This window comes from Carcharhinus amblyrhynchos, unplaced genomic scaffold (assembly GCF_965287045.1).
Source record: "Carcharhinus amblyrhynchos unplaced genomic scaffold, sCarAmb.v2.hapA scaffold_50, whole genome shotgun sequence".
In the NCBI taxonomy this organism is placed as follows: Eukaryota; Metazoa; Chordata; class Chondrichthyes; order Carcharhiniformes; family Carcharhinidae; genus Carcharhinus; species Carcharhinus amblyrhynchos.
Genome location: NW_027649791.1, coordinates 155,318 through 227,406, shown reverse-complemented (window position 1 = coordinate 227,406; position 72,089 = coordinate 155,318).

Genomic DNA, 72,089 nt, shown 5'->3' with positions numbered 1-72,089 from the left:
ACAGATTGTGGATTTCTTCCAACTTCCTGAAGTAATCGAGATAGAGACTTTACCACTTTCTCATTTCATTGAGATGCACACATTGGCAGAATATCAGCCAAATAGCATTCACTGCTAGAAGATAGTCAGAGAAACTTTGGAACCGATTGTGGATTTCTTCCAACTTGCTGAACTCATCGAGATAAGCACTTTTCCAGTTTCTCATTACATAGAGATACGCACATTGGCAGAATATCAGCCAAATGGCATTGACTGTTCGCTGGTTTTCAGAGAAACTTCGGAACCGATTGTGGATTTCTTCCAAATTGCTGAACTCATCGAGATGAGCACTTGCCCACTTTCTCAATTCATTGAGATACACACATTGGCAGAATATCAGCCAAATGGCATTCACTGTTCGATGGTTTTCAGAGAAACTTTGGAACAGATGGTGGATTTCTTCCAAATTACTGAACTCATCGAGATGAGCACTTGCCCACTTTCTCAATTCATTGAGATACACACATTAGCAGAATATCAGCCAAATCGCATTCACCGCTAGAAGATAGTCAGAGAAACTTTGGAACAGATTGTGGATTTCCTCCAACTTGCTGAACTCATCGAGATAAGCACTTTTCCAGTTTCTCATTTCATTGAGATACACACATTGGCAGACAATCAGACAAATGGCTTACACTGCTCGATGGTTTTCAGAGAAACTTTGGAACGGATTGTGCATTTCTTCCAATTTGCTGAACTCATCGAGCGAAGGAGATGACCACTTTCTCAATTCATTGAGATACACACATTGGCAGAATATCAGACAAATGGCATTCACTGCTCGAAGGTATTCAGAGAAACTTTGGAACCGATTGTGGATTCCCTCCAACTAGCTGAACTCATCGAGATGAGCACTTGACCACTTTCTCAATTCATTGAGATACACACATTGGCAGAATATCAGCCAAATGGCATTCACTGCTCAAAGGTATTCAGAGAAACTTTGGAACAGATTGTGGATTTCTTCCAACTTGCTGAAGTCATCGAGATAAACACTTTACTATTTTCTCAATTCATTGAGATGCACACATTGGCAGAATATCAGCCAAATCGCACTCACTGCTAGAAAATAGTCAGACAAACTTTGGAACCGATTGTGGATTTCTTCCAACTTGCTGAACTCATCGAGATAAGCACTTTTCCAGTTTCTCATTACATTCAGATACGCACATTGGCAGAATATCAGCCAAACGGCATTCACTGCTCGATGGTTATCAGAGAAACTTTGGAACAGATTGTGGATTTCTTCCAGCTTACTGAAGCCGTCGAGATAAACACTTTACTACTTTCTCATTTCGTTGAGATACACACAGTGGCAGAATATCAGCCAAATCGCATTCACTGCTAGAAGGCAGTCAGAGAAACTTTGGAACAGACTGTGGATTTCTTCCAACTTGCTGAACTCATCGAGATAAGCACTTTTCCATTTTCTCATTTCATTGAGATACACACATTGGCAGAATATCAGCCAAATGGCATTCACTGTTCGATGGTTTTCAGAGCAACTTTGGAACCGATTGTGGATTTCTTCCAAATTGCTGAACTCATCGAGATGTGCACTCGACCACTTTCTCAATTCATTGAGATGCACACATTGGCAGAATATCAGCCAAATCGCACTCACTGCTAGAAGATAGTCAGACAAACTTTGGAACCGATTGTGGATTTCTTCCAACTTGCTGAACTCATCGAGATAAGCACTTTTCCAGTTTCTCATTACATTCAGATACGCACATTGGCAGAATATCAGCCAAATGGCATTCACTGCTCGATGGTTATCAGAGAAACTTTGGAACAGATTGTGGATTTCTTCCAACTTGCTGAACTCATCGAGATAAGCACTCTTCCAGTTTCTCATTTCATTGAGATACACACATTGGCAGAATGTCAGCCAAATGGCATTCACTGCTCGATGGTTTTCAGAGAAACTACGGAACAGATTGTGGATTTCTTCCAACTTGCTGAACTCATCGAGATAAGCACTTTTCCAGTTTCTCATTTCATTGAGATACACACATTGGCAGAATATCAGCCAAATGGCATTCACTGCTCGATGGTTTTCAGAGAAACTTTGGACCCGATTGTGGATTTCTTCCAACTTGCTGAACTCATCGAGATAAGCACTTTTCCAGTTTCTCATTACATAGAGATACGCACATTGGCAGAATATCAGCCAAATGGCATTAATTGTTCGCTGGTTTTCAGAGAAACTTCGGAACCCATAGTGGATTTCTTCCAACTTGCTGAACTCATCCAGGTAAGCACTTTACCACTTTTTCATTTCTTTGAGATGCACACATTGGCAAAATATCAGCCAAATGGCATTCACTGCTCGATGGTTTTCAGAGAAACTTTGGACCCGATTGTGGATTTCTTCCAACTTGCTGAACTCATCGAGATAAGCACTTTTCCAGTTTCTCATTACATAGAGATACGCACATTGGCAGAATATCAGCCAAATGGCATTAATTGTTCGCTGGTTTTCAGAGAAACTTCGGAACCCATTGTGGATTTCTTCCAACTTGCTGAACTCATCCAGGTAAGCACTTTACCACTTTTTCATTTCTTTGAGATGCACACATTGGCAAAATATCAGCCAAATGGCATTCACTGCTCGATGGTTTTCAGAGAAACTTTGGAGCCGATTGTGGATTTCTTCCAACTTGCTGAACTCATCGAGATGAGCACTTGCCCACTTTCTCAATTCATTGAGATACACACATAGGCAGGACATCAGCCAAATGGCATTCACTGCTCGATGGTTTTCAGAGAAACTTTGGAGCCGATTGTGGATTTCTTCCAATTTGCTGAACTCATCGAGCGAAGGAGATTACCACTTTCTCAATTCATTGAGATACACACATTAGCAGAATATCAGACAAATGGCATTCACTGCTCGATGGTTTTCAGAGAAACTTTGGAACCGATTGTGGATTTCTTCCAATTTGCTGAACTCATCGAGCTGAGCACTCGACCACTTTCTCAATTCATTGAGATACACAATTTGGCAGAATATCAGCCAAATGGCATTCACTGCTCAAAAGTATTCAGAGAAACTTTGTAACAGATTGTGGATTTCTTCCAACTTCCTGAAGTAATCGAGATAGAGACTTTACCACTTTCTCATTTCATTGAGATGCACACATTGGCAGAATATCAGCCAAATCGCATTCACTGCTAGAAGATAGTCAGAGAAACTTTGGAACCGATTGTGGATTTCTTCCAACTTGCTGAACTCATCGAGATAAGCACTTTCCCAGTTTCTCATTACATAGAGATACGCACATTGGCAGAATATCAGCCAAATGGCATTGACTGTTCGCTGGTTTTCAGAGAAACTTCGGAACCGATTGTGGATTTCTTCCAAACTGCTGAACTCATCGAGATGAGCACTTGCCCACTTTCTCAATTCATTGAGATACACACATTGGCAGAATATCAGCCAAATGGCATTCAGTGTTCGATGGTTTTCAGAGAAACTTTGGAACAGATTGTGGATTTCTTCCAGCTTACTGAAGCCGTCGAGATAAACACTTTACTACTTTCTCATTTCGTTGAGATACACACAGTGGCAGAATATCAGCCAAATCGCATTCACTGCTAGAAGATAGTCAGAGAAACTTTGGAACAGACTGTGGATTTCTTCCAACTTGCTGAACTCATCGAGATAAGCACTTTTCCATTTTCTCATTTCATTGAGATACACACATTGGCAGAATATCAGCCAAATGGCATTCACTGTTCGATGGTTTTCAGAGAAACTTTGGAACCGATTGTGGATTTCTTCCAAATTGCTGAACTCATCGAGATGTGCACTCGACCACTTTCTCAATTCATTGAGATGCACACATTGGCAGAATATCAGCCAAATCGCACTCACTGCTAGAAGATAGTCAGACAAACTTTGGAACCGATTGTGGATTTCTTCCAACTTGCTGAACTCATCGAGATAAGCACTTTTCCAGTTTCTCATTACATTCAGATACGCACATTGGCAGAATATCAGCCAAATGGCATTCACTGCTCGATGGTTATCAGAGAAACTTTGGAACAGATTGTGGATTTCTTCCAACTTGCTGAACTCATCGAGATAAGCACTCTTCCAGTTTCTCATTTCATTGAGATACACACATTGGCAGAATGTCAGCCAAATGGCATTCACTGCTCGATGGTTTTCAGAGAAACTACGGAACAGACTGTGGATTGCTTCCAACTTGCTGAACTCATCGAGATAAGCACTTTTCCAGTTTCTCATTTCATTGAGATACACACATTGGCAGAATATCAGCCAAATGGCATTCACTGCTCGATGGTTTTCAGAGAAACTTTGGACCCGATTGTGGATTTCTTCCAACTTGCTGAACTCATCGAGATAAGCACTTTTCCAGTTTCTCATTACATAGAGATACGCACATTGGCAGAATATCAGCCAAATGGCATTAATTGTTCGCTGGTTTTCAGAGAAACTTCGGAACCCATTGTGGATTTCTTCCAACTTGCTGAACTCATCCAGGTAAGCACTTTACCACTTTTTCATTTCTTTGAGATGCACACATTGGCAAAATATCAGCCAAATGGCATTCACTGCTCGATGGTTATCAGAGAAACTTTGGAACAGATTGTGGATTTCTTCCAACTTGCTGAACTCATCGAGATAAGCACTCTTCCAGTTTCTCATTTCATTGAGATACACACATTGGCAGAATGTCAGCCAAATGGCATTCACTGCTCGATGGTTTTCAGAGAAACTACGGAACAGATTGTGGATTGCGTCCAACTTGCTGAACTCATCGAGATAAGCACTTTTCCAGTTTCTCATTTCATTGAGATACACACATTGGCAGAATATCAGCCAAATGGCATTCACTGCTCGATGGTTTTCAGAGAAACTTTGGACCCGATTGTGGATTTCTTCCAACTTGCTGAACTCATCGAGATAAGCACTTTTCCAGTTTCTCATTACATAGAGATACGCACATTGGCAGAATATCAGCCAAATGGCATTAATTGTTCGCTGGTTTTCAGAGAAACTTCGGAACCCATTGTGGATTTCTTCCAACTTGCTGAACTCATCCAGGTAAGCACTTTACCACTTTTTCATTTCTTTGAGATGCACACATTGGCAAAATATCAGCCAAATGGCATTCACTGCTCGATGGTTTTCAGAGAAACTTTGGAGCCGATTGTGGATTTCTTCCAACTTGCTGAACTCATCGAGATGAGCACTTGCCCACTTTCTCAATTCATTGAGATACACACATAGGCAGGACATCAGCCAAATGGCATTCACTGCTCGATGGTTTTCAGAGAAACTTTGGAGCCGATTGTGGATTTCTTCCAATTTGCTGAACTCATCGAGCGAAGGAGATTACCACTTTCTCAATTCATTGAGATACACACATTAGCAGAATATCAGACAAATGGCATTCACTGCTCGATGGTTTTCAGAGAAACTTTGGAACCGATTGTGGATTTCTTCCAATTTGCTGAACTCATCGAGCTGAGCACTCGACCACTTTCTCAATTCATTGAGATACACAATTTGGCAGAATATCAGCCAAATGGCATTCACTGCTCAAAAGTATTCAGAGAAACTTTGTAACAGATTGTGGATTACTTCCAACTTCCTGAAGTAATCGAGATAGAGACTTTACCACTTTCTCATTTCATTGAGATGCACACATTGGCAGAATATCAGCCAAATCGCATTCACTGCTAGAAGATAGTCAGAGAAACTTTGGAACCGATTGTGGATTTCTTCCAACTTGCTGAACTCATCGAGATAAGCACTTTCCCAGTTTCTCATTACATAGAGATACGCACATTGGCAGAATATCAGCCAAATGGCATTGACTGTTCGCTGGTTTTCAGAGAAACTTCGGAACCGATTGTGGATTTCTTCCAAACTGCTGAACTCATCGAGATGAGCACTTGCCCACTTTCTCAATTCATTGAGATACACACATTGGCAGAATATCAGCCAAATGGCATTCAGTGTTCGATGGTTTTCAGAGAAACTTTGGAACAGATTGTGGATTTCTTCCAGCTTACTGAAGCCGTCGAGATAAACACTTTACTACTTTCTCATTTCGTTGAGATACACACAGTGGCAGAATATCAGCCAAATCGCATTCACTGCTAGAAGATAGTCAGAGAAACTTTGGAACAGACTGTGGATTTCTTCCAACTTGCTGAACTCATCGAGATAAGCACTTTTCCATTTTCTCATTTCATTGAGATACACACATTGGCAGAATATCAGCCAAATGGCATTCACTGTTCGATGGTTTTCAGAGAAACTTTGGAACCGATTGTGGATTTCTTCCAAATTGCTGAACTCATCGAGATGTGCACTCGACCACTTTCTCAATTCATTGAGATGCACACATTGGCAGAATATCAGCCAAATCGCACTCACTGCTAGAAGATAGTCAGACAAACTTTGGAACCGATTGTGGATTTCTTCCAACTTGCTGAACTCATCGAGATAAGCACTTTTCCAGTTTCTCATTACATTCAGATACGCACATTGGCAGAATATCAGCCAAATGGCATTCACTGCTCGATGGTTATCAGAGAAACTTTGGAACAGATTGTGGATTTCTTCCAACTTGCTGAACTCATCGAGATAAGCACTCTTCCAGTTTCTCATTTCATTGAGATACACACATTGGCAGAATGTCAGCCAAATGGCATTCACTGCTCGATGGTTTTCAGAGAAACTACGGAACAGACTGTGGATTGCTTCCAACTTGCTGAACTCATCGAGATAAGCACTTTTCCAGTTTCTCATTTCATTGAGATACACACATTGGCAGAATATCAGCCAAATGGCATTCACTGCTCGATGGTTTTCAGAGAAACTTTGGACCCGATTGTGGATTTCTTCCAACTTGCTGAACTCATCGAGATAAGCACTTTTCCAGTTTCTCATTACATAGAGATACGCACATTGGCAGAATATCAGCCAAATGGCATTAATTGTTCGCTGGTTTTCAGAGAAACTTCGGAACCCATTGTGGATTTCTTCCAACTTGCTGAACTCATCCAGGTAAGCACTTTACCACTTTTTCATTTCTTTGAGATGCACACATTGGCAAAATATCAGCCAAATGGCATTCACTGCTCGATGGTTATCAGAGAAACTTTGGAACAGATTGTGGATTTCTTCCAACTTGCTGAACTCATCGAGATAAGCACTCTTCCAGTTTCTCATTTCATTGAGATACACACATTGGCAGAATGTCAGCCAAATGGCATTCACTGCTCGATGGTTTTCAGAGAAACTACGGAACAGATTGTGGATTGCTTCCAACTTGCTGAACTCATCGAGATAAGCACTTTTCCAGTTTCTCATTTCATTGAGATACACACATTGGCAGAATATCAGCCAAATGGCATTCACTGCTCGATGGTTTTCAGAGAAACTTTGGACCCGATTGTGGATTTCTTCCAACTTGCTGAACTCATCGAGATAAGCACTTTTCCAGTTTCTCATTACATAGAGATACGCACATTGGCAGAATATCAGCCAAATGGCATTAATTGTTCGCTGGTTTTCAGAGAAACTTCGGAACCCATTGTGGATTTCTTCCAACTTGCTGAACTCATCCAGGTAAGCACTTTACCACTTTTTCATTTCTTTGAGATGCACACATTGGCAAAATATCAGCCAAATGGCATTCACTGCTCGATGGTTTTCAGAGAAACTTTGGAGCCGATTGTGGATTTCTTCCAACTTGCTGAACTCATCGAGATGAGCACTTGCCCACTTTCTCAATTCATTGAGATACACACATAGGCAGGACATCAGCCAAATGGCATTCACTGCTCGATGGTTTTCAGAGAAACTTTGGAGCCGATTGTGGATTTCTTCCAATTTGCTGAACTCATCGAGCGAAGGAGATTACCACTTTCTCAATTCATTGAGATACACACATTAGCAGAATATCAGACAAATGGCATTCACTGCTCGATGGTTTTCAGAGAAACTTTGGAACCGATTGTGGATTTCTTCCAATTTGCTGAACTCATCGAGCTGAGCACTCGACCACTTTCTCAATTCATTGAGATACACAATTTGGCAGAATATCAGCCAAATGGCATTCACTGCTCAAAAGTATTCAGAGAAACTTTGTAACAGATTGTGGATTTCTTCCAACTTCCTGAAGTAATCGAGATAGAGACTTTACCACTTTCTCATTTCATTGAGATGCACACATTGGCAGAATATCAGCCAAATCGCATTCACTGCTAGAAGATAGTCAGAGAAACTTTGGAACCGATTGTGGATTTCTTCCAACTTGCTGAACTCATCGAGATAAGCACTTTCCCAGTTTCTCATTACATAGAGATACGCACATTGGCAGAATATCAGCCAAATGGCATTGACTGTTCGCTGGTTTTCAGAGAAACTTCGGAACCGATTGTGGATTTCTTCCAAACTGCTGAACTCATCGAGATGAGCACTTGCCCACTTTCTCAATTCATTGAGATACACACATTGGCAGAATATCAGCCAAATGGCATTCACTGTTCGATGGTTTTCAGAGAAACTTTGGAACAGATTGTGGATTTCTTCCAGCTTACTGAAGCCGTCGAGATAAACACTTTACTACTTTCTCATTTCGTTGAGATACACACAGTGGCAGAATATCAGCCAAATCGCATTCACTGCTAGAAGATAGTCAGAGAAACTTTGGAACAGACTGTGGATTTCTTCCAACTTGCTGAACTCATCGAGATAAGCACTTTTCCATTTTCTCATTTCATTGAGATACACACATTGGCAGAATATCAGCCAAATGGCATTCACTGTTCGATGGTTTTCAGAGAAACTTTGGAACCGATTGTGGATTTCTTCCAAATTGCTGAACTCATCGAGATGTGCACTCGACCACTTTCTCAATTCATTGAGATGCACACATTGGCAGAATATCAGCCAAATCGCACTCACTGCTAGAAGATAGTCAGACAAACTTTGGAACCGATTGTGGATTTCTTCCAACTTGCTGAACTCATCGAGATAAGCACTTTTCCAGTTTCTCATTACATTCAGATACGCACATTGGCAGAATATCAGCCAAATGGCATTCACTGCTCGATGGTTATCAGAGAAACTTTGGAACAGATTGTGGATTTCTTCCAACTTGCTGAACTCATCGAGATAAGCACTCTTCCAGTTTCTCATTTCATTGAGATACACACATTGGCAGAATGTCAGCCAAATGGCATTCACTGCTCGATGGTTTTCAGAGAAACTACGGAACAGATTGTGGATTTCTTCCAACTTGCTGAACTCATCGAGATAAGCACTTTTCCAGTTTCTCATTTCATTGAGATACACACATTGGCAGAATATCAGCCAAATGGCATTCACTGCTCGATGGTTTTCAGAGAAACTTTGGACCCGATTGTGGATTTCTTCCAACTTGCTGAACTCATCGAGATAAGCACTTTTCCAGTTTCTCATTACATAGAGATACGCACATTGGCAGAATATCAGCCAAATGGCATTAATTGTTCGCTGGTTTTCAGAGAAACTTCGGAACCCATAGTGGATTTCTTCCAACTTGCTGAACTCATCCAGGTAAGCACTTTACCACTTTTTCATTTCTTTGAGATGCACACATTGGCAAAATATCAGCCAAATGGCATTCACTGCTCGATTGTTTTCAGAGAAACTTTGGAGCCGATTGTGGATTTCTTCCAACTTGCTGAACTCATCGAGATGAGCACTTGCCCACTTTCTCAATTCATTGAGATACACACATAGGCAGGACATCAGCCAAATGGCATTCACTGCTCGATGGTTTTCAGAGAAAGTTTGGAGACGATTGTGGATTTCTTCCAATTTGCTGAACTCATCGAGCGAAGGAGATTACCACTTTCTCAATTCATTGAGATACACACATTAGCAGAATATCAGACAAATGGCATTCACTGCTCGATGGTTTTCAGAGAAACTTTGGAACCGATTGTGGATTTCTTCCAATTTGCTGAACTCATCGAGCTGAGCACTCGACCTCTTTCTCAATTCATTGAGATACACAATTTGGCAGAATATCAGCCAAATGGCACTCACTGCTCAAAAGTATTCAGAGAAACTTTGTAACAGATTGTGGATTTCTTCCAACTTCCTGAAGTAATCGAGATAGAGACTTTACCACTTTCTCATTTCATTGAGATGCACACATTGGCAGAATATCAGCCAAATCGCATTCACTGCTAGAAGATAGTCAGAGAAACTTTGGAACCGATTGTGGATTTCTTCCAACTTGCTGAACTCATCGAGATAAGCACTTTCCCAGTTTCTCATTACATAGAGATACGCACATTGGCAGAATATCAGCCAAATGGCATTGACTGTTCGCTGGTTTTCAGAGAAACTTCGGAACCGATTGTGGATTTCTTCCAAACTGCTGAACTCATCGAGATGAGCACTTGCCCACTTTCTCAATTCATTGAGATACACACATTGGCAGAATATCAGCCAAAAGGCATTCACTGTTCGATGGTTTTCAGAGAAACTTTGGAGCCGATTGTGGATTTCTTCCAACTTCCTGAAGTAATCCAGATAGAGACTTTACCACTTTCTCATTTCATTGAGATGCACACATTGGCAGAATATCAGCCAAATCGCATTCACTGCTTGATGGTTTTCAGAGAAACTTTGGAACCGATTTTGGATTTCTTCCAACTTGCTGAACTCCTCGAGGTAAGCACTCTTCCAGTTTCTCATTTCATTGAGATACACACATAGGCAGGACATCAGCCAAATGGCATTCACTGCTCGATGGTTTTCAAAGAAACTTTGGACCCGATTGTGGATTTCTTCCAACTTGCTGAACTCATCGAGATGAGCACTTGCCCACTTTCTCAATTCATTGAGATACACACATTGGCAGAACATCAGCCAAATGGCATTCACTGCTCCATGGTTATCAGAGAAACATTGGAACCGATTGTGGATTTCTTCCAACTTGCTGAACTCCTCGAGGTAAGCACTCTTCCAGTTTCTCATCTCATTGAGATTCACGCATTGGCAGAATATCAGCCAAATGGCATTCACAGCTCGAAGGTTTCCAGAGAAACTTTGGATCAGATTGTGGATTTCTTCCAACTTGCTGATCTCATCCAGATAAGCACTTTACCACTTTCTCATTTCATTGAGATACACACATTAGCAGAACATCAGCCAAATGGCATTCACTGCTCCATGGTTATCAGAGAAACATTGGAACCGATTGTGGATATCTTACAAGTTGCTGAGCTCATCGAGATAAGCACTTGACCTGTTTCTCATCTCATTGAGATTCACGCATTGGCAGAATATCAGACAAATGGCATTCACTACTCGAAGGTATTCAGAGAAACTTTGGCTCAGATTGTGGATTTCTTCCAACTTGCTGAACTCATCCAGATAAGCACTTTACCACTTTCTCATTTCATTGAGATACACAGATTGGCAGAATATCGGCCAAATGGCATTCACTGCTCGATGGTTTTCAGAGAAACTTTGGAACAGATTGTGGATTTCTTCCAACTTGCAGAAGTCATAGAGATAATCACTTTACCACTTTCTCATCTCATTGAGATTCACACATTGGCAGAATATCAGCCAAATGGTATTCACTGATCGATGGTTTTCAGAGAAACTCTGGAACCGATTGTGGATTTCTTCCAATTTGCTGAACTCATCGAGCGAAGAACATTACCACTTTCTCAATTCATTGAGATACACAAATTGGCAGAATATCAGCCAAATGGCATTCACTGCTCAAAAGTATTCAGAGAAACTTTGTAACAGATTGTGGATTTCTTCCAACTTCCTGAAGTAATCGAGATAGAGACTTTACCACTTTCTCATTTCATTGAGATGCACACATTGGCAGAATATCAGCCAAATAGCATTCACTGCTAGAAGATAGTCAGAGAAACTTTGGAACCGATTGTGGATTTCTTCCAACTTGCTGAACTCATCGAGATAAGCACTTTTCCAGTTTCTCATTACATAGAGATACGCACATTGGCAGAATATCAGCCAAATGGCATTGACTGTTCGCTGGTTTTCAGAGAAACTTCGGAACCGATTGTGGATTTCTTCCAAATTGCTGAACTCATCGAGATGAGCACTTGCCCACTTTCTCAATTCATTGAGATACACACATTGGCAGAATATCAGCCAAATGGCATTCACTGTTCGATGGTTTTCAGAGAAACTTTGGAACAGATGGTGGATTTCTTCCAAATTACTGAACTCATCGAGATGAGCACTTGCCCACTTTCTCAATTCATTGAGATACACACATTAGCAGAATATCAGCCAAATCGCATTCACCGCTAGAAGATAGTCAGAGAAACTTTGGAACAGATTGTGGATTTCCTCCAACTTGCTGAACTCATCGAGATAAGCACTTTTCCAGTTTCTCATTTCATTGAGATACACACATTGGCAGACAATCAGACAAATGGCTTACACTGCTCGATGGTTTTCAGAGAAACTTTGGAACGGATTGTGGATTTCTTCCAATTTGCTGAACTCATCGAGCGAAGGAGATGACCACTTTCTCAATTCATTGAGATACACACATTGGCAGAATATCAGACAAATGGCATTCACTGCTCGAAGGTATTCAGAGAAACTTTGGAACCGATTGTGGATTCCCTCCAACTAGCTGAACTCATCGAGATGAGCACTTGACCACTTTCTCAATTCATTGAGATACACACATTGGCAGAATATCAGCCAAATGGCATTCACTGCTCAAAGGTATTCAGAGAAACTTTGGAACAGATTGTGGATTTCTTCCAACTTCCTGACGTCATCGAGATAAACACTTGACCACTATCTCATTTCATTGAGATACACACATTGGCAGAATATCAGCCAAATCGCATTCACTGCTAGAAGATAGTCAGAGAAACTTTGGAACAGATTGTGGATTTCTTCCAACTTGCTGAAGTCATCGAGATAAACACTTTACTATTTTCTCATTTCATTGAGATGCACACATTGGCAGAATATCAGCCAAATCGCACTCACTGCTAGAAAATAGTCAGACAAACTTTGGAACCGATTGTGGATTTCTTCCAACTTGCTGAACTCATCGAGATAAGCACTTTTCCAGTTTCTCATTACATTCAGATACGCACATTGGCAGAATATCAGCCAAACGGCATTCACTGCTCGATGGTTATCAGAGAAACTTTGGAACAGATTGTGGATTTCTTCCAGCTTACTGAAGCCGTCGAGATAAACACTTTACTACTTTCTCATTTCGTTGAGATACACACAGTGGCAGAATATCAGCCAAATCGCATTCACTGCTAGAAGATAGTCAGAGAAACTTTGGAACAGACTGTGGATTTCTTCCAACTTGCTGAACTCATCGAGATAAGCACTTTTCCATTTTCTCATTTCATTGAGATACACACATTGGCAGAATATCAGCCAAATGGCATTCACTGTTCGATGGTTTTCAGAGAAACTTTGGAACCGATTGTGGATTTCTTCCAAATTGCTGAACTCATCGAGATGTGCACTCGACCACTTTCTCAATTCATTGAGATGCACACATTGGCAGAATATCAGCCAAATCGCACTCACTGCTAGAAGATAGACAGACAAACTTTGGAACCGATTGTGGATTTCTTCCAACTTGCTGAACTCATCGAGATAAGCACTTTTCCAGTTTCTCATTACATTCAGATACGCACATTGGCAGAATATCAGCCAAATGGCATTCACTGCTCGATGGTTATCAGAGAAACTTTGGAACAGATTGTGGATTTCTTCCAACTTGCTGAACTCATCGAGATAAGCACTCTTCCAGTTTCTCATTTCATTGAGATACACACATTGGCAGAATGTCAGCCAAATGGCATTCACTGCTCGATGGTTTTCAGAGAAACTACGGAACAGATTGTGGATTTCTTCCAACTTGCTGAACTCATCGAGATAAGCACTTTTCCAGTTTCTCATTTCATTGAGATACACACATTGGCAGAATATCAGCCAAATGGCATTCACTGCTCGATGGTTTTCAGAGAAACTTTGGACCCGATTGTGGATTTCTTCCAACTTGCTGAACTCATCGAGATAAGCACTTTTCCAGTTTCTCATTACATAGAGATACGCACATTGGCAGAATATCAGCCAAATGGCATTAATTGTTCGCTGGTTTTCAGAGAAACTTCGGAACCCATTGTGGATTTCTTCCAACTTGCTGAACTCATCCAGGTAAGCACTTTACCACTTTTTCATTTCTTTGAGATGCACACATTGGCAAAATATCAGCCAAATGGCATTCACTGCTCGATGGTTTTCAGAGAAACTTTGGAGCCGATTGTGGATTTCTTCCAACTTGCTGAACTCATCGAGATGAGCACTTGCCCACTTTCTCAATTCATTGAGATACACACATAGGCAGGACATCAGCCAAATGGCATTCACTGCTCGATGGTTTTCAGAGAAACTTTGGAGCCGATTGTGGATTTCTTCCAATTTGCTGAACTCATCGAGCGAAGGAGATTACCACTTTCTCAATTCATTGAGATACACACATTAGCAGAATATCAGACAAATGGCATTCACTGCTCGATGGTTTTCAGAGAAACTTTGGAACCGATTGTGGATTTCTTCCAATTTGCTGAACTCATCGAGCTGAGCACTCGACCACTTTCTCAATTCATTGAGATACACAATTTGGCAGAATATCAGCCAAATGGCATTCACTGCTCAAAAGTATTCAGAGAAACTTTGTAACAGATTGTGGATTTCTTCCAACTTCCTGAAGTAATCGAGATAGAGACTTTACCACTTTCTCATTTCATTGAGATGCACACATTGGCAGAATATCAGCCAAATCGCATTCACTGCTAGAAGATAGTCAGAGAAACTTTGGAACCGATTGTGGATTTCTTCCAACTTGCTGAACTCATCGAGATAAGCACTTTCCCAGTTTCTCATTACATAGAGATACGCACATTGGCAGAATATCAGCCAAATGGCATTGACTGTTCGCTGGTTTTCAGAGAAACTTCGGAACCGATTGTGGATTTCTTCCAAACTGCTGAACTCATCGAGATGAGCACTTGCCCACTTTCTCAATTCATTGAGATACACACATTGGCAGAATATCAGCCAACTGGCATTCACTGTTCGATGGTTTTCAGAGAAACTTTGGAACAGATTGTGGATTTCTTCCAGCTTACTGAAGCCGTCGAGATAAACACTTTACTACTTTCTCATTTCGTTGAGATACACACAGTGGCAGAATATCAGCCAAATCGCATTCACTGCTTGATGGTTTTCAGAGAAACTTTGGAACCGATTTTGGATTTCTTCCAACTTGCTGAACTCCTCGAGGTAAGCACTCTTCCAGTTTCTCATTTCATTGAGATACACACATAGGCAGGACATCAGCCAAATGGCATTCACTGCTCGATGGTTTTCAAAGAAACTTTGGACCCGATTGTGGATTTCTTCCAACTTGCTGAACTCATCGAGATGAGCACTTGCCCACTTTCTCAATTCATTGAGATACACACATTGGCAGAACATCAGCCAAATGGCATTCACTGCTCCATGGTTATCAGAGAAACATTGGAACCGATTGTGGATTTCTTCCAACTTGCTGAACTCCTCGAGGTAAGCACTCTTCCAGTTTCTCATCTCATTGAGATTCACGCATTGGCAGAATATCAGCCAAATGGCATTCACAGCTCGAAGGTTTCCAGAGAAACTTTGGATCAGATTGTGGATTTCTTCCAACTTGCTGATCTCATCCAGATAAGCACTTTACCACTTTCTCATTTCATTGAGATACACACATTAGCAGAACATCAGCCAAATGGCATTCACTGCTCCATGGTTATCAGAGAAACATTGGAACCGATTGTGGATATCTTACAAGTTGCTGAGCTCATCGAGATAAGCACTTGACCTGTTTCTCATCTCATTGAGATTCACGCATTGGCAGAATATCAGACAAATGGCATTCACTACTCGAAGGTATTCAGAGAAACTTTGGCTCAGATTGTGGATTTCTTCCAACTTGCTGAACTCATCCAGATAAGCACTTTACCACTTTCTCATTTCATTGAGATACACAGATTGGCAGAATATCGGCCAAATGGCATTCACTGCTCGATGGTTTTCAGAGAAACTTTGGAACAGATTGTGGATTTCTTCCAACTTGCAGAAATCATAGAGATAATCACTTTACCACTTTCTCATCTCATTGAGATTCACACATTGGCAGAATATCAGCCAAATGGTATTCACTGATCGATGGTTTTCAGAGAAACTCTGGAACCGATTGTGGATTTCTTCCAATTTGCTGAACTCATCGAGCGAAGAACATTACCACTTTCTCAATTCATTGAGATACACAAATTGGCAGAATATCAGCCAAATGGCATTCACTGCTCAAAAGTATTCAGAGAAACTTTGTAACAGATTGTGGATTTCTTCCAACTTCCTGAAGTAATCGAGATAGAGACTTTACCACTTTCTCATTTCATTGAGATGCACACATTGGCAGAATATCAGCCAAATAGCATTCACTGCTAGAAGATAGTCAGAGAAACTTTGGAACCGATTGTGGATTTCTTCCAACTTGCTGAACTCATCGAGATAAGCACTTTTCCAGTTTCTCATTACATAGAGATACGCACATTGGCAGAATATCAGCCAAATGGCATTGACTGTTCGCTGGTTTTCAGAGAAACTTCGGAACCGATTGTGGATTTCTTCCAAATTGCTGAACTCATCGAGATGAGCACTTGCCCACTTTCTCAATTCATTGAGATACACACATTGGCAGAATATCAGCCAAATGGCATTCACTGTTCGATGGTTTTCAGAGAAACTTTGGAACAGATGGTGGATTTCTTCCAAATTACTGAACTCATCGAGATGAGCACTTGCCCACTTTCTCAATTCATTGAGATACACACATTAGCAGAATATCAGCCAAATCGCATTCACCGCTAGAAGATAGTCAGAGAAACTTTGGAACAGATTGTGGATTTCCTCCAACTTGCTGAACTCATCGAGATAAGCACTTTTCCAGTTTCTCATTTCATTGAGATACACACATTGGCAGACAATCAGACAAATGGCTTACACTGCTCGATGGTTTTCAGAGAAACTTTGGAACGGATTGTGGATTTCTTCCAATTTGCTGAACTCATCGAGCGAAGGAGATGACCACTTTCTCAATTCATTGAGATACACACATTGGCAGAATATCAGACAAATGGCATTCACTGCTCGAAGGTATTCAGAGAAACTTTGGAACCGATTGTGGATTCCCTCCAACTAGCTGAACTCATCGAGATGAGCACTTGACCACTTTCTCAATTCATTGAGATACACACATTGGCAGAATATCAGCCAAATGGCATTCACTGCTCAAAGGTATTCAGAGAAACTTTGGAACAGATTGTGGATTTCTTCCAACTTCCTGACGTCATCGAGATAAACACTTGACCACTATCTCATTTCATTGAGATACACACATTGGCAGAATATCAGCCAAATCGCATTCACTGCTAGAAGATAGTCAGAGAAACTTTGGAACAGATTGTGGATTTCTTCCAACTTGCTGAAGTCATCGAGATAAACACTTTACTATTTTCTCATTTCATTGAGATGCACACATTGGCAGAATATCAGCCAAATCGCACTCACTGCTAGAAAATAGTCAGACAAACTTTGGAACCGATTGTGGATTTCTTCCAACTTGCTGAACTCATCGAGATAAGCACTTTTCCAGTTTCTCATTACATTCAGATACGCACATTGGCAGAATATCAGCCAAACGGCATTCACTGCTCGATGGTTATCAGAGAAACTTTGGAACAGATTGTGGATTTCTTCCAGCTTACTGAAGCCGTCGAGATAAACACTTTACTACTTTCTCATTTCGTTGAGATACACACAGTGGCAGAATATCAGCCAAATCGCATTCACTGCTAGAAGATAGTCAGAGAAACTTTGGAACAGACTGTGGATTTCTTCCAACTTGCTGAACTCATCGAGATAAGCACTTTTCCATTTTCTCATTTCATTGAGATACACACATTGGCAGAATATCAGCCAAATGGCATTCACTGTTCGATGGTTTTCAGAGAAACTTTGGAACCGATTGTGGATTTCTTCCAAATTGCTGAACTCATCGAGATGTGCACTCGACCACTTTCTCAATTCATTGAGATGCACACATTGGCAGAATATCAGCCAAATCGCACTCACTGCTAGAAGATAGACAGACAAACTTTGGAACCGATTGTGGATTTCTTCCAACTTGCTGAACTCATCGAGATAAGCACTTTTCCAGTTTCTCATTACATTCAGATACGCACATTGGCAGAATATCAGCCAAATGGCATTCACTGCTCGATGGTTATCAGAGAAACTTTGGAACAGATTGTGGATTTCTTCCAACTTGCTGAACTCATCGAGATAAGCACTCTTCCAGTTTCTCATTTCATTGAGATACACACATTGGCAGAATGTCAGCCAAATGGCATTCACTGCTCGATGGTTTTCAGAGAAACTACGGAACAGATTGTGGATTTCTTCCAACTTGCTGAACTCATCGAGATAAGCACTTTTCCAGTTTCTCATTTCATTGAGATACACACATTGGCAGAATATCAGCCAAATGGCATTCACTGCTCGATGGTTTTCAGAGAAACTTTGGACCCGATTGTGGATTTCTTCCAACTTGCTGAACTCATCGAGATAAGCACTTTTCCAGTTTCTCATTACATAGAGATACGCACATTGGCAGAATATCAGCCAAATGGCATTAATTGTTCGCTGGTTTTCAGAGAAACTTCGGAACCCATTGTGGATTTCTTCCAACTTGCTGAACTCATCCAGGTAAGCACTTTACCACTTTTTCATTTCTTTGAGATGCACACATTGGCAAAATATCAGCCAAATGGCATTCACTGCTCGATGGTTTTCAGAGAAACTTTGGAGCCGATTGTGGATTTCTTCCAACTTGCTGAACTCATCGAGATGAGCACTTGCCCACTTTCTCAATTCATTGAGATACACACATAGGCAGGACATCAGCCAAATGGCATTCACTGCTCGATGGTTTTCAGAGAAACTTTGGAGCCGATTGTGGATTTCTTCCAATTTGCTGAACTCATCGAGCGAAGGAGATTACCACTTTCTCAATTCATTGAGATACACACATTAGCAGAATATCAGACAAATGGCATTCACTGCTCGATGGTTTTCAGAGAAACTTTGGAACCGATTGTGGATTTCTTCCAATTTGCTGAACTCATCGAGCTGAGCACTCGACCACTTTCTCAATTCATTGAGATACACAATTTGGCAGAATATCAGCCAAATGGCATTCACTGCTCAAAAGTATTCAGAGAAACTTTGTAACAGATTGTGGATTACTTCCAACTTCCTGAAGTAATCGAGATAGAGACTTTACCACTTTCTCATTTCATTGAGATGCACACATTGGCAGAATATCAGCCAAATCGCATTCACTGCTAGAAGATAGTCAGAGAAACTTTGGAACCGATTGTGGATTTCTTCCAACTTGCTGAACTCATCGAGATAAGCACTTTCCCAGTTTCTCATTACATAGAGATACGCACATTGGCAGAATATCAGCCAAATGGCATTGACTGTTCGCTGGTTTTCAGAGAAACTTCGGAACCGATTGTGGATTTCTTCCAAACTGCTGAACTCATCGAGATGAGCACTTGCCCACTTTCTCAATTCATTGAGATACACACATTGGCAGAATATCAGCCAAATGGCATTCACTGTTCGATGGTTTTCAGAGAAACTTTGGAGCCGATTGTGGATTTCTTCCAACTTCCTGAAGTAATCCAGATAGAGACTTTACCACTTTCTCATTTCATTGAGATGCACACATTGGCAGAATATCAGCCAAATCGCATTCACTGCTTGATGGTTTTCAGAGAAACTTTGGAACCGATTTTGGATTTCTTCCAACTTGCTGAACTCCTCGAGGTAAGCACTCTTCCAGTTTCTCATCTCATTGAGATACACACATAGGCAGGACATCAGCCAAATGGCATTCACTGCTCGATGGTTTTCAAAGAAACTTTGGACCCGATTGTGGATTTCTTCCAACTTGCTGAACTCATCGAGATGAGCAATTGCCCACTTTCTCAATTCATTGAGATACACACATTGGCAGAACATCAGCCAAATGGCATTCACTGCTCCATGGTTATCAGAGAAACATTGGAACCGATTGTGGATTTCTTCCAACTTGCTGAACTCCTCGAGGTAAGCACTCTTCCAGTTTCTCATCTCATTGAGATTCACGCATTGGCAGAATATCAGCCAAATGGCATTCACAGCTCGAAGGTTTCCAGAGAAACTTTGGATCAGATTGTGGATTTCTTCCAACTTGCTGATCTCATCCAGATAAGCACTTTACCACTTTCTCATTTCATTGAGATACACACATTAGCAGAACATCAGCCAAATGGCATTCACTGCTCCATGGTTATCAGAGAAACATTGGAACCGATTGTGGATATCTTACAAGTTGCTGAGCTCATCGAGATAAGCACTTGACCTGTTTCTCATCTCATTGAGATTCACGCATTGGCAGAATATCAGACAAATGGCATTCACTACTCGAAGGTATTCAGAGAAACTTTGGCTCAGATTGTGGATTTCTTCCAACTTGCTGAACTCATCCAGATAAGCACTTTACCACTTTCTCATTTCATTGAGATACACAGATTGGCAGAATATCGGCCAAATGGCATTCACTGCTCGATGGTTTTCAGAGAAACTTTGGAACAGATTGTGGATTTCTTCCAACTTGCAGAAGTCATAGAGATAATCACTTTACCACTTTCTCATCTCATTGAGATTCACACATTGGCAGAATATCAGCCAAATGGTATTCACTGATCGATGGTTTTCAGAGAAACTCTGGAACCGATTGTGGATTTCTTCCAATTTGCTGAACTCATCGAGCGAAGAACATTACCACTTTCTCAATTCATTGAGATACACAAATTGGCAGAATATCAGCCAAATGGCATTCACTGCTCAAAAGTATTCAGAGAAACTTTGTAACAGATTGTGGATTTCTTCCAACTTCCTGAAGTAATCGAGATAGAGACTTTACCACTTTCTCATTTCATTGAGATGCACACATTGGCAGAATATCAGCCAAATCGCATTCACTGCTAGAAGATAGTCAGAGAAACTTTGGAACCGATTGTGGATTTCTTCCAACTTGCTGAACTCATCGAGATAAGCACTTTCCCAGTTTCTCATTACATAGAGATACGCACATTGGCAGAATATCAGCCAAATGGCATTGACTGTTCGCTGGTTTTCAGAGAAACTTCGGAACCGATTGTGGATTTCTTCCAAACTGCTGAACTCATCGAGATGAGCACTTGCCCACTTTCTCAATTCATTGAGATACACACATTGGCAGAATATCAGCCAAATGGCATTCACTGTTCGATGGTTTTCAGAGAAACTTTGGAGCCGATTGTGGATTTCTTCCAACTTCCTGAAGTAATCCAGATAGAGACTTTACCACTTTCTCATTTCATTGAGATGCACACATTGGCAGAATATCAGCCAAATCGCATTCACTGCTTGATGGTTTTCAGAGAAACTTTGGAACCGATTTTGGATTTCTTCCAACTTGCTGAACTCCTCGAGGTAAGCACTCTTCCAGTTTCTCATCTCATTGAGATACACACATAGGCAGGACATCAGCCAAATGGCATTCACTGCTCGATGGTTTTCAAAGAAACTTTGGACCCGATTGTGGATTTCTTCCAACTTGCTGAACTCATCGAGATGAGCACTTGCCCACTTTCTCAATTCATTGAGATACACACATTGGCAGAACATCAGCCAAATGGCATTCACTGCTCCATGGTTATCAGAGAAACATTGGAACCGATTGTGGATTTCTTCCAACTTGCTGAACTCCTCGAGGTAAGCACTCTTCCAGTTTCTCATCTCATTGAGATTCACGCATTGGCAGAATATCAGCCAAATGGCATTCACAGCTCGAAGGTTTCCAGAGAAACTTTGGATCAGATTGTGGATTTCTTCCAACTTGCTGATCTCATCCAGATAAGCACTTTACCACTTTCTCATTTCATTGAGATACACACATTAGCAGAACATCAGCCAAATGGCATTCACTGCTCCATGGTTATCAGAGAAACATTGGAACCGATTGTGGATATCTTACAAGTTGCTGAGCTCATCGAGATAAGCACTTGACCTGTTTCTCATCTCATTGAGATTCACGCATTGGCAGAATATCAGACAAATGGCATTCACTACTCGAAGGTATTCAGAGAAACTTTGGCTCAGATTGTGGATTTCTTCCAACTTGCTGAACTCATCCAGATAAGCACTTTACCACTTTCTCATTTCATTGAGATACACAGATTGGCAGAATATCGGCCAAATGGCATTCACTGCTCGATGGTTTTCAGAGAAACTTTGGAACAGATTGTGGATTTCTTCCAACTTGCAGAAGTCATAGAGATAATCACTTTACCACTTTCTCATCTCATTGAGATTCACACATTGGCAGAATATCAGCCAAATGGTATTCACTGATCGATGGTTTTCAGAGAAACTCTGGAACCGATTGTGGATTTCTTCCAATTTGCTGAACTCATCGAGCGAAGAACATTACCACTTTCTCAATTCATTGAGATACACAAATTGGCAGAATATCAGCCAAATGGCATTCACTGCTCAAAAGTATTCAGAGAAACTTTGTAACAGATTGTGGATTTCTTCCAACTTCCTGAAGTAATCGAGATAGAGACTTTACCACTTTCTCATTTCATTGAGATGCACACATTGGCAGAATATCAGCCAAATAGCATTCACTGCTAGAAGATAGTCAGAGAAACTTTGGAACCGATTGTGGATTTCTTCCAACTTGCTGAACTCATCGAGATAAGCACTTTTCCAGTTTCTCATTACATAGAGATACGCACATTGGCAGAATATCAGCCAAATGGCATTGACTGTTCGCTGGTTTTCAGAGAAACTTCGGAACCGATTGTGGATTTCTTCCAAATTGCTGAACTCATCGAGATGAGCACTTGCCCACTTTCTCAATTCATTGAGATACACACATTGGCAGAATATCAGCCAAATGGCATTCACTGTTCGATGGTTTTCAGAGAAACTTTGGAACAGATGGTGGATTTCTTCCAAATTACTGAACTCATCGAGATGAGCACTTGCCCACTTTCTCAATTCATTGAGATACACACATTGGCAGGATATCAGCCAAATCGCATTCACCGCTAGAAGATAGTCAGAGAAACTTTGGAACAGATTGTGGATTTCCTCCAACTTGCTGAACTCATCGAGATAAGCACTTTTCCAGTTTCTCATTTCATTGAGATACACACATTGGCAGACAATCAGACAAATGGCTTACACTGCTCGATGGTTTTCAGAGAAACTTTGGAACGGATTGTGGATTTCTTCCAATTTGCTGAACTCATCGAGCGAAGGAGATGACCACTTTCTCAATTCATTGAGATACACACATTGGCAGAATATCAGACAAATGGCATTCACTGCTCGAAGGTATTCAGAGAAACTTTGGAACCGATTGTGGATTCCCTCCAACTAGCTGAACTCATCGAGATGAGCACTTGACCACTTTCTCAATTCATTGAGATACACACATTGGCAGAATATCAGCCAAATGGCATTCACTGCTCAAAGGTATTCAGAGAAACTTTGGAACAGATTGTGGATTTCTTCCAACTTCCTGACGTCATCGAGATAAACACTTGACCACTATCTCATTTCATTGAGATACACACATTGGCAGAATATCAGCCAAATCGCATTCACTGCTAGAAGATAGTCAGAGAAACTTTGGAACAGATTGTGGATTTCTTCCAACTTGCTGAAGTCATCGAGATAAACACTTTACTATTTTCTCATTTCATTGAGATGCACACATTGGCAGAATATCAGCCAAATCGCACTCACTGCTAGAAAATAGTCAGACAAACTTTGGAACCGATTGTGGATTTCTTCCAACTTGCTGAACTCATCGAGATAAGCACTTTTCCAGTTTCTCATTACATTCAGATACGCACATTGGCAGAATATCAGCCAAACGGCATTCACTGCTCGATGGTTATCAGAGAAACTTTGGAACAGATTGTGGATTTCTTCCAGCTTACTGAAGCCGTCGAGATAAACACTTTACTACTTTCTCATTTCGTTGAGATACACACAGTGGCAGAATATCAGCCAAATCGCATTCACTGCTAGAAGATAGTCAGAGAAACTTTGGAACAGACTGTGGATTTCTTCCAACTTGCTGAACTCATCGAGATAAGCACTTTTCCATTTTCTCATTTCATTGAGATACACACATTGGCAGAATATCAGCCAAATGGCATTCACTGTTCGATGGTTTTCAGAGAAACTTTGGAACCGTTTGTGGATTTCTTCCAAATTGCTGAACTCATCGAGATGTGCACTCGACCACTTTCTCAATTCATTGAGATGCACACATTGGCAGAATATCAGCCAAATCGCACTCACTGCTAGAAGATAGTCAGACAAACTTTGGAACCGATTGTGGATTTCTTCCAACTTGCTGATCTCATCGAGATAAGCACTTTTCCAGTTTCTCATTACATTCAGATACGCACATTGGCAGAATATCAGCCAAATGGCATTCACTGCTCGATGGTTATCAGAGAAACTTTGGAACAGATTGTGGATTTCTTCCAACTTGCTGAACTCATCGAGATAAGCACTCTTCCAGTTTCTCATTTCATTGAGATACACACATTGGCAGAATGTCAGCCAAATGGCATTCACTGCTCGATGGTTTTCAGAGAAACTACGGAACAGACTGTGGATTGCTTCCAACTTGCTGAACTCATCGAGATAAGCACTTTTCCAGTTTCTCATTACATTCAGATACGCACATTGGCAGAATATCAGCCAAATGGCATTCACTGCTCGATGGTTATCAGAGAAACTTTGGAACAGATTGTGGATTTCTTCCAACTTGCTGAACTCATCGAGATAAGCACTCTTCCAGTTTCTCATTTCATTGAGATACACACATTGGCAGAATGTCAGCCAAATGGCATTCACTGCTCGATGGTTTTCAGAGAAACTACGGAACAGATTGTGGATTTCTTCCAACTTGCTGAACTCATCGAGATAAGCACTTTTCCAGTTTCTCATTTCATTGAGATACACACATTGGCAGAATATCAGCCAAATGGCATTCACTGCTCGATGCTTTTCAGAGAAACTTTGGAACCGATTGTGGATTTCTTCCAACTTGCTGAACTCATCGAGATAAGCACTTTTCCAGTTTCTCATTACATGGAGATACGCACATTGGCAGCATATCAGCCAAATGACATTCACTGCTCGATGGTTTTCAGAGAAACTTCGGAACCCATTGTAGATTTCTTCCAACTTGCTGAAGTCATCGAGATAAACACTTTACTATTTTCTCATTTCGTTGAGATACACACAGTGGCAGAATATCAGCCAAATCGCATTCACTGCTAGAAGATAGAGAAACTTTGGAACAGACTGTGGATTTCTTCCAACTTGCTGAACTCATCGAGATAAGCACTTTTCCAGTTTCTCATTTCATTGAGATACCCACATTGGCAGAATATCAGCCAAATAACATTCACTGCTCGATGGTTTTCAGACAAACTTCGGAACCCATTGTGGATCTCTTCCAAGTTGCTGAACTCATCGAGATAAGCACTTTTCCAGTTTCTCATTTCATTGAGATACACACATTGGCAGAATATCAGCCAAATAACATTCACTGCTCGATGGTTTTCAGACAAACTTCGGAACCCATTGTGGATTTCTTCCAACTTGCTGAACTCATCGAGATAAGCACTTTTCCAGTTTCTCATTTCATTCAGATACACACATTGGCAGAATATCAGCCAAATAACATTCACTGCTCGATCGTTTTCAGACAAACTTCGGAACCCATTGTGGATTTCTTCCAACTTGCTGAACTCATCCAGGTAAGCACTTTACCAGTTTCTCATTTCATTGAGATACACACATTGGCATAATATCAGCCAATTGGCATGCACTGCTCGATGTTTTTCAGAGAAACTTTGGAACCGATTGTGGATTTCTTCCAAATTGCTGAACTCATCGAGATGTGCACTCGACCACTTTCTCAATTCATTGAGATGCACACATTGGCAGAATATCAGCCAAATCGCACTCACTGCTAGAAGATAGTCAGACAAACTTTGGAACCGATTGTGGATTTCTTCCAACTTGCTGAACTCATCGAGATAAGCACTTTTCCAGTTTCTCATTACATTCAGATACGCACATTGGCAGAATATCAGCCAAATGGCATTCACTGCTCGATGGTTATCAGAGAAACTTTGGAACAGATTGTGGATTTCTTCCAACTTGCTGAACTCATCGAGATAAGCACTCTTCCAGTTTCTCATTTCATTGAGTACACACATTGGCAGAATGTCAGCCAAATGGCATTCACTGCTCGATGGTTTTCAGAGAAACTACGGAACAGATTGTGGATTTCTTCCAACTTGCTGAACTCATCGAGATAAGCACTTTTCCAGTTTCTCATTTCATTGAGATACACACATTGGCAGAATATCAGCCAAATGGCATTCACTGCTCGATGGTTTTCAGAGAAACTTTGGACCCGATTGTGGATTTCTTCCAACTTGCTGAACTCATCGAGATAAGCACTTTTCCAGTTTCTCATTACATAGAGATACGCACATTGGCAGAATATCAGCCAAATGGCATTAATTGTTCGCTGGTTTTCAGAGAAACTTCGGAACCCATAGTGGATTTCTTCCAACTTGCTGAACTCATCCAGGTAAGCACTTTACCACTTTTTCATTTCTTTGAGATGCACACATTGGCAAAATATCAGCCAAATGGCATTCACTGCTCGATGGTTTTCAGAGAAACTTTGGAGCCGATTGTGGATTTCTTCCAACTTGCTGAACTCATCGAGATGAGCACTTGCCCACTTTCTCAATTCATTGAGATACACACATTAGCAGAATATCAGACAAATGGCATTCACTGCTCGATGGTTTTCAGAGAAACTTTGGAACCGATTGTGGATTTCTTCCAACTTGCTGAACTCATCGAGATAAGCACTTTTCCAGTTTCTCATTTCATTGAGATACACACATTGGCAGAATATCAGCCAAATAACATTCACTGCTCGATCGTTTTCAGACAAACTTCGGAACCCATTGTGGATTTCTTCCAACTTGGTGAACTCATCGAGATAAGCACTTTTCCAGTTTCTCATTACATTCAGATACGCACATTGGCAGAATATCAGCCAAACGGCATTCACTGCTCGATGGTTATCAGAGAAACTTTGGAACAGATTGTGGATTTCTTCCAGCTTACTGAAGCCGTCGAGAAAAACACTTTACTACTTTCTCATTTCGTTGAGATACACACAGTGGCAGAATATCAGCCAAATCGCATTCACTGCTAGAATATAGTCAGAGAAACTTTGGAACAGACTGTGGATTTCTTCCAACTTGCTGAACTCATCGAGATAAGCACTTTTCCAGTTTCTCATTTCATTGAGATACACACATTGGCAGAATATCAGCCAAATGGCATTCACTGTTCGATGGTTTTCAGAGAAACTTTGGAACCGATTGTGGATTTCTTCCAAATTGCTGAACTCATCGAGATGTGCACTCGACCACTTTCTCAATTCATTGAGATGCACACATTGGCAGAATATCAGCCAAATCGCACTCACTGCTAGAAGATAGTCAGACAAACTTTGGAACCGATTGTGGATTTCTTCCAACTTGCTGAACTCATCGAGATAAGCACTTTTCCAGTTTCTCATTACATTCAGATACGCACATTGGCAGAATATCAGCCAAATGGCATTCACTGCTCGATGGTTATCAGAGAAACTTTGGAACAGATTGTGGATTTCTTCCAACTTGCTGAACTCATCGAGATAAGCACTCTTCCAGTTTCTCATTTCATTGAGATACACACATTGGCAGAATGTCAGCCAAATGGCATTCACTGCTCGATGGTTTTCAGAGAAACTACGGAACAGATTGTGGATTTCTTCCAACTTGCTGAACTCATCGAGATAAGCACTTTTCCAGTTTCTCATTTCATTGAGATACACACATTGGCAGAATATCAGCCAAATGGCATTCACTGCTCGATGGTTTTCAGAGAAACTTTGGACCCGATTGTGGATTTCTTCCAACTTGCTGAACTCATCGAGATAAGCACTTTTCCAGTTTCTCATTACATAGAGATACGCACATTGGCAGAATATCAGCCAAATGGCATTAACTGTTCGCTGGTTTTCAGAGAAACTTCGGAACCCATTGTGGATTTCTTCCAACTTGCTGAACTCATCCAGGTAAGCACTTTACCACTTTTTCATATCTTTGAGATGCACACATTGGCAAAATATCAGCCAAATGGCATTCACTGCTCGATGGTTTTCAGAGAAACTTTGGAGCCGATTGTGGATTTCTTCCAACTTGCTGAACTCATCGAGATGAGCACTTGCCCACTTTCTCAATTCATTGAGATACACACATAGGCAGGACATCAGCCAAATGGCATTCACTGCTCGATGGTTTTCAGAGAAACTTTGGAGCCGATTGTGGATTTCTTCCAATTTGCTGAACTCATCGAGCGAAGGAGATTACCACTTTCTCAATTCATTGAGATACACACATTAGCAGAATATCAGACAAATGGCATTCACTGCTCGATGGTTTTCAGAGAAACTTTGGAACCGATTGTGGATTTCTTCCAATTTGCTGAACTCATCGAGATGAGCACTCGACCACTTTCTCAATTCATTGAGATACACAAATTGGCAGAATATCAGCCAAATGGCATTCACTGCTCAAAAGTATTCAGAGAAACTTTGTAACAGATTGTGGATTTCTTCCAACTTCCTGAAGTAATCGAGATAGAGACTTTACCACTTTCTCATTTCATTGAGATGCACACATTGGCAGAATATCAGCCAAATCGCATTCACTGCTAGAAGATAGTCAGAGAAACTTTGGAACCGATTGTGGATTTCTTCCAACTTGCTGAACTCATCGAGATAAGCACTTTCCCAGTTTCTCATTACATAGAGATACGCACATTGGCAGAATATCAGCCAAATGGCATTGACTGTTCGCTGGTTTTCAGAGAAACTTCGGAACCGATTGTGGATTTCTTCCAAACTGCTGAACTCATCGAGATGAGCACTTGCCCACTTTCTCAATTCATTGAGATACACACATTGGCAGAATATCAGCCAAATGGCATTCACTGTTCGATGGTTTTCAGAGAAACTTTGGAGCCGATTGTGGATTTCTTCCAACTTCCTGAAGTAATCCAGATAGAGACTTTACCACTTTCTCATTTCATTGAGATGCACACATTGGCAGAATATCAGCCAAATAGCATTCACTGCTAGAAGATAGTCAGAGAAACTTTGGAACCGATTGTGGATTTCTTCCAACTTGCTGAACTCATCGAGATAAGCACTTTTCCAGTTTCTCATTACATAGAGATACGCACATTGGCAGAATATCAGCCAAATGGCATTGACTGTTCGCTGGTTTTCAGAGAAACTTCGGAACCCATTGTGGATTTCTTCCAACTTGCTGAACTCATCCTGATAAGCACTTTACCCGTTTCTCATTTCATTGAGATACACACATTGGCATAATGTCAGCCAATTGGCATGCACTGCTTGATGGTTTTCAGAGAAACTTTGGAACCGATTTTGGATTTCTTCCAACTTGCTGAACTCCTCGAGGTAAGCACTCTTCCAGTTTCTCATCTCATTGAGATACACACATAGGCAGGACATCAGCCAAATGGCATTCACTGCTCGATGGTTTTCAAAGAAACTTTGGAACCGATTGTGGGTTTCTTCCAACTTGCTGAACTCATCAAGATGAGCACTTGCCCACTTTCTCAATTCATTGAGATACACACATTGGCAGAACATCAGCCAAATGGCATTCACTGCTCCATGGTTATCAGAGAAACATTGGAACCGATTGTGGATTTCTTCCAACTTGCTGAACTCCTCGAGGTAAGCACTCTTCCAGTTTCTCATCTCATTGAGATTCACGCATTGGCAGAATATCAGCCAAATGGCATTCACAGCTCGAAGGTTTCCAGAGAAACTTTGGATCAGATTGTGGATTTCTTCCAACTTGCTGATCTCATCCAGATAAGCACTTTACCACTTTCTCATTTCATTGAGATACACACATTGGCAGAACATCAGCCAAATGGCATTCACTGCTCCATGGTTATCAGAGAAACATTGGAACCGATTGTGGATATCTTACAAGTTGCTGAGCTCATCGAGATAAGCACTTGACCTGTTTCTCATCTCATTGAGATTCACGCATTGGCAGAATATCAGACAAATGGCATTCACTACTCGAAGGTATTCAGAGAAACTTTGGCTCAGATTGTGGATTTCTTCCAACTTGCTGAACTCATCCAGATAAGCACTTTACCACTTTCTCATTTCATTGAGATACACAGATTGGCAGAATATCGGCCAAATGGCATTCACTGCTCGATGGTTTTCAGAGAAACTTTGGAACAGATTGTGGATTTCTTCCAACTTGCTGAACTCATCCAGATAAGCACTTTAGCACTTTCTCATCTCATTGAGATTCACACATTGGCAGAATATCAGCCAAATGGTATTCACTGATCGATGGTTTTCAGAGAAACTCTGGAACCGATTGTGGATTTCTTCCAATTTGCGGAACTCATCGAGATGAGCACTTGACCACTTTCTCAATTCATTGAGATGCACACATTGGCAGAATATCAGACAAATTGAATTCACTGCTCGAGGGCATTCAGAGAAACTTTGTAACAGATTCTGGATATCCTCCAACTTGCTGAACTCATCGAGATAAGCACTTGACCACTTTCTCATCTCATTGAGATACACGCATTAGCAGAATATCAGCCAAATGGTATTCACTGATCGATGGTTTTCAGAGAAACTCTGGAACCGATTGTGGATTTCTTCCAATTTGCTGAACTCATCGAGCGAAGAACATTACCACTTTCTCAATTCATTGAGATACACAAATTGGCAGAATATCAGCCAAATGGCATTCACTGCTCAAAAGTATTCAGAGAAACTTTGTAACAGATTGTGGATTTCTTCCAACTTCCTGAAGTAATCGAGATAGAGACTTTACCACTTTCTCATTTCATTGAGATGCACACATTGGCAGAATATCAGCCAAATAGCATTCACTGCTAGAAGATAGTCAGAGAAACTTTGGAACCGATTGTGGATTTCTTCCAACTTGCTGAACTCATCGAGATAAGCACTTTTCCAGTTTCTCATTACATAGAGATACGCACATTGGCAGAATATCAGCTAAATGGCATTGACTGTTCGCTGGTTTTCAGAGAAACTTCGGAACCGATTGTGGATTTCTTCCAACTTGCTGAACTCATCCAGATAAGCACTTTACCACTTTCTCATCTCATTGAGATTCACGCATTGGCAGAATATCAGCCAAATGGCATTCACTGCTCGATGGTTTTCAGTGAAACTTTGGAACTGATTGTGGATTTCTTCCAGCTTGCTGAAGCCGTCGAGATAAACAGTTTACTACTTTCTCATTTCGTTAGATACACACAGTGGCAGAATATCAGCCAAATCGCATTCACTGCTAGAAGATAGTCAGAGAAACTTTGGAACAGACTGTGGATTTCTTCCAACTTGCTGAACTCATCGAGATAAGCACTTTTCCAGTTTCTCATTTCATTGAGATACACACATTGGCAGAATATCAGCCAAATGGCATTCACTGCTCGATGGATTTCAGAGAAACTTTGGAACCGATTGTGGATTTCTTCCAACTTGCTGAAGTCGTCGAGATAAACACTTCACTACTTTCTCATTTCGTTGAGATACACTCAGTGGCAGAATATCAGCCAATTCGCATTCACTGCTAGAAGATAGTCAGAGGAACTTTGGAACAGACTGTGGATTTCTTCCAACTTGCTGAACTCATCGAGATAAGCACTTTTCCAGTTTCTCATTTCATTGAGATACACACATTGGCAGAATATCAGCCAAATGGCATTCACTGCTCGATGGTTTTCAGAGAAACTTTGGAACCGATTGTGGATTTCTTCCAATTTGCTGAACTCATCGAGATGAGCACTCGACCACTTTCTCAATTCATTGAGATACACAAATTGGCAGAATATCAGCCAAATGGCATTCACTGCACAAAAGTATTCAGAGAAACTTTGTAACAGATTGTGGATTTCTTCCAACTTCCTGAAGTAATCGAGATAGAGACTTTACCACTTTCTCATTTCATTGAGATGCACACATTGGCAGAATATCAGCCAAATAGCATTCACTGCTAGAAGATAGTCAGAGAAACTTTGGAACAGACTGTGGATTTCTTCCAACTTGCTGAACTCATCCAGGTAAGCACTTTACCACTTTCTCATTTCATTGAGATACACACATTGGCAAAATATCAGCCAAATGGCATTCACTGCTCGATGGTTTTCAGAGAAACTTCGGAACCGATTGTGGATTTCTTCCAACTTGCTGAACTCATCCAGATAAGCACTTTACCACTTTCTGATTTCATTGAGATGCACTCATTGGCAAAATATCAGCCAAATGGCATTCAGTGCTCGATGGTTTTCAGAGAAACTTTGGAACCGATTGTGGATTTCTTCCAATTTGCTGAACTCATCGAGCGAAGGACATTACCACTTTCTCAATTCATTGAGATACACAGATTGGCAGAATATCAGCCAAATGGCATTCACTGCTCGAAGGCATTCAGAGAAACTTTGGAACGCATTGTGGATTTCGTCCAACTTGCTGATCTCATCGAGATAAGCACTTGACAACTTTCTCATCTCATTGAGATTCACACATTGGCGGAATATCAGCCAAATGGCATTCACTGCTCGAAGGTATTCAGCAAAACTTTGGAACAGATTGTGGATTTCTTCCAACTTGCTAAACTCATCCAGATAAGCACTTTACCACTTTCTCATTTAATTGAGATACACACATTGGCAGAACATCAGCCAAATGGCATTCACTGCTCGATGGTTTTTCAGAGAAACTTTGGAACCGATTGTGGATATCTTACAAATTGATGATCTCATCGAGATGAGCACTTGCCCACTTTCTCATCTCATTGAGATTCACGCATTGGCAGAATATCAGCCAAATGGCATTCACTGCTCGATGGTTTTCAGAGAAACTTTGGAACAGATTGTGGATTTCTTCCAGCTTGCTGAAGTCATTGAGATAAACACTTTACCACTTTCTCATTTCATTGAGATACACACATTGGCAGAATATCAGACAAATGGCATTCACTGCTCGAAGGTATTCAGAGAAACTTTGGAACCTATTGTGGATTTCCTCCAACTTGCTGAACTCATCGAGATAAGCACTTGACCACATTCTCATCTCATTGAGATTCACAAATTGGCAGAATATCAGCCAAATGGCATTCACTGCACAAAAGTATTCAGAGAAACTTTGTAACCGATTGTGGATTTCTTCCAACTTCCTGAAGTAATCGAGATAGAGACTTTACCACTTTCTCATTTCATTGAGATGCACACATTGGCAGAATATCAGCCAAATCGCATTCACTGCTAGAAGATAGTCAGAGAAACTTTGGAACCGATTGTGGATTTCTTCCAACTTGCTGAACTCATCGAGATAAGCACTTTCCCAGTTTCTCATTACATAGAGATACGCACATTGGCAGAATATCAGCCAAATGGCATTGACTGTTCGCTGGTTTTCAGAGAAACTTCGGAACCGATTGTGGATTTCTTCCAAACTGCTGAACTCATCGAGATGAGCACTTGCCCACTTTCTCAATTCATTGAGATACACACATTGGCAGAATATCAGCCAAATGGCATTCACTGTTCGATGGTTTTCAGAGAAACTTTGGAGCCGATTGTGGATTTCTTCCAACTTCCTGAAGTAATCCAGATAGAGACTTTACCACTTTCTCATTTCATTGAGATGCACACATTGGCAGAATATCAGCCAAATCGCATTCACTGCTTGATGGTTTTCAGAGAAACTTTGGAACCGATTTTGGATTTCTTCCAACTTGCTGAACTCCTCGAGGTAAGCACTCTTCCAGTTTCTCATCTCATTGAGGTACACACATAGGCAGGACATCAGCCAAATGGCATTCACTGCTCGATGGTTTTCAAAGAAACTTTGGACCCGATTGTGGATTTCTTCCAACTTGCTGAACTCATCGAGATGAGCACTTGCCCACTTTCTCAATTCATTGAGATACACACATTGGCAGAACATCAGCCAAATGGCATTCACTGCTCCATGGTTATCAGAGAAACATTGGAACCGATTGTGGATTTCTTCCAACTTGCTGAACTCCTCGAGGTAAGCACTCTTCCAGTTTCTCATCTCATTGAGATTCACGCATTGGCAGAATATCAGCCAAATGGCATTCACAGCTCGAAGGTTTCCAGAGAAACTTTGGATCAGATTGTGGATTTCTTCCAACTTGCTGATCTCATCCAGATAAGCACTTTACCACTTTCTCATTTCATTGAGATACACACATTAGCAGAACATCAGCCAAATGGCATTCACTGCTCCATGGTTATCAGAGAAACATTGGAACCGATTGTGGATATCTTACAAGTTGCTGAGCTCATCGAGATAAGCACTTGACCTGTTTCTCATCTCATTGAGATTCACGCATTGGCAGAATATCAGACAAATGGCATTCACTACTCGAAGGTATTCAGAGAAACTTTGGCTCAGATTGTGGATTTCTTCCAACTTGCTGAACTCATCCAGATAAGCACTTTACCACTTTCTCATTTCATTGAGATACACAGATTGGCAGAATATCGGCCAAATGGCATTCACTGCTCGATGGTTTTCAGAGAAACTTTGGAACAGATTGTGGATTTCTTCCAACTTGCAGAAGTCATAGAGATAATCACTTTACCACTTTCTCATCTCATTGAGATTCACACATTGGCAGAATATCAGCCAAATGGTATTCACTGATCGATGGTTTTCAGAGAAACTCTGGAACCGATTGTGGATTTCTTCCAATTTGCTGAACTCATCGAGCGAAGAACATTACCACTTTCTCAATTCATTGAGATACACAAATTGGCAGAATATCAGCCAAATGGCATTCACTGCTCAAAAGTATTCAGAGAAACTTTGTAACAGATTGTGGATTTCTTCCAACTTCCTGAAGTAATCGAGATAGAGACTTTACCACTTTCTCATTTCATTGAGATGCACACATTGGCAGAATATCAGCCAAATAGCATTCACTGCTAGAAGATAGTCAGAGAAACTTTGGAACCGATTGTGGATTTCTTCCAACTTGCTGAACTCATCGAGATAAGCACTTTTCCAGTTTCTCATTACATAGAGATACGCACATTGGCAGAATATCAGCCAAATGGCATTGACTGTTCGCTGGTTTTCAGAGAAACTTCGGAACCGATTGTGGATTTCTTCCAAATTGCTGAACTCATCGAGATGAGCACTTGCCCACTTTCTCAATTCATTGAGATACACACATTGGCAGAATATCAGCCAAATGGCATTCACTGTTCGATGGTTTTCAGAGAAACTTTGGAACAGATGGTGGATTTCTTCCAAATTACTGAACTCATCGAGATGAGCACTTGCCCACTTTCTCAATTCATTGAGATACACACATTAGCAGAATATCAGCCAAATCGCATTCACCGCTAGAAGATAGTCAGAGAAACTTTGGAACAGATTGTGGATTTCCTCCAACTTGCTGAACTCATCGAGATAAGCACTTTTCCAGTTTCTCATTTCATTGAGATACACACATTGGCAGACAATCAGACAAATGGCTTACACTGCTCGATGGTTTTCAGAGAAACTTTGGAACGGATTGTGGATTTCTTCCAATTTGCTGAACTCATCGAGCGAAGGAGATGACCACTTTCTCAATTCATTGAGATACACACATTGGCAGAATATCAGACAAATGGCATTCACTGCTCGAAGGTATTCAGAGAAACTTTGGAACCGATTGTGGATTCCCTCCAACTAGCTGAACTCATCGAGATGAGCACTTGACCACTTTCTCAATTCATTGAGATACACACATTGGCAGAATATCAGCCAAATGGCATTCACTGCTCAAAGGTATTCAGAGAAACTTTGGAACAGATTGTGGATTTCTTCCAACTTCCTGACGTCATCGAGATAAACACTTGACCACTATCTCATTTCATTGAGATACACACATTGGCAGAATATCAGCCAAATCGCATTCACTGCTAGAAGATAGTCAGAGAAACTTTGGAACCGATTGTGGATTTCTTCCAACTTGCTGAACTCATCGAGATAAGCACTTTTCCAGTTTCTCATTTCATTGAGATACACACATTGGCAGAATATCAGCCAAATGGCATTCACTGTTCGATGGTTTTCAGAGAAACTTTGGAACCGATTGTGGATTTCTTCCAAATTGCAGACTCATCGAGATGAGCGCTCGACCACTTTCTCAATTCATTGAGATGCACACATTGGCAGAATATCAGCCAAATCGCACTCACTGCTAGAAGATAGTCAGACAAACTTTGGAACCGATTGTGGATTTCTTCCAACTTGCTGAACTCATCGAGAGAGCACTTTTCCAGTTTCTCATTACATTCAGATACGCACATTGGCAGAATATCAGCCAAATGGCATTCACTGCTCGATGGTTATCAGAGAAACTTTGGAACAGATTGTGGATTTCTTCCAACTTGCTGAACTCATCGAGATAAGCACTCTTCCAGTTTCTCATTTCATTGAGATACACACATTGGCAGAATGTCAGCCAAATGGCATTCACTGCTCGATGGTTTTCAGAGAAACTTCGGAACAGATTGTGGATTTCTTCCAACTTGCTGGACTCTTCCAGATAAGCACTTTACCACTTTTTCATTTCTTTGAGATGCACTCATTGGCAAAATATCAGCCAAATGGCATTCACTGCTCGATGGTTTTCAGAGAAACTTTGGAGCCGATTGTGGATTTCTTCCAATTTGCTGAACTCATCGAGCGAAGGAGATTACCACTTTCTCAATTCATTGAGATACACACATTAGCAGGATATCAGACAAATGGCATTCACTGCTCGATGGTATTCAGAGAAACTTTGGAACAGATTGTGGATTTCCTCCAACTTGCTGAACTCATCGAGATAAGCACTTTTCCAGTTTCTCATTTCATTGAGATACACACATTGGCAGAATATCAGACAAATGGCTTACACTGCTCGATGGTTTTCAGAGAAACTTTGGAACCGATTGTGGATTTCTTCCAATTTGCTGAACTCATCGAGCGAAGGAGATGACTACTTTCTCAATTCATTGAGATACACACAATGGCAGAATATCAGACAAATGGCATTCACTGCTCGAAGGTATTCAGAGAAACTTTGGGACAGATTGTGGATTTCCTCCAACTTGCTGAACTCATCGAGATAAGCACTTGACCACTTTCTCATCTCCTTGAGATTCACGCATTGGCAGAATATCAGCCAAATGGCATTCACAGCTCGAAGGTTTCCAGAGAAACTTTGGATCAGATTGTGGATTTCTTCCAACTTGCTGATCTCATCCAGATAAGCACTTTACCACTTTCTCATTTCATTGAGATACACACATTGGCAGAACATCAGCCAAATGGCATTCACTGCTCCATGGTTATCAGAGAAACATTGGAACCGATTGTGGATATCTTACAAGTTGCTGAGCTCATCGAGATAAGCACTTGACCTGTTTCTCATCTCATTGAGATTCACGCATTGGCAGAATATCAGACAAATGGCATTCACTGCTCGAAGGTATTCAGAGAAACTTTGGCTCAGATTGTGGATTTCTTCCAACTTGCTGAACTCATCCAGATAAGCACTTTACCACTTTCTCATTTCATTGAGATACACAGATTGGCAGAATATCGGCCAAATGGCATTCACTGCTCGATGGTTTTCAGAGAAACTTTGGAACAGATTGTGGATTTCTTCCAACTTGCAGAAGTCATAGAGATAATCACTTTACCACTTTCTCATCTCATTGAGATTCACACATTGGCAGAATATCAGCCAAATGGTATTCACTGATCGATGGTTTTCAGAGAAACTCTGGAACCGATTGTGGATTTCTTCCAATTTGCGGAACTCATCGAGATGAGCACTTGACCACTTTCTCAATTCATTGAGATACACACATTGGCAGAATATTAGACAAATTGAATTCACTGCTCGAGGGTATTCAGAGAAACTTTGTAACAGATTCTGGATATCCTCCAACTTGCTGAACTCATCGAGATAAGCACTTGACCACTTTCTCATCTCATTGAGATTCACACATTGGCAGAATATCAGCCAAATGGTATTCACTGATCGATGGTTTTCAGAGAAACTCTGGAACCGATTGTGGATTTCTTCCAATTTGCTGAACTCATCGAGCGAAGAACATTACGACTTTCTCAATTCATTGAGATACACACATTGGCAGAATATCAGCCAAATGGCATTCACAGCTCGAAGGTATTCAGAGAAACTTTGGAACCTATTGTGCATTTCCTCCAGCTTGCTGAACTCATCGAGATGAGCACTTGACCACTTTCTCAATTCATTGAGATACACAAATTGGCAGAATATCAGCCAAATGGCATTCACTGCTCGATGGTTTTCAGAGAAACTTTGGAACCGATTGTGGATTTCTTCCAAATTGCTGAACTCATCGAGATGAGCACTAGACCACTCTCTCAATTCATTGAGATTCACACATTGGCAGAATATCAGCCAAATGGCATTCACTGCTCGATGATTTTCAGTGAAACTTTGGAACAGATTGTGGATTTCTTCCAACTTGCTGAAGTCGTCGAGATAAACACTTCACTACTTTCTCATTTCGTTGAGATACACACAGTGGCAGAATATCAGCCAAATCGCATTCACTGCTAGAAGATAGTCAGAGGAAGTTTGGAACAGACTGTGGATTTCTTCCAACTTGCTGAACTCATCGAGATAAGCACTTTTCCAGTTTCTCATTTCATTGAGATACGCTCATTGGCAGAATATCAGCCAAATGGCATTGACCGTTCGATGGTTTTCATAGAAACGTCGGAACCCATTGTAGATTTCTTCCAACTTGCTGAACTCATCCAGATAAGCACTTTACCACTTTCTCATTTCTTTGATATACACACATTGGCAGAATATCAGCCAAATCGCATTCACTGCTCGATGGTTTTCAGAGAAACTTTGGAACCGATTGTGGATTTCCTCCAACTTGCTGAACTCATCGAGATGAGCACTTGCCCACTTTCTCAATTCATTGAGATACACACATTGGCAGAATATCAGCCAAATTGCATTCACTGCTCGATGGTTTTCAGAGAAACTTTGGAACCGATTGTGGATTTCTTCCAAGTTGCTGAACTCATCGAGATGAGCACTCGACCACTTTCTCAATTCATTGAGATACACAAATTGGCAGAATATCAGCCAAATGGCATTCACTGCTCAAAAGTGTTCAGAGAAACTTTGTAATAGATTGTGGATTTCTTCCAACTTCCTTAAGTAATCGAGACTTTACCCCTTTCTCATTTCATTGAGATGCACGGATTGGCAGAATATCAGCCAAATCGCATTCACTGCTAGAAGGTAGTCAGAGAAACTTTGGAACCGATTGTGGATTTCTTCCAAATTGCTGAACTCATCGAGATGAGCCCTAGACCACTCTCTCAATTCATTGAGATTCACACATTGGCAGAATATCAGCCAAATGGCATTCACTGCTCGATGATTTTCAGTGAAACTTTGGAACAGATTGTGGATTTCTTCCAACTTGCTGAAGTCGTCGAGATAAACACTTCACTACTTTCTCATTTCGTTGAGATACGCACAGTGGCAGAATATCAGCCAAATCGCATTCACTGCTAGAAGATAGTCAGAGGAAGTATGGAACAGACTGTGGATTTCTTCCAACTTGCTGAACTCATCGAGATAAGCACTTTTCCAGTTTCTCATTTCATTGAGATACACACATTGGCAGAATATCAGCCAAATGGCATTCACTGCTCGATGGTTTTCAGAGAAACTTTGGAACCGATTGCGGATTTCTTCCAATTTGCTGAACTCATCGAGCGAAGGAGATGACCACTTTCTCAATTCATTGAGATACACAAATTGGCAGAATATCAGCCAAATGGCATTCACTGCTCAAAAGTACTCAGAGAAACTTTGTAACAGATTGTGGATTTCTTCCAACTTCCTGAAGTAACCGAGATAGAGACTTTACCACTTTCTCATTTCATTGAGATGCACACATTGGCAGAATATCAGCCAAATAGCATTCACTGCTAGAAGATAGTCAGAGAAACTTTGGAACCGATTGTGGATTTCTTCCAACTTGCTGAACTCATCGAGATAAGCACTTTTCCAGTTTCTCATTACATAGAGATACGCACATTGGCAGCATATGACCGTTCGATGGTTTTCAGAGAAACTTCGGAACCCATTGTAGATTTCTTCCAACTTGCTGAACTCATCCAGATAAGCACTTTACCACTTTCTCATTTCATTGATATACACACATTGGCAGAATATCAGCCAAATGACATTCACTGCTCGATGGTTTTCAGAGAAAGTTTGGAACCGATTGCGGCTTTCCTCCAACTTGCTGAACTCATCGAGATGAGCACTTGCCCACTTTCTCAATTCATTGAGATACACACATTGGCAGAATATCAGCCAAATGGGATTCACTGTTCGATGTTTTTCAGTGAAACTTTGGAACAGATTGTGCATTTCTTCCAACTTGCTGAAGTCATCGAGATAAACACTTTACTATTTTCTCATTTCGTTGAGATACACACAGTGGCAGAATATCAGCCAAATCGCATTCACTGCTAGAAGATAGTCAGAGAAACTTTGGAACAGACTGTGGATTTCTTCCAACTTGCTGAACTCATTGAGATAAGCACTTTTCCAGTTTCTCATTTCATTGAGATACACACATTGGCAGAATATCAGCCAAATAACATTCACTGCTCGATGGTTTTCAGACAAACTTCGGAACCCATTGTGGATCTCTTCCAAGTTGCTGAACACATCCAGATAAGCACTTTACCACTTTCTCATTTCATTGAGATACACACATTGGCAGAATATCAGCCAAATGGCATTCACTATTCGATGGTTTTCTGAGAAACTTTGGAACCGATTGTAGATTTCTCCCAAATTGCTGAACTCATCGAGATGGGCACTCGACCAATTTCTCAATTTATTGAGATGCACACATTGGCAGAATATCAGCCAAATCGCACTCACTGCTAGAAGATAGTCAGGCAAACTCTGGAACAAATTGTGGATTTCTTCCAACTTGCTGAACTCATCGAGATAAGCACTTTTCCAGTTTCTCATTACATTCAGATACGCACATTGGCAGAATATCAGCCAAATGGCATTCACTGCTCGATGGTTATCAGAGAAACTTCGGAACCCATTGTGGATTTCTTCCAACTTGCTGAACTCATCCAGGTAAGCACTTTACCAGTTTCTCATTTCATTGAGATACACACATTGGCATAATATCAGCCAATTGGCATGCACTGCTCGATGGTTTTCAGAGAAACTTTGGAACCGATTTTGGATTTCTTCCAACTTGTTGAACTCCTCGAGGTAAGCACTCTTCCAGTTTCTCATCTTATTGAGATACACACATAGGCAGGACATCAGCCAAATGGCATTCACTGCTCGATGGTTTTCAAAGAAACTTTGGAACCGATTGTGGATTTCTTCCAACCTGCTGAACTCATCGAGATGAGCACTTGCCCACTTTCTCAATTCATTGAGATACACACATTGCAGAATATCAGCCAAATGGCATTTTCTGTTCGATGGTTTTCAGAGAAACTTTGGAACAGATTGTGGATTTCTTCCAAATTGCTGAACTCATCGAGATGAGCACTTGCCCACTTTCTCAATTCATTGAGATACACACATTGGCAGAATATCAGCCAAACGGCATTTACTGCTGGATGATTTTCAGAGAAACGTTGGAACCGATTGTGGATTTCTTCCAACTTGCTGAACTCATCCAGATTAGCACTTTACCACTTTCTCAATTCATTCAGATACACACATTGGCAGAATATCGGCCAAATGGCATTCACTGCTCGAAGGTATTCAGAGAAACTTTGGAACCAATTGTGGATTTCCTCCAATTTGCTGAACTCATCGAGATGAGCACTTGCCCAATTTCTCAATTCATTGAGATACACACATTGGCAGAATATCAGCCAAATGGCATTCACTGCTCGATGGTTTTCAGAGAAACTTTGGAACCGATTGTGGATTTCTTCCAAATTACTGAACTCATCGAGATGAGCACTTGCCCACTTTCTCAATTCATTGAGATACACACATTGGCAGAATATCAGCCAAATCGCATTCACCGCTAGAAGATAGTCAGAGAAATTTTGGAACAGATTGTGGATTTCTTCCAACTTGCTGAACTCATCGAGATAAGCACTTTTCCAGTTTCTCATTTCATTGAGATACACACATTGGCAGAATATCAGACAAATGGCTTGCACTGCTCGATGGTTTCCAGAGAAACTTTGGAACGGATTGTGGATTTCTTCCAATTTGCTGAACTCATCGAGCGAAGGAGATGACCACTTTCTCAATTCATTGAGATACACACAATGGCAGAATATCAGACAAATGGCATTCACTGCTCGAAGGTATTCAGAGAAACTTTGGAGCAGATTGTGGATTTCCTCCAACTTGCTGAACTCATCGAGATACGCACTTGACCACTTTCTCATCTCCTTGAGATTCACGCATTGGCAGAATATCAGCCAAATGGCATTCACTGCTCGATGGTTTTCAGGGAAACTTTGGATCAGATTGTGGATTTCTTCCAACTTGCTGAACTCATCCAGATAAGCACTTTACCACTTTCTCATCTCATTGAGATTCACGCATTGGCAGAATATCAGCCAAATGGCATTCACTGCTCGATGGTTTTCAGTGAAACTTTGGAACTGAATGTGGATTTCTTCCAGCTTGCTGAAGCCGTCGAGATAAACACTTTACTACTTTCTCATTTCGTTGAGATACACACAGTGGCAGAATATCAGCCAAATCGCATTCACTGCTAGAAGATAGTCAGAGAAACTTTGGAACAGACTGTGGATTTCTTCCAACTTGCTGAACTCATCGAGATAAGCACTTTTCCAGTTTCTCATTTCATTGAGATACACACATTGGCAGAATATCAGCCAAATGGCATTCACTGTTCGATGGTTTTCAGAGAAACTTTGGAACCGATTGTGGATTTCTTCCAAATTGCTGAACTCTTCGAGATGAGCACTCGACCACTTTCTCAATTCATTGAGATGCACACATTGGCAGAATATCAGCCAAATCGCACTCACTGCTACAAGATAGTCAGACAAACTTTGGAACCGATTGTGGATTTCTTCCAACTTGCTGAACTCATCGAGATAAGCACTTTTCCAGTTTCTCATTACATTCAGATACGCACATTGGCAGAATATCAGCCAAACGGCATTCACTGCTCGATGGTTATCAGAGAAACTTTGGAACAGATTGTGGATTTCTTCCAACTTGCTGAACTCATCGAGATAAGCACTCTTCCAGTTTCTCATTTCATTGAGATACACACATTGGCAGAATGTCAGCCAAATGGCATTCACTGCTCGATGGTTTTCAGAGAAACTTCGGAACAGATTGTGGATTTCTTCCAACTTGCTGGACTCTTCCAGATAAGCACTTTACCACTTTTTCATTTCTTTGAGATGCACACATTGGCAAAATATCAGCCAAATGGCATTCACTGCTCGATGGTTTTCAGAGAAACTTTGGAATCAATTGTGGATTTCCTCCAATTTGCTGAACTCATCGAGATGAGCACTTGCTCACTTTCTCAATTCATTGAGATACACACATTGGCAGAATATCAGCCAAACGGCATTTAGTGCTGGATGATTTTCAGAGAAACGTTGGAACCGGTTGTGGATTTCTTCCAACTAGCTGAACTCATCCAGATTAGCACTTTACCACTTTCTCAATTCATTCAGATACACGCATTGGCAGAATATCAGCCAAATGGCATTCACTGCTCGAAGGTATTCAGAGAAACTTTGGAACCAATTGTGGATTTCCTCCAATTTGCTGAACTCATCGAGATGAGCACTTGCCCTCTTTCTCAATTCATTGAGATACACACATTGGCAGAATATCAGCCAAATGGCATTCACTGCTCGATGGTTTTCAGAGAAACTTTGGAACAGGTTGTGGATTTCTTCCAAATTACTGAACCCATCGAGATGAGCACTTGCCCACTTTCTCAATTCATTGAGATACACACATTGGCAGAATATCAGCCAAATCGCATTCACCGCTAGAAGATAGTCAGAGAAACTTTGGAACAGATTGTGGATTTCTTCCAACTTGCTGAACTCATCGAGATAAGCACTTTTCCAGTTTCTCATTTCATTGAGATACACACATTGGCAGAATATCAGACAAATGGCTTACACTGCTCGATGGTTTCCAGAGAAACTTTGGAACGGATTGTGGATTTTTTCCAATTTGCTGAACTCATCGAGCGAAGGAGATGACCACTTTCTCAATTCATTGAGATACACACAATGGCAGAATATCAGACAAATGGCATTCACTGCTCGAAGGTATTCAGAGAAACTTTGGAACAGATTGTGGATTTCCTCCAACTTGCTGAACTCATCGAGATAAGCACTTGACCACTTTCTCATCTCCTTGAGATTCACGCATTGGCAGAATATCAGCCAAATGGCATTCACTGCTCGATGGTTTTCAGAGAAACTTTGGAACCGATTGTGGATTTCTTCCAACTTGCTGAACTCATCGAGATAAGCACTTTTCCAGTTTCTCATTTCATTGAGATACACACATTGGCAGAATATCAGACAAATGGCTTGCACTGCTCGATGGTTTCCGGAGAAACTTTGGAACGGATTGTGGATTTCTTCCAATTTGCTGAACTCATCGAGCGAAGGAGATGACCACTTTCTCAATTCATTGAGATACACACAATGGCAGAATATCAGACAAATGGCATTCACTGCTCGATGATTTTCAGTGAAACTTTGTAACAGATTGTGGATTTCTTCCAACTTCCTGAAGTAACCGAGATAGAGACTTTACCACTTTCTCATTTCATTGAGATGCACACATTGGCAGAATATCAGCCAAATAGCATTCACTGCTAGAAGATAGTCAGAGAAACTTTGGAACCGATTGTGGATTTCTTCCAACTTGCTGAACTCATCGAGATAAGCACTTTTCCAGTTTCTCATTACATAGAGATACGCACATTGGCAGCATATGACCGTTCGATGGTTTTCAGAGAAACTTCGGAACCCATTGTAGATTTCTTCCAACTTGCTGAACTCATCCAGATAAGCACTTTACCACTTTCTCATTTCATTGATATACACACATTGGCAGAATATCAGCCAAATGACATTCACTGCTCGATGGTTTTCAGAGAAAGTTTGGAAACGATTGTGGATTTCCTCCAACTTGCTGAACTCATCGAGATGAGCACTTGCCCACTTTCTCAATTCATTGAGATACACACATTGGCAGAATATCAGCCAAATGGGATTCACTGTTCGATGTTTTTCAGTGAAACTTTGGAACAGATTGTGCATTTCTTCCAACTTGCTGAAGTCATCGAGATAAACACTTTACTATTTTCTCATTTCGTTGAGATACACACAGTGGCAGAATATCAGCCAAATCGCATTCACTGCTAGAAGATAGTCAGAGAAACTTTGGAACAGACTGTGGATTTCTTCCAACTTGCTGAACTCATTGAGATAAGCACTTTTCCAGTTTCTCATTTCATTGAGATACACACATTGGCAGAATATCAGCCAAATAACATTCACTGCTCGATGGTTTTCAGACAAACTTCGGAACCCATTGTGGATCTCTTCCAAGTTGCTGAACACATCCAGATAAGCACTTTACCACTTTCTCATTTCATTGAGATACACACATTGGCAGAATATCAGCCAAATGGCATTCACTATTCGATGGTTTTCTGAGAAACTTTGGAACCGATTGTAGATTTCTCCCAAATTGCTGAACTCATCGAGATGGGCACTCGACCAATTTCTCAATTTATTGAGATGCACACATTGGCAGAATATCAGCCAAATCGCACTCACTGCTAGAAGATAGTCAGACAAACTTTGGAACAGATTGTGGATTTCTTCCAACTTGCTGAACTCATCGAGATAAGCACTTTTCCAGTTTCTCATTACATTCAGATACGCACATTGGCAGAATATCAGCCAAATGGCATTCACTGCTCGATGGTTATCAGAGAAACTTCGGAACCCATTGTGGATTTCTTCCAACTTGCTGAACTCATCCACGTAAGCACTTTACCAGTTTCTCATTTCATTGAGATACACACATTGGCATAATATCAGCCAATTGGCATGCACTGCTCGATGGTTTTCAGAGAAACTTTGGAACCGATTTTGGATTTCTTCCAACTTGTTGAACTCCTCGAGGTAAGCACTCTTCCAGTTTCTCATCTTATTGAGATACACAAATAGGCAGGACATCAGCCAAATGGCATTCACTGCTCGATGGTTTTCAAAGAAACTTTGGAACCGATTGTGGATTTCTTCCAACCTGCTGAACTCATCGAGATGAGCACTTGCCCACTTTCTCAATTCATTGAGATACACACATTGGCAGAATATCAGCCAAATGGCATTCACTGTTCGATGGTTTTCAGAGAAACTTTGGAACAGATTGTGGATTTCTTCCAAATTGCTGAACTCATCGAGATGAGCACTTGCCCACTTTCTCAATTCATTGAGATACACACATTGGCAGAATATCAGCCAAACGGCATTTACTGCTGGATGATTTTCAGAGAAACGTTGGAACCGATTGTGGATTTCTTCCAACTTGCTGAACTCATCCAGATTAGCACTTTACCACTTTCTCAATTCATTCAGATACACACATTGGCAGAATATCGGCCAAATGGCATTCACTGCTCGAAGGTATTCAGAGAAACTTTGGAACCAATTGTGGATTTCCTCCAATTTGCTGAACTCATCGAGATGAGCACTTGCCCACTTTCTCATTTCATTGAGATACACACATTGGCAGAACATCAGCCAAATGGCATTCACTGCTCCATGGTTATCAGAGAAACATTGGAACCGATTGTGGATGTCTTACAAGTTGCTGAGCTCATCGAGATAAGCACTTGACCTGTTTCTCATCTCATTGAGATTCACGCATTGGCAGAATATCAGACAAATGGCATTCACTGCTCGAAGGTATTCAGAGAAACTTTGGCTCAGATTGTGGATTTCTTCCAACTTGCTGAACTCATCCAGATAAGCACTTTACCACTTTCTCATTTCATTGAGATACACAGATTGGCAGAATATCGGCCAAATGGCATTCACTGCTCGATGGTTTTCAGAGAAACTTTGGAACAGATTGTGGATTTCTTCCAACTTGCAGAAGTCATAGAGATAATCACTTTACCACTTTCTCATCTCATTGAGATTCACACATTGGCAGAATATCAGCCAAATGGTATTCACTGATCGATGGTTTTCAGAGAAACTCTGGAACCGATTGTGGATTTCTTCCAATTTGCGGAACTCATCGAGATGAGCACTTGACCACTTTCTCAATTCATTGAGATACACACATTGGCAGAATATTAGACAAATTGAATTCACTGCTCGAGGGTATTCAGAGAAACTTTGTAACAGATTCTGGATATCCTCCAACTTGCTGAACTCATCGAGATAAGCACTTGACCACTTTCTCATCTCATTGAGATTCACACATTGGCAGAATATCAGCCAAATGGTATTCACTGATCGATGGTTTTCAGAGAAACTCTGGAACCGATTGTGGATTTCTTCCAATTTGCTGAACTCATCGAGCGAAGAACATTACGACTTTCTCAATTCATTGAGATACACACATTGGCAGAATATCAGCCAAATGGCATTCACAGCTCGAAGGTATTCAGAGAAACTTTGGAACCTATTGTGCATTTCCTCCAGCTTGCTGAACTCATCGAGATGAGCACTTGACCACTTTCTCAATTCATTGAGATACACAAATTGGCAGAATATCAGCCAAATGGCATTCACTGCTCGATGGTTTTCAGAGAAACTTTGGAACCGATTGTGGATTTCTTCCAAATTGCTGAACTCATCGAGATGAGCACTAGACCACTCTCTCAATTCATTGAGATTCACACATTGGCAGAATATCAGCCAAATGGCATTCACTGCTCGATGATTTTCAGTGAAACTTTGGAACAGATTGTGGATTTCTTCCAACTTGCTGAAGTCGTCGAGATAAACACTTCACTACTTTCTCATTTCGTTGAGATACACACAGTGGCAGAATATCAGCCAAATCGCATTCACTGCTAGAAGATAGTCAGAGGAAGTTTGGAACAGACTGTGGATTTCTTCCAACTTGCTGAACTCATCGAGATAAGCACTTTTCCAGTTTCTCATTTCATTGAGATACGCTCATTGGCAGAATATCAGCCAAATGGCATTGACCGTTCGATGGTTTTCATAGAAACGTCGGAACCCATTGTAGATTTCTTCCAACTTGCTGAACTCATCCAGATAAGCACTTTACCACTTTCTCATTTCTTTGATATACACACATTGGCAGAATATCAGCCAAATCGCATTCACTGCTCGATGGTTTTCAGAGAAACTTTGGAACCGATTGTGGATTTCCTCCAACTTGCTGAACTCATCGAGATGAGCACTTGCCCACTTTCTCAATTCATTGAGATACACACATTGGCAGAATATCAGCCAAATTGCATTCACTGCTCGATGGTTTTCAGAGAAACTTTGGAACCGATTGTGGATTTCTTCCAAGTTGCTGAACTCATCGAGATGAGCACTCGACCACTTTCTCAATTCATTGAGATACACAAATTGGCAGAATATCAGCCAAATGGCATTCACTGCTCAAAAGTGTTCAGAGAAACTTTGTAACAGATTGTGGATTTCTTCCAACTTCCTTAAGTAATCGAGACTTTACCCCTTTCTCATTTCATTGAGATGCACGGATTGGCAGAATATCAGCCAAATCGCATTCACTGCTAGAAGGTAGTCAGAGAAACTTTGGAACCGATTGTGGATTTCTTCCAAATTGCTGAACTCATCGAGATGAGCCCTAGACCACTCTCTCAATTCATTGAGATTCACACATTGGCAGAATATCAGCCAAATGGCATTCACTGCTCGATGATTTTCAGTGAAACTTTGGAACAGATTGTGGATTTCTTCCAACTTGCTGAAGTCGTCGAGATAAACACTTCACTACTTTCTCATTTCGTTGAGATACGCACAGTGGCAGAATATCAGCCAAATCGCATTCACTGCTAGAAGATAGTCAGAGGAAGTATGGAACAGACTGTGGATTTCTTCCAACTTGCTGAACTCATCGAGATAAGCACTTTTCCAGTTTCTCATTTCATTGAGATACACACATTGGCAGAATATCAGCCAAATGGCATTCACTGCTCGATGGTTTTCAGAGAAACTTTGGAACCGATTGCGGATTTCTTCCAATTTGCTGAACTCATCGAGCGAAGGAGATGACCACTTTCTCAATTCATTGAGATACACAAATTGGCAGAATATCAGCCAAATGGCATTCACTGCTCAAAAGTACTCAGAGAAACTTTGTAACAGATTGTGGATTTCTTCCAACTTCCTGAAGTAACCGAGATAGAGACTTTACCACTTTCTCATTTCATTGAGATGCACACATTGGCAGAATATCAGCCAAATAGCATTCACTGCTAGAAGATAGTCAGAGAAACTTTGGAACCGATTGTGGATTTCTTCCAACTTGCTGAACTCATCGAGATAAGCACTTTTCCAGTTTCTCATTACATAGAGATACGCACATTGGCAGCATATGACCGTTCGATGGTTTTCAGAGAAACTTCGGAACCCATTGTAGATTTCTTCCAACTTGCTGAACTCATCCAGATAAGCACTTTACCACTTTCTCATTTCATTGATATACACACATTGGCAGAATATCAGCCAAATGACATTCACTGCTCGATGGTTTTCAGAGAAAGTTTGGAACCGATTGCGGATTTCCTCCAACTTGCTGAACTCATCGAGATGAGCACTTGCCCACTTTCTCAATTCATTGAGATACACACATTGGCAGAATATCAGCCAAATGGGATTCACTGTTCGATGTTTTTCAGTGAAACTTTGGAACAGATTGTGCATTTCTTCCAACTTGCTGAAGTCATCGAGATAAACACTTTACTATTTTCTCATTTCGTTGAGATACACACAGTGGCAGAATATCAGCCAAATCGCATTCACTGCTAGAAGATAGTCAGAGAAACTTTGGAACAGACTGTGGATTTCTTCCAACTTGCTGAACTCATCGAGATAAGCACTTTTCCAGTTTCTCATTTCATTGAGATACACACATTGGCAGAATATCAGCCAAATAACATTCACTGCTCGATGGTTTTCAGACAAACTTCGGAACCCATTGTGGATCTCTTCCAAGTTGCTGAACACATCCAGATAAGCACTTTACCACTTTCTCATTTCATTGAGATACACACATTGGCAGAATATCAGCCAAATGGCATTCACTATTCGATGGTTTTCTGAGAAACTTTGGAACCGATTGTAGATTTCTCCCAAATTGCTGAACTCATCGAGATGGGCACTCGACCAATTTCTCAATTTATTGAGATGCACACATTGGCAGAATATCAGCCAAATCGCACTCACTGCTAGAAGATAGTCAGACAAACTCTGGAACAAATTGTGGATTTCTTCCAACTTGCTGAACTCATCGAGATAAGCACTTTTCCAGTTTCTCATTACATTCAGATACGCACATTGGCAGAATATCAGCCAAATGGCATTCACTGCTCGATGGTTATCAGAGAAACTTCGGAACCCATTGTGGATTTCTTCCAACTTGCTGAACTCATCCAGGTAAGCACTTTACCAGTTTCTCATTTCATTGAGATACACACATTGGCATAATATCAGCCAATTGGCATGCACTGCTCGATGGTTTTCAGAGAAACTTTGGAACCGATTTTGGATTTCTTCCAACTTGTTGAACTCCTCGAGGTAAGCACTCTTCCAGTTTCTCATCTTATTGAGATACACACATAGGCAGGACATCAGCCAAATGGCATTCACTGCTCGATGGTTTTCAAAGAAACTTTGGAACCGATTGTGGATTTCTTCCAACCTGCTGAACTCATCGAGATGAGCACTTGCCCACTTTCTCAATTCATTGAGATACACACATTGCAGAATATCAGCCAAATGGCATTTTCTGTTCGATGGTTTTCAGAGAAACTTTGGAACAGATTGTGGATTTCTTCCAAATTGCTGAACTCATCGAGATGAGCACTTGCCCACTTTCTCAATTCATTGAGATACACACATTGGCAGAATATCAGCCAAACGGCATTTACTGCTGGATGATTTTCAGAGAAACGTTGGAACCGATTGTGGATTTCTTCCAACTTGCTGAACTCATCCAGATTAGCACTTTACCACTTTCTCAATTCATTCAGATACACACATTGGCAGAATATCGGCCAAATGGCATTCACTGCTCGAAGGTATTCAGAGAAACTTTGGAACCAATTGTGGATTTCCTCCAATTTGCTGAACTCATCGAGATGAGCACTTGCCCACTTTCTCATTTCATTGAGATACACACATTGGCAGAACATCAGCCAAATGGCATTCACTGCTCCATGGTTATCAGAGAAACATTGGAACCGATTGTGGATGTCTTACAAGTTGCTGAGCTCATCGAGATAAGCACTTGACCTGTTTCTCATCTCATTGAGATTCACGCATTGGCAGAATATCAGACAAATGGCATTCACTGCTCGAAGGTATTCAGAGAAACTTTGGCTCAGATTGTGGATTTCTTCCAACTTGCTGAACTCATCCAGATAAGCACTTTACCACTTTCTCATTTCATTGAGATACACAGATTGGCAGAATATCGGCCAAATGGCATTCACTGCTCGATGGTTTTCAGAGAAACTTTGGAACAGATTGTGGATTTCTTCCAACTTGCAGAAGTCATAGAGATAATCACTTTACCACTTTCTCATCTCATTGAGATTCACACATTGGCAGAATATCAGCCAAATGGTATTCACTGATCGATGGTTTTCAGAGAAACTCTGGAACCGATTGTGGATTTCTTCCAATTTGCGGAACTCATCGAGATGAGCACTTGACCACTTTCTCAATTCATTGAGATACACACATTGGCAGAATATTAGACAAATTGAATTCACTGCTCGAGGGTATTCAGAGAAACTTTGTAACAGATTCTGGATATCCTCCAACTTGCTGAACTCATCGAGATAAGCACTTGACCACTTTCTCATCTCATTGAGATTCACACATTGGCAGAATATCAGCCAAATGGTATTCACTGATCGATGGTTTTCAGAGAAACTCTGGAACCGATTGTGGATTTCTTCCAATTTGCTGAACTCATCGAGCGAAGAACATTACGACTTTCTCAATTCATTGAGATACACACATTGGCAGAATATCAGCCAAATGGCATTCACAGCTCGAAGGTATTCAGAGAAACTTTGGAACCTATTGTGCATTTCCTCCAGCTTGCTGAACTCATCGAGATGAGCACTTGACCACTTTCTCAATTCATTGAGATACACAAATTGGCAGAATATCAGCCAAATGGCATTCACTGCTCGATGGTTTTCAGAGAAACTTTGGAACCGATTGTGGATTTCTTCCAAATTGCTGAACTCATCGAGATGAGCACTAGACCACTCTCTCAATTCATTGAGATTCACACATTGGCAGAATATCAGCCAAATGGCATTCACTGCTCGATGATTTTCAGTGAAACTTTGGAACAGATTGTGGATTTCTTCCAACTTGCTGAAGTCGTCGAGATAAACACTTCACTACTTTCTCATTTCGTTGAGATACACACAGTGGCAGAATATCAGCCAAATCGCATTCACTGCTAGAAGATAGTCAGAGGAAGTTTGGAACAGACTGTGGATTTCTTCCAACTTGCTGAACTCATCGAGATAAGCACTTTTCCAGTTTCTCATTTCATTGAGATACGCTCATTGGCAGAATATCAGCCAAATGGCATTGACCGTTCGATGGTTTTCATAGAAACGTCGGAACCCATTGTAGATTTCTTCCAACTTGCTGAACTCATCCAGATAAGCACTTTACCACTTTCTCATTTCTTTGATATACACACATTGGCAGAATATCAGCCAAATCGCATTCACTGCTCGATGGTTTTCAGAGAAACTTTGGAACCGATTGTGGATTTCCTCCAACTTGCTGAACTCATCGAGATGAGCACTTGCCCACTTTCTCAATTCATTGAGATACACACATTGGCAGAATATCAGCCAAATTGCATTCACTGCTCGATGGTTTTCAGAGAAACTTTGGAACCGATTGTGGATTTCTTCCAAGTTGCTGAACTCATCGAGATGAGCACTCGACCACTTTCTCAATTCATTGAGATACACAAATTGGCAGAATATCAGCCAAATGGCATTCACTGCTCAAAAGTGTTCAGAGAAACTTTGTAACAGATTGTGGATTTCTTCCAACTTCCTTAAGTAATCGAGACTTTACCCCTTTCTCATTTCATTGAGATGCACGGATTGGCAGAATATCAGCCAAATCGCATTCACTGCTAGAAGGTAGTCAGAGAAACTTTGGAACCGATTGTGGATTTCTTCCAAATTGCTGAACTCATCGAGATGAGCCCTAGACCACTCTCTCAATTCATTGAGATTCACACATTGGCAGAATATCAGCCAAATGGCATTCACTGCTCGATGATTTTCAGTGAAACTTTGGAACAGATTGTGGATTTCTTCCAACTTGCTGAAGTCGTCGAGATAAACACTTCACTACTTTCTCATTTCGTTGAGATACGCACAGTGGCAGAATATCAGCCAAATCGCATTCACTGCTAGAAGATAGTCAGAGGAAGTATGGAACAGACTGTGGATTTCTTCCAACTTGCTGAACTCATCGAGATAAGCACTTTTCCAGTTTCTCATTTCATTGAGATACACACATTGGCAGAATATCAGCCAAATGGCATTCACTGCTCGATGGTTTTCAGAGAAACTTTGGAACCGATTGCGGATTTCTTCCAATTTGCTGAACTCATCGAGCGAAGGAGATGACCACTTTCTCAATTCATTGAGATACACAAATTGGCAGAATATCAGCCAAATGGCATTCACTGCTCAAAAGTACTCAGAGAAACTTTGTAACAGATTGTGGATTTCTTCCAACTTCCTGAAGTAACCGAGATAGAGACTTTACCACTTTCTCATTTCATTGAGATGCACACATTGGCAGAATATCAGCCAAATAGCATTCACTGCTAGAAGATAGTCAGAGAAACTTTGGAACCGATTGTGGATTTCTTCCAACTTGCTGAACTCATCGAGATAAGCACTTTTCCAGTTTCTCATTACATAGAGATACGCACATTGGCAGCATATGACCGTTCGATGGTTTTCAGAGAAACTTCGGAACCCATTGTAGATTTCTTCCAACTTGCTGAACTCATCCAGATAAGCACTTTACCACTTTCTCATTTCATTGATATACACACATTGGCAGAATATCAGCCAAATGACATTCACTGCTCGATGGTTTTCAGAGAAAGTTTGGAACCGATTGCGGATTTCCTCCAACTTGCTGAACTCATCGAGATGAGCACTTGCCCACTTTCTCAATTCATTGAGATACACACATTGGCAGAATATCAGCCAAATGGGATTCACTGTTCGATGTTTTTCAGTGAAACTTTGGAACAGATTGTGCATTTCTTCCAACTTGCTGAAGTCATCGAGATAAACACTTTACTATTTTCTCATTTCGTTGAGATACACACAGTGGCAGAATATCAGCCAAATCGCATTCACTGCTAGAAGATAGTCAGAGAAACTTTGGAACAGACTGTGGATTTCTTCCAACTTGCTGAACTCATCGAGATAAGCACTTTTCCAGTTTCTCATTTCATTGAGATACACACATTGGCAGAATATCAGCCAAATAACATTCACTGCTCGATGGTTTTCAGACAAACTTCGGAACCCATTGTGGATCTCTTCCAAGTTGCTGAACACATCCAGATAAGCACTTTACCACTTTCTCATTTCATTGAGATACACACATTGGCAGAATATCAGCCAAATGGCATTCACTATTCGATGGTTTTCTGAGAAACTTTGGAACCGATTGTAGATTTCTCCCAAATTGCTGAACTCATCGAGATGGGCACTCGACCAATTTCTCAATTTATTGAGATGCACACATTGGCAGAATATCAGCCAAATCGCACTCACTGCTAGAAGATAGTCAGACAAACTCTGGAACAAATTGTGGATTTCTTCCAACTTGCTGAACTCATCGAGATAAGCACTTTTCCAGTTTCTCATTACATTCAGATACGCACATTGGCAGAATATCAGCCAAATGGCATTCACTGCTCGATGGTTATCAGAGAAACTTCGGAACCCATTGTGGATTTCTTCCAACTTGCTGAACTCATCCAGGTAAGCACTTTACCAGTTTCTCATTTCATTGAGATACACACATTGGCATAATATCAGCCAATTGGCATGCACTGCTCGATGGTTTTCAGAGAAACTTTGGAACCGATTTTGGATTTCTTCCAACTTGTTGAACTCCTCGAGGTAAGCACTCTTCCAGTTTCTCATCTTATTGAGATACACACATAGGCAGGACATCAGCCAAATGGCATTCACTGCTCGATGGTTTTCAAAGAAACTTTGGAACCGATTGTGGATTTCTTCCAACCTGCTGAACTCATCGAGATGAGCACTTGCCCACTTTCTCAATTCATTGAGATACACACATTGCAGAATATCAGCCAAATGGCATTTTCTGTTCGATGGTTTTCAGAGAAACTTTGGAACAGATTGTGGATTTCTTCCAAATTGCTGAACTCATCGAGATGAGCACTTGCCCACTTTCTCAATTCATTGAGATACACACATTGGCAGAATATCAGCCAAACGGCATTTACTGCTGGATGATTTTCAGAGAAACGTAGGAACCGATTGTGGATTTCTTCCAACTTGCTGAACTCATCCAGATTAGCACTTTACCACTTTCTCAATTCATTCAGATACACACATTGGCAGAATATCGGCCAAATGGCATTCAGTGCTCGAAGGTATTCAGAGAAACTTTGGAACCAATTGTGGATTTCCTCCAATTTGCTGAACTCATCGAGATGAGCACTTGCCCACTTTCTCAATTCATTGAGATACACACATTGGCAGAATATCAGCCAAATGGCATTCACTGCTCGATGGTTTTCAGAGAAACTTTGGAACCGATTGTGGATTTCTTCCAAATTACTGAACTCATCGAGATGAGCACTTGCCCACTTTCTCAATTCATTGAGATACACACATTGGCAGAATATCAGCCAAATCGCATTCACCGCTAGAAGATAGTCAGAGAAATTTTGGAACAGATTGTGGATTTCTTCCAACTTGCTGAACTCATCGAGATAAGCACTTTTCCAGTTTCTCATTTCATTGAGATACACACATTGGCAGAATATCAGACAAATGGCTTGCACTGCTCGATGGTTTCCAGAGAAACTTTGGAACGGATTGTGGATTTCTTCCAATTTGCTGAACTCATCGAGCGAAGGAGATGACCACTTTCTCAATTCATTGAGATACACACAATGGCAGAATATCAGACAAATGGCATTCACTGCTCGAAGGTATTCAGAGAAACTTTGGAGCAGATTGTGGATTTCCTCCAACTTGCTGAACTCATCGAGATACGCACTTGACCACTTTCTCATCTCCTTGAGATTCACGCATTGGCAGAATATCAGCCAAATGGCATTCACTGCTCGATGGTTTTCAGGGAAACTTTGGATCAGATTGTGGATTTCTTCCAACTTGCTGAACTCATCCAGATAAGCACTTTACCACTTTCTCATCTCATTGAGATTCACGCATTGGCAGAATATCAGCCAAATGGCATTCACTGCTCGATGGTTTTCAGTGAAACTTTGGAACTGAATGTGGATTTCTTCCAGCTTGCTGAAGCCGTCGAGATAAACACTTTACTACTTTCTCATTTCGTTGAGATACACACAGTGGCAGAATATCAGCCAAATCGCATTCACTGCTAGAAGATAGTCAGAGAAACTTTGGAACAGACTGTGGATTTCTTCCAACTTGCTGAACTCATCGAGATAAGCACTTTTCCAGTTTCTCATTTCATTGAGATACACACATTGGCAGAATATCAGCCAAATGGCATTCACTGTTCGATGGTTTTCAGAGAAACTTTGGAACCGATTGTGGATTTCTTCCAAATTGCTGAACTCTTCGAGATGAGCACTCGACCACTTTCTCAATTCATTGAGATGCACACATTGGCAGAATATCAGCCAAATCGCACTCACTGCTACAAGATAGTCAGACAAACTTTGGAACCGATTGTGGATTTCTTCCAACTTGCTGAACTCATCGAGATAAGCACTTTTCCAGTTTCTCATTACATTCAGATACGCACATTGGCAGAATATCAGCCAAACGGCATTCACTGCTCGATGGTTATCAGAGAAACTTTGGAACAGATTGTGGATTTCTTCCAACTTGCTGAACTCATCGAGATAAGCACTCTTCCAGTTTCTCATTTCATTGAGATACACACATTGGCAGAATGTCAGCCAAATGGCATTCACTGCTCGATGGTTTTCAGAGAAACTTCGGAACAGATTGTGGATTTCTTCCAACTTGCTGGACTCTTCCAGATAAGCACTTTACCACTTTTTCATTTCTTTGAGATGCACACATTGGCAAAATATCAGCCAAATGGCATTCACTGCTCGATGGTTTTCAGAGAAACTTTGGAATCAATTGTGGATTTCCTCCAATTTGCTGAACTCATCGAGATGAGCACTTGCTCACTTTCTCAATTCATTGAGATACACACATTGGCAGAATATCAGCCAAACGGCATTTAGTGCTGGATGATTTTCAGAGAAACGTTGGAACCGGTTGTGGATTTCTTCCAACTAGCTGAACTCATCCAGATTAGCACTTTACCACTTTCTCAATTCATTCAGATACACGCATTGGCAGAATATCAGCCAAATGGCATTCACTGCTCGAAGGTATTCAGAGAAACTTTGGAACCAATTGTGGATTTCCTCCAATTTGCTGAACTCATCGAGATGAGCACTTGCCCTCTTTCTCAATTCATTGAGATACACACATTGGCAGAATATCAGCCAAATGGCATTCACTGCTCGATGGTTTTCAGAGAAACTTTGGAACAGGTTGTGGATTTCTTCCAAATTACTGAACCCATCGAGATGAGCACTTGCCCACTTTCTCAATTCATTGAGATACACACATTGGCAGAATATCAGCCAAATCGCATTCACCGCTAGAAGATAGTCAGAGAAACTTTGGAACAGATTGTGGATTTCTTCCAACTTGCTGAACTCATCGAGATAAGCACTTTTCCAGTTTCTCATTTCATTGAGATACACACATTGGCAGAATATCAGACAAATGGCTTACACTGCTCGATGGTTTCCAGAGAAACTTTGGAACGGATTGTGGATTTTTTCCAATTTGCTGAACTCATCGAGCGAAGGAGATGACCACTTTCTCAATTCATTGAGATACACACAATGGCAGAATATCAGACAAATGGCATTCACTGCTCGAAGGTATTCAGAGAAACTTTGGAACAGATTGTGGATTTCCTCCAACTTGCTGAACTCATCGAGATAAGCACTTGACCACTTTCTCATCTCCTTGAGATTCACGCATTGGCAGAATATCAGCCAAATGGCATTCACTGCTCGATGGTTTTCAGAGAAACTTTGGAACCGATTGTGGATTTCTTCCAACTTGCTGAACTCATCGAGATAAGCACTTTTCCAGTTTCTCATTTCATTGAGATACACACATTGGCAGAATATCAGACAAATGGCTTGCACTGCTCGATGGTTTCCAGAGAAACTTTGGAACGGATTGTGGATTTCTTCCAATTTGCTGAACTCATCGAGCGAAGGAGATGACCACTTTCTCAATTCATTGAGATACACACAATGGCAGAATATCAGACAAATGGCATTCACTGCTCGATGATTTTCAGTGAAACTTTGGAACAGATTGTGGATTTCTTCCAACTTCCTGAAGTAACCGAGATAGAGACTTTACCACTTTCTCATTTCATTGAGATGCACACATTGGCAGAATATCAGCCAAATAGCATTCACTGCTAGAAGATAGTCAGAGAAACTTTGGAACCGATTGTGGATTTCTTCCAACTTGCTGAACTCATCGAGATAAGCACTTTTCCAGTTTCTCATTACATAGAGATACGCACATTGGCAGCATATGACCGTTCGATGGTTTTCAGAGAAACTTCGGAACCCATTGTAGATTTCTTCCAACTTGCTGAACTCATCCAGATAAGCACTTTACCACTTTCTCATTTCATTGATATACACACATTGGCAGAATATCAGCCAAATGACATTCACTGCTCGATGGTTTTCAGAGAAAGTTTGGAAACGATTGTGGATTTCCTCCAACTTGCTGAACTCATCGAGATGAGCACTTGCCCACTTTCTCAATTCATTGAGATACACACATTGGCAGAATATCAGCCAAATGGGATTCACTGTTCGATGTTTTTCAGTGAAACTTTGGAACAGATTGTGCATTTCTTCCAACTTGCTGAAGTCATCGAGATAAACACTTTACTATTTTCTCATTTCGTTGAGATACACACAGTGGCAGAATATCAGCCAAATCGCATTCACTGCTAGAAGATAGTCAGAGAAACTTTGGAACAGACTGTGGATTTCTTCCAACTTGCTGAACTCATTGAGATAAGCACTTTTCCAGTTTCTCATTTCATTGAGATACACACATTGGCAGAATATCAGCCAAATAACATTCACTGCTCGATGGTTTTCAGACAAACTTCGGAACCCATTGTGGATCTCTTCCAAGTTGCTGAACACATCCAGATAAGCACTTTACCACTTTCTCATTTCATTGAGATACACAGATTGGCAGAATATCGGCCAAATGGCATTCACTGCTCGATGGTTTTCAGAGAAACTTTGGAACAGATTGTGGATTTCTTCCAACTTGCAGAAGTCATAGAGATAATCACTTTACCACTTTCTCATCTCATTGAGATTCACACATTGGCAGAATATCAGCCAAATGGTATTCACTGATCGATGGTTTTCAGAGAAACTCTGGAACCGATTGTGGATTTCTTCCAATTTGCTGAACTCATCGAGCGAAGAACATTACCACTTTCTCAATTCATTGAGATACACAAATTGGCAGAATATCAGCCAAATGGCATTCACTGCTCAAAAGTATTCAGAGAAACTTTGTAACAGATTGTGGATTTCTTCCAACTTCCTGAAGTAATCGAGATAGAGACTTTACCACTTTCTCATTTCATTGAGATGCACACATTGGCAGAATATCAGCCAAATCGCATTCACTGCTAGAAGATAGTCAGAGAAACTTTGGAACCGATTGTGGATTTCTTCCAACTTGCTGAACTCATCGAGATAAGCACTTTCCCAGTTTCTCATTACATAGAGATACGCACATTGGCAGAATATCAGCCAAATGGCATTGACTGTTCGCTGGTTTTCAGAGAAACTTCGGAACCGATTGTGGATTTCTTCCAAACTGCTGAACTCATCGAGATGAGCACTTGCCCACTTTCTCAATTCATTGAGATACACACATTGGCAGAATATCAGCCAAATGGCATTCACTGTTCGATGGTTTTCAGAGAAACTTTGGAGCCGATTGTGGATTTCTTCCAACTTCCTGAAGTAATCCAGATAGAGACTTTACCACTTTCTCATTTCATTGAGATGCACACATTGGCAGAATATCAGCCAAATCGCATTCACTGCTTGATGGTTTTCAGAGAAACTTTGGAACCGATTTTGGATTTCTTCCAACTTGCTGAACTCCTCGAGGTAAGCACTCTTCCAGTTTCTCATCTCATTGAGATACACACATAGGCAGGACATCAGCCAAATGGCATTCACTGCTCGATGGTTTTCAAAGAAACTTTGGACCCGATTGTGGATTTCTTCCAACTTGCTGAACTCATCGAGATGAGCACTTGCCCACTTTCTCAATTCATTGAGATACACACATTGGCAGAACATCAGCCAAATGGCATTCACTGCTCCATGGTTATCAGAGAAACATTGGAACCGATTGTGGATTTCTTCCAACTTGCTGAACTCCTCGAGGTAAGCACTCTTCCAGTTTCTCATCTCATTGAGATTCACGCATTGGCAGAATATCAGCCAAATGGCATTCACAGCTCGAAGGTTTCCAGAGAAACTTTGGATCAGATTGTGGATTTCTTCCAACTTGCTGATCTCATCCAGATAAGCACTTTACCACTTTCTCATTTCATTGAGATACACACATTAGCAGAACATCAGCCAAATGGCATTCACTGCTCCATGGTTATCAGAGAAACATTGGAACCGATTGTGGATATCTTACAAGTTGCTGAGCTCATCGAGATAAGCACTTGACCTGTTTCTCATCTCATTGAGATTCACGCATTGGCAGAATATCAGACAAATGGCATTCACTACTCGAAGGTATTCAGAGAAACTTTGGCTCAGATTGTGGATTTCTTCCAACTTGCTGAACTCATCCAGATAAGCACTTTACCACTTTCTCATTTCATTGAGATACACAGATTGGCAGAATATCGGCCAAATGGCATTCACTGCTCGATGGTTTTCAGAGAAACTTTGGAACAGATTGTGGATTTCTTCCAACTTGCAGAAGTCATAGAGATAATCACTTTACCACTTTCTCATCTCATTGAGATTCACACATTGGCAGAATATCAGCCAAATGGTATTCACTGATCGATGGTTTTCAGAGAAACTCTGGAACCGATTGTGGATTTCTTCCAATTTGCTGAACTCATCGAGCGAAGAACATTACCACTTTCTCAATTCATTGAGATACACAAATTGGCAGAATATCAGCCAAATGGCATTCACTGCTCAAAAGTATTCAGAGAAACTTTGTAACAGATTGTGGATTTCTTCCAACTTCCTGAAGTAATCGAGATAGAGACTTTACCACTTTCTCATTTCATTGAGATGCACACATTGGCAGAATATCAGCCAAATAGCATTCACTGCTAGAAGATAGTCAGAGAAACTTTGGAACCGATTGTGGATTTCTTCCAACTTGCTGAACTCATCGAGATAAGCACTTTTCCAGTTTCTCATTACATAGAGATACGCACATTGGCAGAATATCAGCCAAATGGCATTGACTGTTCGCTGGTTTTCAGAGAAACTTCGGAACCGATTGTGGATTTCTTCCAAATTGCTGAACTCATCGAGATGAGCACTTGCCCACTTTCTCAATTCATTGAGATACACACATTGGCAGAATATCAGCCAAATGGCATTCACTGTTCGATGGTTTTCAGAGAAACTTTGGAACAGATGGTGGATTTCTTCCAAATTACTGAACTCATCGAGATGAGCACTTGCCCACTTTCTCAATTCATTGAGATACACACATTGGCAGGATATCAGCCAAATCGCATTCACCGCTAGAAGATAGTCAGAGAAACTTTGGAACAGATTGTGGATTTCCTCCAACTTGCTGAACTCATCGAGATAAGCACTTTTCCAGTTTCTCATTTCATTGAGATACACACATTGGCAGACAATCAGACAAATGGCTTACACTGCTCGATGGTTTTCAGAGAAACTTTGGAACGGATTGTGGATTTCTTCCAATTTGCTGAACTCATCGAGCGAAGGAGATGACCACTTTCTCAATTCATTGAGATACACACATTGGCAGAATATCAGACAAATGGCATTCACTGCTCGAAGGTATTCAGAGAAACTTTGGAACCGATTGTGGATTCCCTCCAACTAGCTGAACTCATCGAGATGAGCACTTGACCACTTTCTCAATTCATTGAGATACACACATTGGCAGAATATCAGCCAAATGGCATTCACTGCTCAAAGGTATTCAGAGAAACTTTGGAACAGATTGTGGATTTCTTCCAACTTCCTGACGTCATCGAGATAAACACTTGACCACTATCTCATTTCATTGAGATACACACATTGGCAGAATATCAGCCAAATCGCATTCACTGCTAGAAGATAGTCAGAGAAACTTTGGAACAGATTGTGGATTTCTTCCAACTTGCTGAAGTCATCGAGATAAACACTTTACTATTTTCTCATTTCATTGAGATGCACACATTGGCAGAATATCAGCCAAATCGCACTCACTGCTAGAAAATAGTCAGACAAACTTTGGAACCGATTGTGGATTTCTTCCAACTTGCTGAACTCATCGAGATAAGCACTTTTCCAGTTTCTCATTACATTCAGATACGCACATTGGCAGAATATCAGCCAAACGGCATTCACTGCTCGATGGTTATCAGAGAAACTTTGGAACAGATTGTGGATTTCTTCCAGCTTACTGAAGCCGTCGAGATAAACACTTTACTACTTTCTCATTTCGTTGAGATACACACAGTGGCAGAATATCAGCCAAATCGCATTCACTGCTAGAAGATAGTCAGAGAAACTTTGGAACAGACTGTGGATTTCTTCCAACTTGCTGAACTCATCGAGATAAGCACTTTTCCATTTTCTCATTTCATTGAGATACACACATTGGCAGAATATCAGCCAAATGGCATTCACTGTTCGATGGTTTTCAGAGAAACTTTGGAACCGTTTGTGGATTTCTTCCAAATTGCTGAACTCATCGAGATGTGCACTCGACCACTTTCTCAATTCATTGAGATGCACACATTGGCAGAATATCAGCCAAATCGCACTCACTGCTAGAAGATAGTCAGACAAACTTTGGAACCGATTGTGGATTTCTTCCAACTTGCTGAACTCATCGAGATAAGCACTTTTCCAGTTTCTCATTACATTCAGATACGCACATTGGCAGAATATCAGCCAAATGGCATTCACTGCTCGATGGTTATCAGAGAAACTTTGGAACAGATTGTGGATTTCTTCCAACTTGCTGAACTCATCGAGATAAGCACTCTTCCAGTTTCTCATTTCATTGAGATACACACATTGGCAGAATGTCAGCCAAATGGCATTCACTGCTCGATGGTTTTCAGAGAAACTACGGAACAGACTGTGGATTGCTTCCAACTTGCTGAACTCATCGAGATAAGCACTTTTCCAGTTTCTCATTACATTCAGATACGCACATTGGCAGAATATCAGCCAAATGGCATTCACTGCTCGATGGTTATCAGAGAAACTTTGGAACAGATTGTGGATTTCTTCCAACTTGCTGAACTCATCGAGATAAGCACTCTTCCAGTTTCTCATTTCATTGAGATACACACATTGGCAGAATGTCAGCCAAATGGCATTCACTGCTCGATGGTTTTCAGAGAAACTACGGAACAGATTGTGGATTTCTTCCAACTTGCTGAACTCATCGAGATAAGCACTTTTCCAGTTTCTCATTTCATTGAGATACACACATTGGCAGAATATCAGCCAAATGGCATTCACTGCTCGATGCTTTTCAGAGAAACTTTGGAACCGATTGTGGATTTCTTCCAACTTGCTGAACTCATCGAGATAAGCACTTTTCCAGTTTCTCATTACATGGAGATACGCACATTGGCAGCATATCAGCCAAATGACATTCACTGCTCGATGGTTTTCAGAGAAACTTCGGAACCCATTGTAGATTTCTTCCAACTTGCTGAAGTCATCGAGATAAACACTTTACTATTTTCTCATTTCGTTGAGATACACACAGTGGCAGAATATCAGCCAAATCGCATTCACTGCTAGAAGATAGAGAAACTTTGGAACAGACTGTGGATTTCTTCCAACTTGCTGAACTCATCGAGATAAGCACTTTTCCAGTTTCTCATTTCATTGAGATACCCACATTGGCAGAATATCAGCCAAATAACATTCACTGCTCGATGGTTTTCAGACAAACTTCGGAACCCATTGTGGATCTCTTCCAAGTTGCTGAACTCATCGAGATAAGCACTTTTCCAGTTTCTCATTTCATTGAGATACACACATTGGCAGAATATCAGCCAAATAACATTCACTGCTCGATGGTTTTCAGACAAACTTCGGAACCCATTGTGGATTTCTTCCAACTTGCTGAACTCATCGAGATAAGCACTTTTCCAGTTTCTCATTTCATTCAGATACACACATTGGCAGAATATCAGCCAAATAACATTCACTGCTCGATCGTTTTCAGACAAACTTCGGAACCCATTGTGGATTTCTTCCAACTTGCTGAACTCATCCAGGTAAGCACTTTACCAGTTTCTCATTTCATTGAGATACACACATTGGCATAATATCAGCCAATTGGCATGCTCTGCTCGATGTTTTTCAGAGAAACTTTGGAACCGATTGTGGATTTCTTCCAAATTGCTGAACTCATCGAGATGTGCACTCGACCACTTTCTCAATTCATTGAGATGCACACATTGGCAGAATATCAGCCAAATCGCACTCACTGCTAGAAGATAGTCAGACAAACTTTGGAACCGATTGTGGATTTCTTCCAACTTGCTGAACTCATCGAGATAAGCACTTTTCCAGTTTCTCATTACATTCAGATACGCACATTGGCAGAATATCAGCCAAATGGCATTCACTGCTCGATGGTTATCAGAGAAACTTTGGAACAGATTGTGGATTTCTTCCAACTTGCTGAACTCATCGAGATAAGCACTCTTCCAGTTTCTCATTTCATTGAGTACACACATTGGCAGAATGTCAGCCAAATGGCATTCACTGCTCGATGGTTTTCAGAGAAACTACGGAACAGATTGTGGATTTCTTCCAACTTGCTGAACTCATCGAGATAAGCACTTTTCCAGTTTCTCATTTCATTGAGATACACACATTGGCAGAATATCAGCCAAATGGCATTCACTGCTCGATGGTTTTCAGAGAAACTTTGGACCCGATTGTGGATTTCTTCCAACTTGCTGAACTCATCGAGATAAGCACTTTTCCAGTTTCTCATTACATAGAGATACGCACATTGGCAGAATATCAGCCAAATGGCATTAATTGTTCGCTGGTTTTCAGAGAAACTTCGGAACCCATAGTGGATTTCTTCCAACTTGCTGAACTCATCCAGGTAAGCACTTTACCACTTTTTCATTTCTTTGAGATGCACACATTGGCAAAATATCAGCCAAATGGCATTCACTGCTCGATGGTTTTCAGAGAAACTTTGGAGCCGATTGTGGATTTCTTCCAACTTGCTGAACTCATCGAGATGAGCACTTGCCCACTTTCTCAATTCATTGAGATACACACATTAGCAGAATATCAGACAAATGGCATTCACTGCTCGATGGTTTTCAGAGAAACTTTGGAACCGATTGTGGATTTCTTCCAACTTGCTGAACTCATCGAGATAAGCACTTTTCCAGTTTCTCATTTCATTGAGATACACACATTGGCAGAATATCAGCCAAATAACATTCACTGCTCGATCGTTTTCAGACAAACTTCGGAACCCATTGTGGATTTCTTCCAACTTGGTGAACTCATCGAGATAAGCACTTTTCCAGTTTCTCATTACATTCAGATACGCACATTGGCAGAATATCAGCCAAACGGCATTCACTGCTCGATGGTTATCAGAGAAACTTTGGAACAGATTGTGGATTTCTTCCAGCTTACTGAAGCCGTCGAGAAAAACACTTTACTACTTTCTCATTTCGTTGAGATACACACAGTGGCAGAATATCAGCCAAATCGCATTCACTGCTAGAATATAGTCAGAGAAACTTTGGAACAGACTGTGGATTTCTTCCAACTTGCTGAACTCATCGAGATAAGCACTTTTCCAGTTTCTCATTTCATTGAGATACACACATTGGCAGAATATCAGCCAAATGGCATTCACTGTTCGATGGTTTTCAGAGAAACTTTGGAACCGATTGTGGATTTCTTCCAAATTGCTGAACTCATCGAGATGTGCACTCGACCACTTTCTCAATTCATTGAGATGCACACATTGGCAGAATATCAGCCAAATCGCACTCACTGCTAGAAGATAGTCAGACAAACTTTGGAACCGATTGTGGATTTCTTCCAACTTGCTGAACTCATCGAGATAAGCACTTTTCCAGTTTCTCATTACATTCAGATACGCACATTGGCAGAATATCAGCCAAATGGCATTCACTGCTCGATGGTTATCAGAGAAACTTTGGAACAGATTGTGGATTTCTTCCAACTTGCTGAACTCATCGAGATAAGCACTCTTCCAGTTTCTCATTTCATTGAGATACACACATTGGCAGAATGTCAGCCAAATGGCATTCACTGCTCGATGGTTTTCAGAGAAACTACGGAACAGATTGTGGATTTCTTCCAACTTGCTGAACTCATCGAGATAAGCACTTTTCCAGTTTCTCATTTCATTGAGATACACACATTGGCAGAATATCAGCCAAATGGCATTCACTGCTCGATGGTTTTCAGAGAAACTTTGGACCCGATTGTGGATTTCTTCCAACTTGCTGAACTCATCGAGATAAGCACTTTTCCAGTTTCTCATTACATAGAGATACGCACATTGGCAGAATATCAGCCAAATGGCATTAACTGTTCGCTGGTTTTCAGAGAAACTTCGGAACCCATTGTGGATTTCTTCCAACTTGCTGAACTCATCCAGGTAAGCACTTTACCACTTTTTCATATCTTTGAGATGCACACATTGGCAAAATATCAGCCAAATGGCATTCACTGCTCGATGGTTTTCAGAGAAACTTTGGAGCCGATTGTGGATTTCTTCCAACTTGCTGAACTCATCGAGATGAGCACTTGCCCACTTTCTCAATTCATTGAGATACACACATAGGCAGGACATCAGCCAAATGGCATTCACTGCTCGATGGTTTTCAGAGAAACTTTGGAGCCGATTGTGGATTTCTTCCAATTTGCTGAACTCATCGAGCGAAGGAGATTACCACTTTCTCAATTCATTGAGATACACACATTAGCAGAATATCAGACAAATGGCATTCACTGCTCGATGGTTTTCAGAGAAACTTTGGAACCGATTGTGGATTTCTTCCAATTTGCTGAACTCATCGAGATGAGCACTCGACCACTTTCTCAATTCATTGAGATACACAAATTGGCAGAATATCAGCCAAATGGCATTCACTGCTCAAAAGTATTCAGAGAAACTTTGTAACAGATTGTGGATTTCTTCCAACTTCCTGAAGTAATCGAGATAGAGACTTTACCACTTTCTCATTTCATTGAGATGCACACATTGGCAGAATATCAGCCAAATCGCATTCACTGCTAGAAGATAGTCAGAGAAACTTTGGAACCGATTGTGGATTTCTTCCAACTTGCTGAACTCATCGAGATAAGCACTTTCCCAGTTTCTCATTACATAGAGATACGCACATTGGCAGAATATCAGCCAAATGGCATTGACTGTTCGCTGGTTTTCAGAGAAACTTCGGAACCGATTGTGGATTTCTTCCAAACTGCTGAACTCATCGAGATGAGCACTTGCCCACTTTCTCAATTCATTGAGATACACACATTGGCAGAATATCAGCCAAATGGCATTCACTGTTCGATGGTTTTCAGAGAAACTTTGGAGCCGATTGTGGATTTCTTCCAACTTCCTGAAGTAATCCAGATAGAGACTTTACCACTTTCTCATTTCATTGAGATGCACACATTGGCAGAATATCAGCCAAATAGCATTCACTGCTAGAAGATAGTCAGAGAAACTTTGGAACCGATTGTGGATTTCTTCCAACTTGCTGAACTCATCGAGATAAGCACTTTTCCAGTTTCTCATTACATAGAGATACGCACATTGGCAGAATATCAGCCAAATGGCATTGACTGTTCGCTGGTTTTCAGAGAAACTTCGGAACCCATTGTGGATTTCTTCCAACTTGCTGAACTCATCCTGATAAGCACTTTACCCGTTTCTCATTTCATTGAGATACACACATTGGCATAATGTCAGCCAATTGGCATGCACTGCTTGATGGTTTTCAGAGAAACTTTGGAACCGATTTTGGATTTCTTCCAACTTGCTGAACTCCTCGAGGTAAGCACTCTTCCAGTTTCTCATCTCATTGAGATACACACATAGGCAGGACATCAGCCAAATGGCATTCACTGCTCGATGGTTTTCAAAGAAACTTTGGAACCGATTGTGGGTTTCTTCCAACTTGCTGAACTCATCAAGATGAGCACTTGCCCACTTTCTCAATTCATTGAGATACACACATTGGCAGAACATCAGCCAAATGGCATTCACTGCTCCATGGTTATCAGAGAAACATTGGAACCGATTGTGGATTTCTTCCAACTTGCTGAACTCCTCGAGGTAAGCACTCTTCCAGTTTCTCATCTCATTGAGATTCACGCATTGGCAGAATATCAGCCAAATGGCATTCACAGCTCGAAGGTTTCCAGAGAAACTTTGGATCAGATTGTGGATTTCTTCCAACTTGCTGATCTCATCCAGATAAGCACTTTACCACTTTCTCATTTCATTGAGATACACACATTGGCAGAACATCAGCCAAATGGCATTCACTGCTCCATGGTTATCAGAGAAACATTGGAACCGATTGTGGATATCTTACAAGTTGCTGAGCTCATCGAGATAAGCACTTGACCTGTTTCTCATCTCATTGAGATTCACGCATTGGCAGAATATCAGACAAATGGCATTCACTACTCGAAGGTATTCAGAGAAACTTTGGCTCAGATTGTGGATTTCTTCCAACTTGCTGAACTCATCCAGATAAGCACTTTACCACTTTCTCATTTCATTGAGATACACAGATTGGCAGAATATCGGCCAAATGGCATTCACTGCTCGATGGTTTTCAGAGAAACTTTGGAACAGATTGTGGATTTCTTCCAACTTGCTGAACTCATCCAGATAAGCACTTTAGCACTTTCTCATCTCATTGAGATTCACACATTGGCAGAATATCAGCCAAATGGTATTCACTGATCGATGGTTTTCAGAGAAACTCTGGAACCGATTGTGGATTTCTTCCAATTTGCGGAACTCATCGAGATGAGCACTTGACCACTTTCTCAATTCATTGAGATGCACACATTGGCAGAATATCAGACAAATTGAATTCACTGCTCGAGGGTATTCAGAGAAACTTTGTAACAGATTCTGGATATCCTCCAACTTGCTGAACTCATCGAGATAAGCACTTGACCACTTTCTCATCTCATTGAGATACACGCATTAGCAGAATATCAGCCAAATGGTATTCACTGATCGATGGTTTTCAGAGAAACTCTGGAACCGATTGTGGATTTCTTCCAATTTGCTGAACTCATCGAGCGAAGAACATTACCACTTTCTCAATTCATTGAGATACACAAATTGGCAGAATATCAGCCAAATGGCATTCACTGCTCAAAAGTATTCAGAGAAACTTTGTAACAGATTGTGGATTTCTTCCAACTTCCTGAAGTAATCGAGATAGAGACTTTACCACTTTCTCATTTCATTGAGATGCACACATTGGCAGAATATCAGCCAAATAGCATTCACTGCTAGAAGATAGTCAGAGAAACTTTGGAACCGATTGTGGATTTCTTCCAACTTGCTGAACTCATCGAGATAAGCACTTTTCCAGTTTCTCATTACATAGAGATACGCACATTGGCAGAATATCAGCTAAATGGCATTGACTGTTCGCTGGTTTTCAGAGAAACTTCGGAACCGATTGTGGATTTCTTCCAACTTGCTGAACTCATCCAGATAAGCACTTTACCACTTTCTCATCTCATTGAGATTCACGCATTGGCAGAATATCAGCCAAATGGCATTCACTGCTCGATGGTTTTCAGTGAAACTTTGGAACTGATTGTGGATTTCTTCCAGCTTGCTGAAGCCGTCGAGATAAACAGTTTACTACTTTCTCATTTCGTTAGATACACACAGTGGCAGAATATCAGCCAAATCGCATTCACTGCTAGAAGATAGTCAGAGAAACTTTGGAACAGACTGTGGATTTCTTCCAACTTGCTGAACTCATCGAGATAAGCACTTTTCCAGTTTCTCATTTCATTGAGATACACACATTGGCAGAATATCAGCCAAATGGCATTCACTGCTCGATGGATTTCAGAGAAACTTTGGAACCGATTGTGGATTTCTTCCAACTTGCTGAAGTCGTCGAGATAAACACTTCACTACTTTCTCATTTCGTTGAGATACACTCAGTGGCAGAATATCAGCCAATTCGCATTCACTGCTAGAAGATAGTCAGAGGAACTTTGGAACAGACTGTGGATTTCTTCCAACTTGCTGAACTCATCGAGATAAGCACTTTTCCAGTTTCTCATTTCATTGAGATACACACATTGGCAGAATATCAGCCAAATGGCATTCACTGCTCGATGGTTTTCAGAGAAACTTTGGAACCGATTGTGGATTTCTTCCAATTTGCTGAACTCATCGAGATGAGCACTCGACCACTTTCTCAATTCATTGAGATACACAAATTGGCAGAATATCAGCCAAATGGCATTCACTGCACAAAAGTATTCAGAGAAACTTTGTAACAGAT